General features: G+C 44.4%; 1 protein-coding gene across 1 annotated transcript; it reads right to left on the bottom strand.

The window, feature by feature from the left end:
- Positions 1-24,610: 24,610 nt before the first annotated feature.
- LOC142591422 (uncharacterized) lies at positions 24,611-42,823 on the bottom strand. The gene is made up of 4 exons (XM_075703750.1): positions 42,653-42,823; positions 42,163-42,339; positions 28,696-28,812; positions 24,611-25,028 (listed from the first exon to the last, which is right to left on the bottom strand). The coding sequence occupies exons 1-4, from the start codon at positions 42,821-42,823 to the stop codon at positions 24,834-24,836; spliced, it is 660 nt and encodes a 219-aa protein (XP_075559865.1). The 3' UTR covers positions 24,611-24,833.
- Positions 42,824-72,089: the final 29,266 nt, after the last annotated feature.

Genomic DNA, 72,089 nt, shown 5'->3' with positions numbered 1-72,089 from the left:
CGCTTTCAACGAACGGAGATTGCAGACTGTAATATCGGTCATTACTGCACCTGTACAATGTCGGACATAGCTTCGCTCATATGAATCGGACACGCGAACCTTGTCTCTGCTTTTTCTTTTAGTTCACTTCAGGTAAGACGTTGCAGGCATGCAAGCACATGATGCTGGGCGTTAGTGCGTGAATTGTGGCGGGTCTTTCGAACACTAGAGATCACAGGGCGTTGTCTGAGACGGGAGCTCGAAGTGTCTCTAACATCGTGGGCGGGAACCTTTAGGGTATAAATTGTTTATCTTTGGAACTGCTAGCCCGCCAGGGCAGTGTCACATTTATTTATCATAAGTCGCCCTCCTGTGGTCACTTGGCATCGGAAAAACTTCCAGTTGTATTGATCCCGATGGAACCGCGTCAACATACGTACAGCTTTCATGCTCAGTGTGCAAAAAAAGTGTGAGCACCCTTAGCAGCCGGTTGTGTAATATCGGTTGCCAGCTGAGCAGTATGAGAACATGTGGAAAACAACACCACGTGATGAAAGCGAACGCTGCCAAATATAGGCCCGGCGCTTTATCATGTCACAACGTAGTGTGTCGGAATGCCTTGCGCCTTGCAAGCGGACAGAAAAATCGCGGCAGGTAATGGAGGCTTCCACACCACCAACGTCATAACGTGGAATGTAAATACAACACCACGTGCGCCTCGTGAACGATGAACTTAGTCGCTATTGGAGGTCAAACGTGGCTAGGCGATATCTTAGCGGACAGCAGGAGGAAGAAACGGGGTTAAGTACTATCTGCAATGCTTATGGAGGATGACGGGCTGTTTATTAGTTACAGAATTTGTTCCGAATAAGAGAAGGAGAAAAGAGAGAGATGAACGTGGCCCCCGAGCTAAAAAGTTTTACCTTGCAAGCTCCTTTAGAATGCCACCTGGTGTTTTGATCCAGCAAAAAGTCGGCATTGCGTGCCCAGCAAAAACGGCGGAGAAGACGACGAAGTCAAATGTCCCGCGCCAGCTGGAGAACCGTCCCTTCTTGCCTGGCATTTTTCGTGTCTGGCTGCTGTTACTATTGCTTACTCTTACATTAGCGCGTGACAATATCATTATCATCAGCCTATTTTATGTTCATTGCCGGACGAAGGCCTCTCCTTGCGATATCGAGTTAACCCTTTCTGGCGCCAACCGATTCAAACTATAGTGCCCACGTATTTCCCGTTTTAATCGCCCCCACCTAGCTTTCTGCCGTCCTCGACTGTGTTTCCCTTCTCTTTGCACCCATTCTGTAACCATATTGGTCTACCGGTTATCTAACGTACGCATTACATGACCTGCCCAGCTCTATTTTTTCTCTCCATGTCGATTCGGCTATTGCCGTCTGCTCTCTGATCAAAACCGCTCTCTTTCATTCTACGGTAAAGGAGAGACCGTTTTTCACTTCTACCATTGCACCAAATTTGATGACGTTTCTTGTACTTAAATGAAAAGAAAGTTAGATTCATGTTGCTGTTGGAAGCGGATTCTTGAATTAAACCGCAAATTTCTTATAAATGTTCTCGGAAATTGCAAATCTTCAGAAAGTGAACGGTCACGTTTACAGCGCAGTAACTAAGCAGGAAAAGAATGATATCACAATTCTGTGAATCGCATGTGAAATCACATTTAAAGCGAAAACAATTGGTATAGTATACATCACCCTTCAATATTTTGAGAAGTAGCATGCTAAACCTTGTGCTAGTCTCGGTATAATTGTAAAAGGGACATTAAAGAGAAAAACATGATTTCTTAAGCATCAGTAAATTACCTTTCTACGACACCAAAAAGACCACTATTACCACGATAAGACGCTTAGTAAGCGAGAACAAGCGCAAGAACAAAAGATGGGTGGCGATGCCTCCTTTAAGTTACGCGCCTGGTCGCTGTGACGTCATGGATTCTTATGGCGTCTTCTAGGGCATACTTAGGTATATAGCAGTAAAGATTGACTACATTGGTATCTAAAGGAACCAAATAATAAACATGGTAAGTTTCGGGAGCTTTACTCAGCCAACGTGGCGCAAAAGCGAAAACACACTTTGTAATCCCTGACGTCACACTGACATAACGGCGTCGGGTGTCTGCGCGAAATTCAAATACTGATACTTCGACCTTCATTTTCTAATCTAATAATCAAACTATTATGTTGAAATGACTGCCTGCAGAGTTCTCAATCAATGCTTTATTGGTGTACACTCACCTATTATTTCGCTTTAGTGTCCCTTTAAGGAGAATAATTTCACTAGCAATTAGCGCTCATCTTGCAATTATGAAATAACCCTTAAATTGAAAGTGCTCGAAAGGTCACAAGGTGAAATTTTTTTTATTTTTCATTGCGATTGGTCGCGAAAGTATTCCATCTCGAAAGACTGAATGGCGCTAATTCCTTTGATGCCACTGTAAAAAAAATACTTTTTAAACTATACGCACACTGTAAATATCAGATATCGTGCACAAACCTACAAGCACGTCTCTTTCGGACTTTTCTAGATGCGCTAACACGCCGTATGTTTGGAATATAAATTAGAATGTATGGTAATAACTTGGATCCTGTAGTAATTGATATGTACAGTAGTAATTGATATGCCACATTGACACAGTAGTAATTGATATGCAGATGCGAACTCACGCGTCTCTTTCAAGAGATACCAAGTGAGAGCGATGGCGACCACGCCCACTGTTAGGACTGCGGCGATGCCGACCAAGATCGGGAAGGTTGACGTCTCCCTGTAAGGAATATTGAACGTGTGAAAAGCAATATGAGTATTTGTCAAAGTTAGACGAAAAACATACACGTGGATATGAACCAATTAACTCTACGGTAACAATGAAATTATGATTAAGCGTTTCCCTTCACCCATTTAAGCGTTATGAATACTTTTTGTGAGAACGTGATCTACATTTCGCTAATGGCGCTTATCTAAGCGTTCAAGTCACAGTGTCCGCTGTGAGGAGCGGCGGTGTCACGAGGCGCCGATAGGTGGCCGAAGGACAGAGAAAAACGTAATTCTGGATTTTACAGATTTACATTTAGTGAACATACAATGTTTTTAAATATGGTGTCCAAATACGATTTTACAATTCTACATAAAGATACACGATGCAGTACCGTACATGTATTTCTTTAGAATTCGCAAAATGTTTTTGTGAAATCACACCGTAGCGTTTACTGTTCGATCACACAAGGTGCATCAAGTGCTAGCCGCCAGACACATCTTCAACGCCTCTGTTTTCCATTCGTATTTAATAATTATTATCGTTATTCTTGCTGCGTACCAAAATGACCAGACAGTTCTGAGTTGGCGTGGTACTCACGAACCGTGGTAATTTTATAAAGCGAAACGTACAACAGTTACTGAAGAAAAAACATTTATCTGACAAGAGCATCGTAAACACCCTAATGAAGGCACACGAAACAGCTCAAAAATATTTAGCTTTTGCCTTATTGTGCTAAGCCTATGGAGAATAACAGTAATCAACGAACAGAAAAAAAAATATGTGGTGGAAACTTTTTCGGCAATAGCTTGAGTACACCTGGAAGGACACGGTTAGACCGCTTCACCACAAGCCATCAATCGCTTTATTTGGAATTTGCACAGACTACTCTCGTCCTATGTGAACTGTAGGGGAATATTTCATTTCGATTAGGCCGCGTCCGTAACGTCACTGCAGCCAGAGTTCTTGCATGGGTCATTGTCTTCTGAGCGTGCGCTCAAAAGAAAGCGATTCGCGTACCTGACCTCTTCCTCGTCCTGCACTCGTGCTCCAAAGAAAGAAATGCCGCCTGCTGCCTGCCCCCCAGTTCTGGCCGAAGGCGTTCAGCCATAAACTGCGTCCTGAATAGCAAAACTAAGGAATGCGCTTTTTTTCTCGTATGTTGCCTGTAGGCAACACTACTCTGAAAGATGATTTTGAACAAGTTGAATATCTTACGGTTTGAAAGGTACAATTGCACATTCGTATATCACATCGCATGATTATTCATTTCATCGGCCCAGTATTTTCAGTTTCTACCATGTTTTGATTGGTGACCTCACTGATGATTTCAGTGGTGTATTAACCGGTAAGGGCGGACCAACTTTAGTGCTTTAGTGCTGACGTAAATACGCCCTTATGGAAGAACGGAAATGCTCTGTTGCGTGATTAAGAGTGTGCATTTGTGATGGGATAATTGATTGCAGAATGTTTTGTCGGCAATCTAGTGTGCGTGCAGGTCACGTTGCGTGCTATCTGGGCGCGTCGTAAACGCTTGTCGCTCCTCAATACAGTCCTAGGTCGCTGTTTGATACGCTGTGTCGGACAGCAGTGCCTTCTAGGTCGGCCCACGAAAATGGCTTTCTACCGAGCAGGAAAACCAAGTCTCACTCGACAAGAATTCTTCGCGTAGTTGACCCTAATATTTATAATGAAAAATTGCAGTATTTAATTAGGCACTTATAAAATAATTTGCGAGGGAGACTTTAAATGAAGGAAAGTGTCTTGTAATATGGTTAAGCGCTCTCCTGTTCCCCGTTTTCGTGTTGATATATGTGGGCATTCCTATAGAAATTCCTGTTTGTTCCGAAAATATTAAATGCACCCATTTTTCGTTCCTCAGCCTTTTTTTTATACGCAACGAAAATTTGAGATTTTGTAAAATTTTCCAGTTTAGTACTGGGCTTGCTACGTGGGCGTTATGTACATAAGAAAGCTGCGGATTAAGTGTGGGTTTATATTTCCAATGTTGGCACGAGCCAAATTGGGCTTTCACTGCCAGTACGTAGCCATAATAACGCGTGAGCGTTAAGGGTCCCTTGTCGCAGAGAAACTGGCGTCGGTGTCGGCGGTGGCAGTGATGTCCCTATGAGAAAACTCATCCCGAACCCCGCATCCCGATCCACGCTGGCTCTATACGTGACGCATAGGAGTTACTGAACTAATTGAATTTCCCAAAGTCAAAGACGTCAGAAAATTCGAGAAGACGTACACAGAACTTCAAGACATGACAGCGTTGGATTGTAATTTTAAAATACTAGGAAACATAGTTGTGTTATGTGGAAACTCAAACACTGACCCCTATTCCACCTGCCGTTCGAGGTCTATCTTAGTAGGAGTGGCGCGCCCTACGCAGCTCTGCTTCGTGCACAGCGCTCGCCGGCAGCGTTTCCAGGAAATCAACACGGTTACATAAGCTGGAGTTGCCGGAAAGCGTGAGAAGCAGTCAGGGTTCTTTGAATGCTATCGTGTTTATTTGAGGGTTATTTGACGACGTGTTTGATTTATTCTATTTTCTTTTGTTTAGCATTTCAAAAAGATAAATTGCTTCATGCCGACCACAGTGCGAGATTGGTATGACGACGACGTTGTGATCGTGATGGCCTACCGATGACTGCATAATGACAGTCACATGATGAAGTTCCAACAATGGCAGCGGAAAGATCAAGATAACTTCACGCGAACAGTCCGACCACGAATGCACGACGACTAGTGTAAGACGACGACGCAATTGCAACGGTGGCAGGACACCAGCATGGGGACAATGCGACGACGACGACGATATGGCGATGACAGCATTACAACTGTATGACAACGATTGTATGGCGACGATAGCGTGAAGACGACGGCAATGTGAGGAGTCGAATGACGATGCTCGAATGACCGCATTGCAACGAGCGCGACGACATCCCGTCCACGACAACATACCTCTACTAGAGCAAGCTGGTAGAACATTTTGGCAACTTGTTTGGCGTTAGAGGCAAAGCAGACAGACAGACAGACAGACAGACAGACAGACAGACAGACAGACAGACAGACAGACAGACAGACAGACAGACAGACAGACAGACAGACAGACAGACAGACAGACAGACAGACAGACAGACAGACAGACAGACAGCTGTGTAAATGTGCAACAGAATTTTGTCTCACGTGGCTGGAACCAGCGCTGCCGGTGCCGCTGGTGCAGCGTCGGCGAGCGCTGCGGTAGAGTTCGCCTGGCCAGCAGGAGCGGCAGCGGAATCGTTTTCATCGCCACCCTGCGTCATAAGTTATTTGGTCAGGTTAAGTTAGGCATGGTGAACGAATCCTGCACCTGCGTCAATTTTATGCAGCATACCTCTCCGCAAGATATGCTACACAACAGGCTGCAGTGGATTGCTCATGGCTTTACTGCATCGCGTACGACGGCCACGGACGATGATGTGAGCAAGCGGTGGCTCGCAGCCTTTTATTTCACATAAAGGACGCCTGCATTCAATTGCGACTAAGTGGCCGCAACTAATCATCTCTGATTGTGTGTTACTGTGTGGAATAAGGTAAAGAGCAAAAGAAAGTGTCACTCAATACACCTAATACTCCTCAACTCCGATTTCAAAAGCGCTAAAACGCAATTTGCATCAAAATAGGCACACGTTAAGCGTCCATAGTCTATTGACCACTCTAAAGAAAAGAGTAATGTTTTCGCAGCTGGATAAGAAGTCATGCATTCGGATCTCCAGTCTGCATGCAAAGAAACACTGTTGCATAGCATTCTACGGCTTTACGGGATGCGGTCCCAAATTCCTGGACAATTCAATATTTCCTCGGCTGGCTGCAGCCTTCAACTTTTGGCTGCGTCCTTGCTGCCTGACCAAACCAACTTCGTTATGCTGCTACATCTATTCTGACATTTTAACATATCGATTCATAAAAGGATGAATCTTGATTTCAAAAATTTAGCAATCTCAATTCTGGCTAACAAAGTGGCTTGAAATAAGCTCATAGCCAGGCTTTAGAAATATGTTCCAACCAAATTATAGGGTTCTGCGCGCCAAAACCACTTTCTGATTATGAAGCACGCTGTACTAGGGAGCTGTGGATGACTACTCTGGGTTCTTTAACGGGTAACTAAATCTTTGTACACGGGTGTTTTTGCCCGCATCGAAATTCAGCCGCCATGAGTCGGGATTCGATTCCACGACCTCGCGCTTAGCAGCCCAACACCATAGCCACTAAGCAACCATGGTGGGTGAATATTTTCCACAATTTCTTCTTTGAGGAATGAACTCCACTCACTTTAATCAACATCACTGCCGGCCAAATGTTCCTTGCATTGTTTCAGTTATCTAGTTAAGCGATTACTTAAAGAATAGAGAAAATTTTTCGTCGTTAAACTTGTACTTACGGAGCCCTGTTCATCACCTGTTGAAGAGCCAAACATCACAACAAATATCAAGGCTTCTTTTCTCAACATTTGAAATTATAAAGGGAATATTAAAAAGGGTGTAGTAAAGCTAGCTGCGTACAATCAAAGCATTCTACTGGCGCAAGCATATGGGACAGAAACTTTGAGACTTACAAGGAAGCTCGAAAACAAGTTAAGGACCGCGCGAACAGCGATGGAACTAAGAATGTTCAAAATCACGAAATATCATTGACACATGGGGAATACATTCTACTATGGCTGAAGTACCATTTGCGTAATGAGGGAGCAACAGCTTCAATACGCTTCAGTGAAGCGGCCATTATTTTGACAGACACAGTTTAATGATTTTACCATCATTTGGGATCTTTACCCACTATTTCGTTTGCTGCTTTGTGTCTAACCTATTTCCCTCAGTGATCAAGTACTCTACATTCTTGAGCCACTAGGTATGAGCCGAATGCTGTCTTGACAAGCAGATGAGTACGTGCCCGAATAGCTAAATTGCTGTTGGCGGCTGTGTGGCTTAGTGGAAAACTTCGGTACCTGAGTACGTACTGTTGGGTATTCGTGCCTGAACAGACCAATTTGGCACAGCATACGTGATACTGGATTGTGACCATTCTTCTTCAATTACACAGTATATATGGTTGCGCCAATGCCACGCAAGCGATACGTAGCGTTAAATATGTTAATGCGGCACTGCCTCGTCGGCAATCGGCTACTCTCTCAGTGCAACGATATAGCAGCCAGTATACCAGGTATACTGGCTGGAGTTGCTACGTAAAGCGTTTCAACTAGGGAGTAGTGATGATAAGATATACTGTTTGGTGGTATCATTGAGTACTGTGTTTGGCAGCGATATTGCTGCTTCGTGTGTCTGCTGATGTGGCCACAAAGTTTCGCCATTCACGGATGAGATGTGTATATGATATGGTGATACAATAGTCATCATGATAACTAACAAAACATATGCACAAGATACATACGCATAATAAGAGATTGCTAATGGCACTCATGTCTCGAAAAATTTTGAAATGATGGATGCGGCAAACATTTCTTTTTATTATGACATTTACTGCGCTGTAAATTGTTGAGTAGCTCTGCCGTGACTCCAAAGCGCAAACTCTACATTTAGCCCTCCCTCAAAATGAATAAAGTAGGCAATGAGCCACACTGGTTCAGGCGACTTTTGAAAGAGCAGGCTGTGAATTATTTGACAGCACATCTCAAAGCAGGTGTGTGCAATTTGCGACTATGAGGCTGCACTGTCATCTAAGCGGCCGTTCTCATGAGCTTACGCGCCTAGAACAATGAGCTTCGCGAAAGCGGTCTTTCGTGGCGGAAAATAAATAACGTCAATAATTTTTACGGGGACCGTTTCAAGTCACCTAACTAAAGTACTTCTGAGGCACAAAAGCTCGCCATGTGAACAAGATGTTCTAGGTGTGTCATTTCTACAGAAGCATATGCCGAAGCGATGGTTCTCATATTAGGAATCGCAATTACGTTAAGAGAATATAATTTTCCTGTCGTCACAAATTTGGTTACGAAACGCCTGTCGCGCTTAAATTTGATTGAATAATCCATTGGTTGGTCTGTGGCTATGACGCAGTGTTGTTAATAATGAGGTCGCAGGTGCGATGCCTGGGCGTAGGTGCTACATTCCCACCGAGGCAGCATCTCTGGATATGGTGCACAGCGGACACGTTAAAGGAGCCCAGATGGTTGAAATTACTCCGCTTCTCTCCTCTACGATGCGACTGATAAGTTTCCATGGTAGAGTGTATAAGCGGGACTGAACGAGGACGTAGAAAGAAACAGATAAACAGAGAAGCGCTGTCTGTGTGTATCTTTCTTTCTACGTCCTCGTTCAGTCGCGCTTATACACTCTATCGTGAATTCTAACCAACTAGCCCGCCAACGTCTGAGAAGTTTCGCTTACATAAACTTCGCACTAGCGGTTCGAATCAGAGACCGAGGTGACTCAGCGTGACCCCGCCGCCTTTACAGGCAATTAGCAGAGCCCGTCAGACGAAATGACCCACCTATGGCAGAAGTCACGTCTACGTTCGCTTGGCTTGACCTGCTGGCGCTTAAGTCAAACCGACCACCGAATTTTGGGCCGAAATCAGACTCGGCTTCTCTCTATATCGGATTCACATAAAAGTAGCTAAAGCTCGTGCGCCGCTTTTGAAAGTTCAACGATGTCGATCAATCACCGCTAACCAAACATGCATCGGTCCCTTTGGACCTTCCGATGACCTTTTTTACGTTGTATTTAAAATCCGAGCGTTCAAAACAACAGGACGCGAAGTGATTTTTTTTCTTTTGCACTGCATAAATTCTGAGTAGAAAATAGACGTTATCAGTAACAGCAGACGCTACGCGCACATTTCCTGCATGAATGTTGCAGCAATTATAGTTATATAGTTTTCGTATTAGCGAAAACGTTGATAGGGAGGCCTAGGCAATGATAAAGTAGAAGGGAATGCCTACTCATGGTTTCGGGAGCACAGGTGGCGGATGAAAGGCGAGGACGTCCAGCGACTGGTCACGACGCTGAGGACAGGGTCAGTATGCCGTATAGGCACGCCGAGACCAGCAACGCCTTGTACCTTGGGGGAACGTCTGGGTTGAGAAGTCGCTTTGTCGGAGCGCAGCAGCAGAACGACCGCTCGCGGATAACGTCGTCTTCTTCTTCTGGCGATTATCAGCCAATGCCCACGTGATCACGCGATGAAGAAGAAATCCGTAGTATATATAGAAGTGTTTATGATAATGACGTTCATTAGGCTTACAAAAATTGCACGTAACCATAGTAAGGGATCAGTCAAAAATTGGGTGGTTTGAACGCAACATTGTTTATTGGAACAAAAAATACCTCCAGAAGTTATAAGTCTGGGAAGAAATTGTTATTTATTAGAGTACTCGAGAGTGGTAATTGTGTAATTGCATTGAAATATGTATAGTAAGGTTCGCGGAATAATTTGTAATCGAACTAATCAACAATTATAATAGCGCTTATAAGAAGAAAACTGCAATCAACGCGGCAACCATTTTGTAACTAATGTAATAACACACAGCGTCAAACACGTTCTTTTGGGTAAAATATACTGGGGAAGCTCCAATAGGGAGCATAACCAAAGCACTCGTTTGTGCTCCCTATTTACGAAGCAAATCTCCATGTAGCCTTTTTTGTACTATTAACTGGCGGCTGAATTAAAGATAATTAAAGCTAGATTTACCTTCCATGAAAAACAGAGTAGCCGAGAGATCATGAGACCGCACACGCGTAAATGTAGATTTAGTGGGACATACCACAGCATTTCCTTGTAATCAATACCTCTTACTTTCATGACGGGTACCTTTGACTTCTCCAGCGAAGCCCGAGATCTTGGAAGCTTCTGAAGAATGTTATTTGTCTTCCGATGAAGTTTCTATGTTGCAAATATTCGTTTGCTTCTCACCGTGATGTGAGCCGACACCCGAAAACTAGAAATTACAGGTCCATTCAGAGTGGTCTCCCTTAATAACCAATCAGCCATCTTATTTGAGTATAAGAAACAGTGAACCAGTGCTCTTAGTGACCTGATCCTGATGATATAGGTGCAAGTACTAAACTTTATAGTAATGCATTCATCCCTAGCACAAGCAAAGATTGGAACCACCTTCCCGCCACCGTTGCAGCCATCCTGGATACCGACACCTTCAAAACCAGCATTCATGAAACGCCACGTTGAATCTGTCTATGTCTATTGCACAAATGTTTTGTTATGTTCACCCCTCCTTTCTGTAATGCCTTCGGGCCCTGAAAGTATCTTAAATAAATAAATAAATAAATAAATAAATAAATAAATAAATAAATAAAATAAATAAATAAATAAATAAACGGAACAGTTTTATTGCCACTGCATTTTATGAGGCGACAAGCAAAGCACGAGCTCGAGATAATCTGTTATAGTAACAGCAGTGACTGCGTTTAAAGTGAGCTTGCACAGCACGTCACTCATGTGAAAAATCTCAGCTTCTAAACCTGGCCTGACATTTGTATGTCATAAATCATATAACCAACCAAGCGAAAGGGGCAAAAGACGTTCCCGAGCCTTCTTATAACACAGTGAAGGATCTGTAGCTTTTGTGTTACTAATTAGCAAGTGCGCAAGTTAATCCTGCAAGCGGCTTTTTAAATTTATCAACAAAATGTGAAATTTCGTTCAAAATTTTCGTTTGATAGTTTTAGCGAAGAGTATAAAATCTTCGAATTAGTCTGTAGAAAGTATAGTTATTGCTATCCGGCCACGGCTTTGCCCGTTTCTCTGTGATTTGCAGCACAGACTTCACGGCAGCTGGTTTTCTTGTCACAGCTATGTCGCCCTTTACGCAAGTTTTATGTGTAAGGAAGAGTTTTTATGTGTAAGTAAGGATGCGCCAGATATGTATACATAGAAAGAATGTTGTGTGGGATTCTTGTGTGAGTATCGTACCTCGGAATTTGAAGCCTTTGTACTGCTTTTGCTGCATTTTATACAAAAAGAAGCATTGAGAGCATCAACGATGAAGACGACATTTGACAAAAAAAATCCTGGTGAAACAATAATTAAAGCATGCTGTTGAGTGTAAACATCTGCATGGAAGATGGCAGGTGACCGCAGTGCAACATCATTGAAAGCTTTGAACGAAGAAAAGTTATTTCCCTGAACAAGGTGATTGAGCATGGGCGTGCAATCTCAGCTCTAGCTTCTTGTGCCATTGTATTAAACTTTGCACGCATTATAAAAATTACGGGGGCAGTTTTCAGGTAATATAACGCAGTAGGATGCCACCTGTTTAAACATATATTTTGTGACAGCAGTTCTGAATACGCTCCTTCGCTCAGAATTCCGAAACCGGTATGGCGATCTGTCTATTTAGTCACAGCACTACTACAGCACTTAGTGTGTCTGCAGGTTGTTGGGCGCACTATCTGCTAGAAATAAAAAGAAATCATGAGCCATTCTATTCTGTGAAGATGAATGACCTGCGAAGATGTTTAGCACGTGACACTGAGGTCACACTGAATTATGAACAAAGGTACGAACACATTTATTGCCCTGATCGCAGGTCACCATGAAGACAGGCACGCACACAGGTTATCGTATCACCTCCGTAGGCATAGAAATGCTGGAGAATGTCTACGCCTACGCAACGAGAAATTTGTCCATCGCGTAAAACAATGAATTGCTGATTCCCCCGTAAGCAAGGAAAATAATTCTACCTGACAGTCTAGTGGGCTTGAAAATAGCGCCTATTGATAACTAATCTGCTGAATGTGCCTATACAAGCGATGACCGGCATACGCTTTTGCATAGAATGAAGAGAATTTGCATCTAGTTAGGGAGCTGAGTTTTTGCAAACGCAGATTTCTCGACACACACGAAAAATGCACGCTAACGTAGCCATAAAGAGCTTCACTTTAAAAAGTCGCAGTTTCTGGCAGATGCAAAGAATTGATAGAGACATATAAGTACTAGACCAATACACCATTACATTACGTATAGTTGCTAGTTTTTTTGACGCCGTAAATGCTACAGTATGGCCAATGGAAACCGACCCTGATAACATTTAACACCCGAACTCTCTCGAGTCGAGCTAGCTCAGTAGGCCTCTTTGAGGAACTATCAGGCATTATTTGCGATATCATTGGCCTTAGTAAGGTTAGAATAGCTGCTGAGGCTTACACAGCTGACTACTTCCACGTCCTCTACTATAGAGTACTTCCAGATAAGAAGCAGTGCGGAGAAGGATCCCTAATCCATAAGGACGTAGCGGGCAATATTGACAATTCTCAAGCTTTAATAAGAGGCTAGCAGTAGTCGTAATAAAACTTATTAAGAGGTGTAGATTAAAGGTAGTACGAGCCTGGGCTCCAATCTGCAGTCATGATGATGATGAAGTAGATCAGTTTTATGAACATGTGGAATTAGCGATCAGAAAAGCGCAATTTGTGTATACTGTAGTTATGTGTGGCTGCAATGCAAAAGTGCGGAAAAGCTGGCTGGTGAACAAGCGATCGGCTAGTACGGCGTCAATTATAGAAACACTAGAGGAGAGATGTTGGCAGAATTCGCGGCAAGGAATAAGCTGCGAATAATGAACAACTACCAGCGACAAGTATCTTCTTCATCTTATTTCATTGCCAATTATTTATTATTCCTTTAATTTAATTACTAAGTACAAGGGATTACATTAGTAATTACAAGTACAAGTAATTACTAATTACAAGTACAAGTACATCTGCAGGCTTGGAGTGACGCCTGACAACGGCGAAAGGTGCCTAGAGCGAGTGGGGCTATACTTATATAAGTACAACAAAATTAGGAAGGCCCACTAGGCTTGAAAAAGGACACTGCCTCCGCAGAACAGGATTTGGCCTCCCTGGTGCAGTATTAGGCCACAACCTTCCTGATGATATCCACAATTAACCAATGGGCCTCAGTCCCCAGCAGCTGCGGAGCCCCTGACTAAGACGGTGGTCAGACATATAACACTGCAGAGGGCGCTAAGATTCTCAGGGTCCGGACAGGCCACCAATGAAAACTGACCCTTACAACGTTTAACACCAGAACCCTCTCGAGTGAGGCTACCTGAGCAGGACTTTTTGAGGAACCATCAGACATTGTTAGGAACATCGTCGGCCTTAATGAGATTAGAAGAACTGAGGAGGCTTATACATTGCTGAATAACGGACGTGTCGTCTGCTATAGAGCTCTCCTAGATATGAAGCAATACGGGCTAAGATTCCTAAATAATAAGGACATAGGGCTACACTGATGAAGTCTACAGCATTAATGAGAGGGTAGCTGTATTCAAAATCAAGCTTAATGGGAGGTATAGATTAAATGTTGTTCAAGCCTACGATCCAACATTCATTCAAGAAGATGATGATGATGTAGTGCAGGATGTAGAACTGATAGTATGGGTAAAATGCAGTGATGATAGGATAGTGAGGGCTAGGATTAACCTGAATTTGAAGAGAGAATGAATGAAATTCGTGAAGAAGATACAGGTCAACCTAGAGGTAGTAAGGGTCAAAGTAGACAAATTCAGGCTGTACTTGCAAACAAATATGCAGCCTTACAACTGAGAGATGAAGACATAGAGCTAATGAATGAAACGGTAACCAGGCTGGCTTCAGAGGCACCAATTTAAGTGGGAGGCATGGCACTAAGGCAACCAGTATGAAAACCAGTAAGAAAAGACAGACAAAGAATAAATGTGTCCAACTCAAGAGATAAGATAGAATTCGGGAGAACGGTCAAAACTGATCAACAAAACAAAAATAAGTGACATTCGAAACTATAACGTGAGAAAGGCTGAAGAAGCCGTGAAGAATCGACGCAGCCTGAAATCAGTAAGAAGGAAACTTGGCATAGGACAAACCAAGATGTATGCACTGAAAGATAAGCAGGATAATATCATCACCATCTCGTATGTATGATAAAACAGAGGCAGAATTCTATACTCACTTGCACAGTATCCAGAAAACTCAAGAGTACTCCATTCGGAACAATATTGAACAGGATCCAGAAGCTCCTATAACTAAAGATGAGGTCAGAAGGGCCTTGCAAGACATGAAACTGGGAAAAGCGACAGGAGAAGATGGAATTATAGTCAATTTAGTCAAAGATGGAAGAGACATAATGCTACAAAAACTGGGTGCTCTCTATACAAAGTGTCTATCGACTGGAAGCGTCCCAGCAAGCTGGAAGAATGGAAACATTAGAACTGAAAAATTATAGGCTCATTAGCTTACTCCCAGTATTATATAAAATATTTACCAAAATTATTTGCAATAGAATACGGCCAACACTGGACTTTTGTCAACCAAGGGAACCGGCTGGCTTCAGGAAGGAATACTCTACAATTGATCACATCAATGCGATTAATCGGATTATCGAGAAATTTTCAGAGTACAATAAGCCCCTCTCTATGGGTTTCAAAGATAACAAAAAAGCATTTGATTCCGTAGACATACCAGGAGTAATAGGGGCATTCCGTAATCAAGGAGCACAGACCGCTTAAGTAAATACCGTGGAAAATATCTACAGAGATTCTACAGCCACGTTAATTCTACACAAGAAAAGTAGGAAAATACCTATACAGAAACGGGCCAGGCAAGGAGACACAACCTCTCCAATGCTATTCACTGCGTGATTGGAAGAAGTATTCATGCTATTAAACCAGGAATGTTTAGGAGTAAGGAGGGACGGCGAATACCTCAGCAACCTTCGGTTTGCCGATTACATTATTTTATTCAGCAACACTGCAGACGAGTTACAACAAACGATTGAGGACCTTAACAGGGAGAGTGTAAGAGTGGAGTTGAAGATTAATATGCAGAAGACAAAGATAATAATGAACAACCTGTCAAGGGAACAAGAGTTCAAGATTGGAAGTCAGCCTCTAGAGTCTGTGAAGGAGTACGTTTATCTAGGTCAACTAATCACATGGAAGCCTGACCATGAGAAGGAAATTCAAAGAATAAAAATTGGTTGGATCGCGTATGGCAGACATTGTGTGTTCCTGACTGGAAGCTTACCGTTATCATTGAAAGGGAGGGTACACAATCAGTGCATTTTACCGGTGCTGACATATGGGGTAGAGACTTGGAGACTGACAAAGAAGCTTGAGAACAAGTTAAGGACCGCACAGAGCGCGATCGAACTATTAGAGAGACGCAGTTGCGCAAGATGTTTATTGACGACGACTGGCGGGTACATCACCCAAAAACCCAAGACACGCCTCCTGCTTAGGTATGCTATTTATGTTGTACTGGTGGCGCTGGAGTGCCGACAAGCGTAGCCCCAGCTGGTTACAAGATACAACACCTTTCTTTCCTTCAGTTGGTTACTGGTACCCGTACCTTTCGGGCACTCGCTGGATCCTAGTGGATCGCCGCTGCAGCACTGATCCGACTGACTGCTGTGGGGTAATTTGTTCGGTTGCTTGGCCCTCTGCTAATGGCGCCGCTGCTAAGTGAACGCGACAGCTTCTAATGCCCCCTCCCTCTGTAAAATTTCGGGGAGTACCTCGCTTTCGGTATCTGCCGTCTCCTACAGCGTTACTTTGGACCAGGGAGCCGTTGGCAGTTCCACTTTACATCTTAAGTGATCGGCGTGGCGATACCTAAGAATCACACCTACGCGTGCCAGGAACTTCACTTTTGACACCTTCTTTACAATTTTCCCTGGCTACCTATTCGACCTTTTGTTGTGAACAGTGCGGACATATACTTCTTCCCCTTGCGTAAAGTCACGGCTGTTACCCCTTCTTGCATCTGCTGTGAGCTTATTTTTTTCCCTTCTGTTTTTCCACACCTTTATCCTGCACAGTTTCAACAGGGACAGTCTGGTTCTGACTTTCGTCCGAGCAGCCACTCGCAGGGCGCTGATACTCTGAACGAATGCGGCGGCCTCCTGTGTGAAAGATATTCTATCTTCTATTTGATTGCTCCACATAAGTGCTTAGCCTGGCGGAGCAAAATTTACTTTCCTTTCTTAGTGTCTTATGCCTCTACAGGTGAGCCAGGAACTGCCCGTCAAAGGAAAATTATATGGTTCACGGACATAGGTTTGCACCTTGGTGAACGCCATGTTGGAGTTGCCAACGCCATGCTACCAAGCCGGTGATGCCCTATCATTCCTTGCACTTTGAACTGTTAAAGCCTGTGATTGTAATTATTTGTTCTCCAGACGTTACACGCAAATGTTGGCCCAATTTGATCGAAAATGATATAAGCGAACTGGGCGTCCGCTTGTCTGGGTCCGGTACCCAAACAATGCGTTAGTTTCCGTAGCGGGTGGCATTTTAAAATTGCCGCATCTCGACGTGATTTGCTAGTGCAGCAGTGTAGAAATTATAAAAAGATACGAATTGCCGCAGAATCCATCTACGATGATTATGCACGGTAATACGGTAGAATTGAGTCAATATACCGACACAAATATTGCCACCTGCAAAACGAGGCACGTCGGAGGCGTGCCTCCGACGCTTTCAAGCTCTTTCAAGCTTTCCTATGAACACTGGGCGCCATCTAGCGCTGCCACAGCGAAACCTGCGCGTGGCCTCCGAAATGCACGGCGCCTGAGAAACGCGTCACGTAGCGCCGGGGACTCCTCTATGCACTTCTCTGTGGACACGCTGCGCCATCTAGTGGCACTGCCGCGAAGTTCCGGCGTGGCTTCTGAGACTAGAAGCATAGTGTGCCAGCCCCTGCGAACGCTGAGAATTGTTCTCGCTTGACGCACACTTAACAGCACATTAAGTAATGGAGGTTGCCGAGAGGTTCATTGATGAGCGGCACATATCTAGTGCATATATGGCGCAGCTCAGTAAAGCAAAAATTTGTTTAAGACTGCTCTACTTTGGCTATGAGAACGAAGTTCATGTGCCTACCAGAATGGCAGAGTATGCTGAAACTCTTCTCGACTTGTGTTTCACCAACTGGAAAAATGATACGTGTGCTGGCATTCTTGTACCTGGAGCCAGTGACCATTTACCAATTTTCGCATTCATCAGATCACAAACAAGTCAACGAAAAATATTTGCTTCAACTTATTACAGAAAGATTACCACCGACAAAATCAAGCCTTCTTAAGAATGAGTGGATGATGCTCACTAGAGCAAAATTAACGAAATCACTGACGCTGTACTTGCGTAGTAAATATTTCTAGTGAAAGCTAGATTTCATAACATTGATTCCAACCTGTATTGAAAAACACGGACAAAATAAGCGAGAAAGCCATGGATCACTTTTACCCTCACTTTTAAAAAAGAATGAAAGAGAAGATAAGCTACTGAACACCTTTATCCAAACAATACCCATGGCGTATTCCTTCAATTTGAGCAGATGAGGAATAAGTTAGCATCTAACATAAAGCGCGGACGCGTAAACTACTACTAAAATAAGTTTACAAGCATTATGAATGATCAGAAAGCAGTTCGGAGTACTCTGAACGATCTTTTGGCAAGAGCGAACACAAAAACCATTTTTGAACTTTTAGCGGAGGGCGAATTTCGCTCCAGGCACATTGCTTCCTGATATGTTCCGCGACTGTATTTCAAGGTCGCAGGCATTTTCTGAAATCAGTGCCGATAATCGCTATAAATTTTACATCAAAAATCGTATTAAGAAATGAATTTCTGTGGCTCCCGCAAATGAATCGGAGACGAATTTAGTCATGATGTGCCCACAGAATAGTTGTGCTGCCTGTGATGATGGTATAAAAGCAGGCCATTATAAGGAGTTTCACAGTATTTTCGCTTACCAATTTCACATACATGCGACTTGATTTTGCCCTGGAATATTTCTCGGTAAGCTCAAGATAGAGTTTCAGTGATCTACAAAGATGGTGACTAAAAGGACATGAGGACAGGACCTATATGCGAATGTCTGTGTTGCCCATATATTCAAAAATTATACACCTTGCCCTGCAAAAACTAATTTCTAACTGCTTCCAATAAAAGCTGCCAAACGCAGCTTTCATTGGGCGCTCCTCTGTCTATAATATAGATGAAATACAATTGATTGGTTGACTGAGGGATTGATGGTACTCTGAAACATCTTGTAACAAAGCATCAATTTGGTTTGCAGAAAAATAAATGTACCGAGAACAGCGCGCTAATAATAAAGCCAAATTAATTGGTAACCTTATGGCTGCTCCCCTGCCCACTTGTTTTCTTCGATGGTGTGCGGGACTGCATTCATATGAGTCTGCAGTTGTTATAATGTGGCGATGTCGAGGAAGCCCCACGACCTCCAAAACCTCATAAATCAAACCAAGATGTTGTTTCTTTTAATAGTGTTAATGAACTTCAGTACGAAGAAATTTGTTCTGTCCTACAAATGCTAAAAGACAAAAAATAACAGGTGAGCTTGCCAAAGGCAAGGCTGAGTTAAAAAAGGACATGAAGGACGTGAAAACAAGCCAACAAGCTATTGAAAGTAAGCTAACTGACATTTACTGCCACCTCGATTCAACCGAAAAAAAAAATCTGAAACGCTTGACAATGTCAAAGTGCAACAGTGAGCAGAAAGCTTGGAAAAACAGCAGGTCGCCCTTGTAGCGCGTCTAGGTTATCTGCAGGACGGGACAAGGCGTAACAATCTAACTTTTTATGGCGTTCCTGACTCCCGTGAATCATGGCTGCAGACCGAAAAGAAAACAATCGCTGCCTTGTCGTGTGCGATGGAACGTGATCTGCCATTGAACTCGGTTGAACGCGCGCATTGTGTTGGAGCCTTTTCAGACGAGAAGTGCCGCCCCGTGATAATGAAATTAACGAACGTTAAGGTCAAGCAAACCATACTTACCTAGTGCAGCAAGCTGAAAGCTAACAGCGTTTCTGTGTCTGAGGACTTCTCGCCCACTACAAGGCACGCAAAGAAAAAGCTTATCGAATTTGGTAAGCGCCAGCCCAATTTTCCCTCGTTTCAGATAAGATTTAATAAGCTGATTATTGGTAGGCGATCCTTCCTGTACGACCCAATGAATGACAGCGTCAAGCAAGCACTCCCTGATGGCGCAGCCACAGCTGTCAGTTCAGGCAGTCCCTTTGCTACGTAGGAACACGCGAGGGGTAGTGGCGTTGCTCCATCAGCGCATGTCCCAGTGCTTCTTGCTAAAGTAAGAAGTGTAATAAACTAGCGCGAAGCACTTATCTCTCTCGTCAACAACTGCCGTGCCGGTATTATCGCTCTAACTGAAACGAGGTTGCATCCTCAGGTGTACGACTGTGAAATTTTTGACATATCCCGCTTCCATTTATTCCGTTGTGATCGCATGACTGGCCATGGCGGAGGCGCACTGCTTGCCATTTCGAAATCGTTGCCTTGTCACTACGTTACCTTTCACAAGAAACTAGAAATAGTTTGCGCCTGCGTTGACTTAGGCTATCGAAAATTTATTTTCGCTGTTTGTTAGCGCACTCCCTCTAACCCGTCTTCTTTCACTGCCGAACTTCATGACGCACTAAACACTTTCTTGTGCTGCATCAAAAGCAACTGTTATATTAATGGGGGACTTTACTCGCCGAACATAATTTTGAATGCTGACCTACCTGTTTGTTATCCATATTCTTCAAAGGGTAATGAATTTCTTGATCGTTGTTCTTTATTTTCTTTAACTCAACTATTATCTGAACCAACAAGAATTTCAGAGGACACTGCCAATATCTTGATATTATGCTCGCATCCTAAACTTATTACTGATGTTTCATGTATACCTGGTGTAACCGACCATCTAGTTCTTTCATTTAACGTTACGTCTCCTCTGTCAAAGCCAGCTGCGAGAAAAAAATTAATATATGATTACGACAAGGCAAAATTTAATGAAATAATCTTGGAACTATCTAACTTCCTTGATCTCTCTTTAAGTAACTTCGATGATCGCACGGTAGACAATAACTGGGTCATATTCAGAAACAAAGTACATGAACGAACTGATAAGTTTATTCCGTCGCGTATAATATCATGGAATTCTAAGGCGCCTTGGTTTAATTCCCACCTAAAGAGGCTTTGGGATCGGAAAAAGCGCTTGTACCGCATCGAAAAAAAAAAGTCATTTGGCATTAAGTGGGACGTTTACAAGGACGCCAACAAAGCTTACATATAAGCTAAAAAACTCGCGAAAAGCATATTTCAAGAACCCACTTTTCCTACAATACTTACAGGATACCCGACAAAGTTCTGGTGCATCATAAACCCTTCCAAAGGTGATACAATAACCTTAGCAGAATCTAGTGGACCAAAAATACCCGACGCTGAATGTCCCCGAATACTGAACTCCGTATTCTGCAGTAATTTCGTTCTATGTCCTGATCCTGCGTTTCCCACCCTAGATAGCTGCAATTACACGGCTATGTATTTTATTATGATTGAGACACTTGGGGCAGAAAATGTAAATAGAAATCTAAAGGTGTCGTCAAGCCCTGGCCCAGACCGTGTTACCGCAAAGTATTTGAAAGACACTTCTATTTACTCATATTTAATATTTTAAAAAATATTCCAGCAGTCTTTGGACACCCATCAGCTCCCTGCAGACTTTAAAATTGGGAAGGTGGTTCCACTTCACAAGTCCGGCAACAAGTGCTCACCTCATCACTACCACCCAATTTCCCTCACTAGCATTCCTTGTAAAGTACTCGAACATATCTTGTTCTCTCATTTATTTAGGCACTTAGACAATAACTCAATCTTCACACGCGCACAGCATGTTTCCCTTGGACGTTTATCCTTTGAAACACGACTGCTTTCGTTCACTCACGATCTTCATCTTCTTCTTGATAGAGTTTCATGCACACACTGTGTTTTCTTCGACTTTGCAAAGGCTTTCGTTTACTAAACTAAAACTTGACACTAATCTGTTTGCATGGCTAGAGCACTTTCTTCTTAATGATACCAGTTCATTGTTTTTAATAACCACTTCTCTACATTTAGACCTGTTGTATCTGGCGTTCAAGGATCAGTGTTAGGCCCTCTCCTTTTTCATATCTATATTAACGATTTACACAATGAAATTTCTTCAAACATTTATCTTTGTGCTGACGATTGCGTTATTCGTCGTGAAATTTCTGACACCGCTGATACTAACATTCTGCAAAATTACATTAACGCAATCTTTAACTGGTGCGACTTGTGGTTAAAGTAAACCCACCTAAGTGCAAAACCATACGTGTAACTCTCCGTGAACTTCCTCTTCCAAACTATTACCTTAATAATACTGCCATGGAAGCAGTTACATCTTACAAATACCTAGGTTTCCATTTAATCTGTACTCTTTCCTGGCCTTTACACATCGACAGCGTTATCAATAAAAGTAATCGCATGTTAGGTCATATCCGTCGAAACTTCGCTTCCGCTCTGTCATTATTCAAGCTAATTTTGTAGAAGACGCTACTTAGAATTAAAGTGGAAGATGCTTGATCAATTTGGGACCCACATGCTGAGACACTAACCCAGTCTCTCGAACGTGTTCACAATAATGCCACGCGTTTCATCTTAAGCAATTATAACCGTACGGCAAGCGTAACTTCTATGAAAAACATCCCGCAACTTCCACCGCTTTCTGCTCGTCGCCAATGCTCTCGCCTAGCTCTGTTTCATAAAATTTACTTCCACAATTCATATCTGTGCGATAACCTTATTTCATCGTCAACCTACATATCTCCACGCATTGATCATAGTCACAAAGTTGGAGTTTTGCAGTGTCGTACGAAAGCATGTCATGAGTCTCTTCTTCCTATGACATGTCAAGAATGTAGCCACCTTCCCGGCACGTAGATTGCTATTGAAGACCACAGACAATTTCGGACGGCCATAATCGACACTATTGCTTCGGGCTTCACTTGTTTATGGCTACGTCACTTGCTGCCTTCTTTGATCTCTTTGTTTTGTAACCTTTTTTTTTACACCACTCCCCTCTGTAATACCTTGTAGTCTTCAGGCTACAATAAATGAAATGAAATGAAACTTTGTGCTGAAACTTGACACATCTGAATTTTTTCTCGATGTTCAGACAGCCTTTGATGCTATCAAGCGCGAAATTCTCTTGGAAATGGTAAACGAATGCGGATTAAGATGTCCTTGCCTAAAGTTAGTGAGTAGTAATGTCACATATTGAGTTGAGTGCTCTAGCATGCCTCACGCAATATCTTAAACGGGTAAAGTACGGTGTCCCACAGGAGTGTATAAATGGCCCGTTCTTTTGCTGTTGCACATAAATGCTACCGTATGTATACCACTAACACCAAGCATCATTACATATGCTGAAGGCGCCACCTTGTTTTTTGGTGGCAATAATTCAAGTAATCTAGAAAAGCAAGATAATAAATTGTTTAACCATATTTCAGTATGAGTAAAAATAAATTTGAGCGCAACACTAAAAAGACAAGATACGTTGTTTTGGACGAAGTGAAAACGTACAGTCCGTGAAATTCAAATTATATTTCGAGGTGCTTTCATTGAACGCGCTGTATGTCAAAGTTGTGCGGCCTAAATTTCCATGAAACCCTAAACTGGCCATTCCACGTCAACAAACTTCTTACAAATATGTCACGGTCGGTAAGTACAATGAATAAAACTCGGAGTTTATTGCCACTTTATGTAGCAAATCAGCTCTGTTATGTGTTTGTGTGTTCACGAATCTATTAGTTTGTTATTTGGGGCACAGCCGCTGAAATAAGATATTCACACATTCCAAAAAATAATCGTAGGCATAAATCAAGGCGTTCCACACCGAACGCATTCCACCCAACTCTTTCACAAGCACAACAATGTAACGTTTGAAAATATGTTTACAATAAAATGGGGACACATATTTACGACCAGATTACCTAAAGAAAGGATGCATTCCGTGCAGCTTACTTTCGGAAATAGCACACCTATAGCTTCAGATACACTGCCTGTAGACTGAGAGAATCCGGTCAAATCACGGCAGGCAAAAATTTTCGCACCTCGTTCCTAAGCTAATGAATACAGATCATGTTATTACCAGCACGATAGAAGAATGGCGCTCAGTAGCGCGTTTTGGTAGGTGAACCACGCTTATCTACTTGTGCTTCAGAAGTGAAGTTTGGTTATTGTGTGAAGGTGAAGGTGAAGTTTGGTTATTTGGGGTTTTGTCTTTCCCGACGGATGTGTATTCCATAGGAGCGATGCGCGAAGGCATGCTCAAGTGCTGCATTGTTATACATTTATTTAACTTTATAGTATGCTTTCTGATTTGTTGTACATTTGAAATGTTTGTGACCTTGTTACTCGGGTTAAGCGTTGGCAACTTTATTTTGGCAAACTCTTTGTAAAATGCTGTCTAACTGCGTGCTTCTTTATTATTGTTTTTTCTTTTTTATTATTAAGTGTAAAAGTACGTGCTTCTTTTATTACCGTTTTGTAGAAAATGTGGTAGCCTATGGCGATAATAAAATTTGAATCATATTGGAATAAACACAATTCTACAATAATTTAACAGTACACCTTGCTAAGCAAAGTGCCCATTGAAACATGGCTCGTAATGCTTGTTCCTTTTTTTAATGCTTCCTGCATTGCGCTTACTCTTATGTCTTTTGGGTTTTCTCTTACTTACAATTCTAAGAGGTTAGTAGTGTCTTTTTCACGAATTTCATGGCAATATGTTTCAGCGTATTCTCGTATTTCTTCTTTTCTTATTGAACAACGGAAATTCAATTCGTTTCGCATTTCCAAAAAGAAAAATACACGAGGCAGTGATCGCAACGAAATGACCGACGTATTCTATCACACAACGGAGTTTTTACGCAAGGACTCTCTTATGAAACTAAGGTAACATTATGAAAGGAACGTATTGTAAGAAAAAACATACAGCATACCTACATGTGGTTGAAATAATATAGGGTAGCCACATTATAAACGGAACTGGTATATACACACACAAACAAAAGTGCAGTCCTATTGCAAAAAAAAAAATACGTACAGTATACCTGGCTGAAATAATATAGGGTAGTCACATTATAAATGGAAGAGGTATATACACACAAAAAAGTGCAGTCTTGAGCACTAATCGTATTCGACAATCAGGCATCAGGTCGTTTCCCTACGCCACGCACCACAGCCACTGGAAACACTTCCTAGGTTACACTTTCGCAGTCCTTCTTGTTGGTGTACTTCTCCATGAAACCGTTCAGCTTGCGGAGCAGATTCAGCCTCTTGTACTGACCCGTGTATTTGACCTTATCGCACGCGGTCTTGGACTGGTCGGCGTCAATGTCGTACACGGCGAAGCTGAACTTTAAATTTTTTACTCTTTCCTTGTAGGCACACATCTGCGATAGGATGCAGAGTGCACAGACCTTGAAGCACATCACAGAGAAAGCGGAATCACTTTCGCGTTAGGCAAGCATACTGGGCCTTTATGAAAGAAGTAATGGTTTTTCTGCCTAAGCAGCCATGTTGTTGATAGCAGATCGCGTAATGTGTCCCCCTCTTATTTCCATTTAGCGATTTAGAAGCGAGCTCGCGCGAATACCTCTTTACGGCAGGCGTGTTTGCCTGATGCGCATGCGCGTATCATTGCTCTGATAATCAATGATAATCAATGTGTTTTGTCGTTCACGCTGTTTTCTAAATCCGTCTACCTAAATTCTCTGACGGAATGGCTACGTTCTCGCGCTCATGCAGCAAGCGCTGTTATTAAGAATTGAATAATTTTAGCGCATCTGGTATTCCGGCAAGCGATGGCGTATTGCCGGTTGAGCCGGAGCGCAAACGTGAGCGGCCAGACTTGTCGCGCCAGCTGGTTGTGCAAAGTTCAACCACACAAACAGAGAGGTAATTACTATATTCTGCTTAGCTGCTGGTGTAAATTTTCGAGAGGGGCGTAATCGTGCTCACAATTACGCCACTGCCGAAAATTTGCACCAGCCGAGAAGTAGGCTATAGTGGGTTGCTGCAATTTTAGCTCTGTGTTTGTCTAGTTGAACTAGACAGGCGGCACCAGGCGGCTCCACCGCTCCGGCCGCTAATATGCTCCCTGCGGGAGCATATACAGGAACACTACGGCCGCTCACGTTTGCGCCCTCTCATATCAGGCAATCCACCCAAACCGCCCCCGTTTGCCGGAATGGCGGACACGCTAAATGTCTATAATTGGTGGTCTTATCCAAGTTCAATATGAAACGTTTGTTGGAAAGAAAATCTATATTTTTTTATTCTTCAAACAAGTGTTTTCTTAGCATTAAGAGATTCAACTGCGATATCTGCAGTAAACATTTCTGTTGCTGTTTTTTTTTTTACCGCGCTCACGGGAAAGCGTTTTTGGTCGCAATGATATTCGTGTCAAGATGTCAGATTTGGTGTATTTGATATTTTTGTCCCAATATATTGAAGAAATTATCTCACAGACTGCGGTTTCAGTTGCATGTCGGTACAAGAAATTTTCCCATAATTACATGGTACAATAATGGCTTCCCAGCTTGATTGACAAAAAACTGAGGGAAGAATCTATCGTAGATGGTTGTCGAAGTCGGCTACAGCATTGTTCGCGTGAGCCATCCGTCTCTTTCCGCTCTATTCCGGTCATTCACGGCAAACCTTATACTTCGAATTTGATTAGGCAAGGTACGCATAAATAATCGAATTCCGGGGTTCTGCGTCACAAAACAGCGATTTCGTCATCAAGAATGTCATTGCTGGGGATTAGGAAATGGTTTTGTGCAGCTTGAGTTCTTTAAACAAGAGGAGGAGGTCTTAATGAAGAGAAAGGAGGAGAGGCCAGGTAGGGCAGCCTACTTCTAGCTGGCTACTCCTCACCGGGGTGAGGGGAAGTGGGAGTGACCGATAAGGCAGAGAGGTAGACAGCAGGTGACTACGTTGAAATGGAATGAGCTACAATATACACTTTGTCCAATACGCGGATGCGCGCTATTTAGACGCACTACATGCATGAGTAATCGTGTCCCCGTAAAAACATTCCCGCGCAAGCACCTTTGGCACGCTATTCACATCATGACTTAAACACGATCGTCTAAGCCTCTCTGGCATAGAAAGTTAATGGGTGATATTATGGAGCGTTGGACATGGGTTCTTCAAGGCGCACCGAACACATGGCGCACGACAGCTTTTGCATTTCGCCTCCACAGTAACGCTGTGGCCGCGTCCGAGAATGCAGCTCGCGACCTCGTCGTAGGCAACGCAACGCCATAGCCAGTAAGACAGCATGGCGGGTGCTTACATAAGCCTCTCTCGAAATACATGCACAATCGGCGACTACATTCAAGAAATTTCAAATCAGTAGGCGTGCCTTTCACCGAGATATGGAACTCAATAACAGCGTTAACACGGCGAAATCAGACATCCCTCTACCAAGTGCGTGACATCCGTTTACTCACAAAGTGTACTTGGCGATGGACATTCTTTCTCGGATTTGTCCGGGGGCCGCGCGCATGCGTGAGTTGATAGAGATATATCTAGGGAATATCGCTTTTTCGAGTCTGCCTTTTCCCTAGTCACTACACTGTCACGGAGGAGGACGCGCGTTGCTCCGTATGTCTCTAGCTGGCCTGCACTACGCGGCCGCAGATAAATACTCCTGAATAAAATGCTTTTTTTGGGGGCTTCGTGTCGTAGCGGTGACAGCACAGCGCGCCTGCTAACCCGTGGTCCCAATCGCATGCTAGGCACTTTTCTTTCGTTCCCGTTTTTTTTTTTAAATCTGCAATATTATATTGCTTTCCCGTTTGACATCGCCAGTAGCTGTTTTCAATGTATACTTTCCCACCAGACTTGACAAGGTGATTTCCTGCCAAGGGTAGCAAAGCACGGGAAGGGGTACGTGTGGAGGCGAGGTTAGGTAAATACAGCTTTAGCGGCCGCCAACCAATAATGACACATTTTTGCTGCGATTTTCGGTCATTTAAATTGCGCTTGTTCGATTCTTGTTCATGACTGGATGGCGCCTGCCCAAGACGTGTCAATGCGGCTCGACAACTTGGCAATGCAAGTCAGGGCGCCTAACACGCACTGTGAAGCGGCAGACTTGACGCCACGTATGCCACAATGGCGCGGGCCAACCACTGACGACCATAAACGGCCGCTTGATCGCCATTGCAGACACTGTATCTATCGTTGTGATCCAGTTTGGAAGTGTAAGGGGCAGACGAAAGCAATGTGCACTGTTCTGCCTAGTACATAAGCTAGCACACATTAGAAGCATGAGTCCCCTACGAAAAGTCCCCGGATTTTTCACTCGCAGGCCGCGATGAGAACGACGCTTGGCCTTATACGAAAAAGAAGTTCTCGTTGCCGATCAGGCAAAATACTGACGCGTTTTGCTGGCGTTAAGATGAGCGCGGTATACGATGTGCAACGTTATACACTCGGCTTTGGCAAGGATAGAAAAAAAATAAAACAAAAGAAAATCTTTAAGCTCATTCTATCTGTTGGCGTATATACCCACACAACACGCCACCTAACACTCGCCAACCTAAATTCACGGACGATTACCGTACTCCCTAATGCGAAATTTGAGCGCAGCTCTATACGTGTTTTCATTCCGCAACATAATGGCTGGCGCGAACAATCCGTCTCGTGCACCACGTTGCAAACGGAGCGAAGTGTGCGCGACTGCTTCGCTAATCTGGAGATCACGTGAGCTAACGCGTGGGTGACGCATGGGCGCTATTCACAGCAGTCGCCGCCGAACGACTTCCTAACCGACGAGCGCTACTCTGGCGCCATCTCGTAGCCACCGTCGTCTAACTATGCTTTTATTCTGACACTTTCGCCATACGCTCCTCCGCTCTCCGCCTCATCGTTCCACTATATCCTCATCACCACTTCTCTCCTCGCATCTTTCATCGCCCGCAGCGTTCCTCGTTCGCTCGTTCATCATTCGCTGCGTTCGTGCGATCGCTTACGCCGACGCTTGCCGCAGGAACGGGCGCCCAAGAGCTGCTGCTCCTGAAAGAAAGACTCTTATGAAGTTTGACTCACCTTAGCCCTCAGTGCCTCTTCCGTGTCAAACGTAAAGACCCGAGTACTGTCGTTGAAAAACGCCGACTTATAGTTTTTGTTATAAAAGTATTTGCCTTGAATCATAGAATCGCAGACCTTTGGTGCAGGGAAGAAAAGACGCGAAATGCAAGCATGAGAATTAAGGTGACGAAGTTCTTTGGTGGACGAACGAAATATGTTCAGTCTCGCCTAGAGGCGATCGTTTACTCGGTTCAGAACAACTGTAGGAGGATAACATGCATTTATGTGCTAATGAGTTACTCAGTGAGGTAAGGAGAGCGTGTTTACTTAGAATAAAGAACGTATGGCGACGAAGACAGGCGCGCAGCTGACAATTTCTTGTTAAACTCACACTATGTTTACACAAATTTTATTATTGGACGCAACACAGGAAAAAAATAAACAGGAATTAAATGCCCGAGTACCAAGAATGAGCACACGAAACACACACAAGCACAATATCGACCAAGGTAACGAAAATCCAAACGAGAAGCTGCGCCTGCATTTTAAAGGGTGCACTTCGTTCTTGCCTAAAACCTGGGCGTAGCTGGCTAATACTCCAAGGACCGCATCTAGTACACATGCAGGAATATCCTATAGTTTAGATGCCTCAACAGTCGTCGCCTTGACTCAATTGGTACATCAAAGGCTTAACAACGAAGATAGGGGTTCGGCTAACACAGGGGGAAGAGATCGCATGTGATTTACACGGCTGCATTGGCTTCGTTGCATGGCTTCAGGTGGCTGTCTGTCAAAAAATTTAACACCTTGGTTTTATTTGTTCTCGTTCAATATTAACATATACTGACTAATGCTTTAGCGAAAAACAATACAACGAAAAAAGAAATACAAAGAAAATAACGCTGCTATATTTGTATTCGTCTGTGTGTCGCTGAAGATAACTCGCAGAGCTCAAACGAACTGCAGTACGTAATACATTTTGCATGCATACAACAGAAGTAAACTTTAACTTCGAGTGGAAAAAAGAATATAACAGAGTGACGCAGTTCACATTCGTAAAGTTTTTAATCATCCTTGATATGAGGCTTAACTTCCTGTAGGATATATTAACGTTGCTTTAAACATGTTCTTCGAAGATTAGCCAGGAGTCAACCAATATTCCTAAGTCGCGCATACAACTCGCTATTTCGAAAGGAATGTTGTCAAGGGAGTATTTGTATAGTAAAGGACAGATATTACAATTAAAGAAGATAACAACCGTCTTAGTTGGATCAATGCGCAAATAGTTGGACGCACACCACTGAACAACAGAACTAACATCTTCCTGTAATAAATCCCGCTCTTATTCTATTTCACGGTAAAGTTTAATACCGCCAGCATTTAAAAGGGGACGCGAATAATCCAAAATTCTTGAAGGTTAATAACAAAGGTATCGAAAAAAAATGTGCCTATTATCAGCCCTCGCGGAACACCGGAAGTGTGTTCATAAGGTAAATAGCACTTAGCAACAACGTGAACAATATTTAACCGAGTTCACAGGCAGTCTTTAATAATCGTGCATAGGCTAGTGCTAAGGAGTTTATGGATGAGATCGCGAGAAACAATGTCAAATGCTTTTGACAAGTCGAAGTATGCGGTGTCTAACTGTCTTCGGTTACAAATAGCGGGTCCTGCATCATCACGAAAAGAAACAAGGTTTGTTTCCACAGACTTAGCATGAACCAAGCCATGTTGGCATACACTAATCTTACGCTTAAAGAAAAATGTCAGATGAGTAAACATAGCTATTTCAAACACTTTTGCAAACGGAGACTAGAATGACACGGGGCGATAATTTTTGATGCCGCTCATGCTGCTACTTTGATGAACTGGCATACCTATTGTATTCCTCCAACAAGAAGGAAAGTCTCTTGTATGCAAAGCAAGATTAAAGATGTGCGTTATTAAAGATGTCGACGTTAGGAGCCCAGCAAATTTCATGTATTTGAAGAATAATCAGGCTCCTTCGGACAGAAAGACCGAACGCTCGAAAAAAGATGGTGCTCCTCATTAAAAAAAACAACTTTTTCCACCAAGTGAGGCATCGTCTCTCAATAATCATCATCACTGTCGCACACACTTCATCTATGTAACACGCTGTGTTTGCTACTCTCCAGTTAAGAACATTATGCCTGCTGGCACGCGAATGCCATTGAATGCCCTATGAGAGTCGTCATTGGCCAGATCGTGCTAGCACAGCTACAGTGTTTAACCATACGCCGAGAGGCTGCGTTTTATAAATTCAGCACGCTCTTCTGAGGCTTATTCGCACCAATGAGTCAGTTAATAAATTTAAACTGGGTATATATTATTACGTGAAGCTGAAGCCGAATACTATTTACAATTTATTTACAGGTAAGCTCACGGAGATCAAAATGGCGACGCTATATCAAGCCGGCACACACGTCGTCTTCGTCCTCCTCAGCGCAGCCACACTGTGGTGGCTGTTCCGTAGCATCACCGCCGGCTGTAGAAGCACCGTCCTGGTGCTTAATCTATACCTCGGCGGTGAAAGGTGTGTGGTATGGTTTTAGTGTTGCCACGTGAACGATGTCACTTGAAGCTGATGATGACGCTGAGAGTTCGGCGGGGATGATTTCATACGTGACATCGGTCACTTGCCGTACCACACGGTAGGGGCCAGTGTAGCTCGACAGCAGCTTTTCGGAAAGGCCCACACGGCGAACGGATGACCAGAGAAGCACCAGAGAACCCGGAGAAAAGTACACGTCACGATGGTGCCAATCATAGAGGCATCTCTGATGCTCCTGTGAGGCCTCGAGACGGGAGCGGGTGAGCTGGCGCGCGTGGTCGGCGTGTGCGATCGCGTCGCGGGCGTATTCAGTGGCGGAACGTGTAGCTGAGGGCAGCAAAGTGTCCAAGGGCAACACGGGTTATCGGCCATATAGCAGATCGAATGGTGAATAGCCGGCGGTGTCGTGACGCGATGAATTATACGCGAACGTCACATATGGTAAGTGAAGATCCCAGTCGTGGTGATCGGTCGCTACGTACTTGGAAAGCATGTCGGTGATGGTCCGGTTGAAGCGCTCCGTGGGACCGTTGGTCTGAGGGTGGTAGGACGTGCTGAACTTGTGCTTTATCGAGCAGGAGCGGAAGATGTCCTCGACGACTGCCTACAGAAAGCTGCGGCCACGGTCAGTGAGTAATTGGCGCGGAGCACCGTGCACTAAAATGATGTCATAGAGCAGAAAGTCAGCAACGTCAGTAGCGCGACTTGCTGGGAGGGCTCTGGTGATTGCGTACCGCGTAGCATAATCGGTAGCGACGGCGACCCATTTATTTCCGTAGCCCGAGAGAGGAAATGGTCCAAGAAGGTCTAGACCAACACGGAAAAAGGGTTCGGGTGGGATGTCGATCGGCTGGAGACATCCAGTTGGAGGTGTGGAGGGCTTCTTCCGGCACTGACAGGGCTCACAAGCCGCAACGTAACGCCGCACGGAGCGGGCGAGACCCGGCCAAAAGAATCGACGGTGTACACGGTCGTATGTGCGCGAGACGCCCAAGTGTCCAGCCAAGGGAGTATCGTGAAGTTGCTGGAGGACAGTCGAACGCAGGTGCGATGGAATGACGAGCAGAAGGTCAAGGCCGTGTGGATCGAGATTGTGGCGGTATAATGTCCCTTCCTTGAGGAGAAACATCCAGAGAGAGGCGTCGCCAGGAGTTGACTCCAGACGGTCGATGAGGGCGCGTAATGAAGGATCACGCCGTTGCTCGTTGGCGATTTGAAGCAAAAAGGATCACGCCGTTGCTCGTTGGCGATTTGAAGCAAACTGGGACACATAGAAAACGCAAGCGACGGCGTCCGCATCAGCCGGTTTGTCGACAGGGTAGCGGGACAAACAATCGGCATCCTGGTGCAAGCGTCCCGTCTTATATACCACGGAGAAGGCATATTCTTGCAGGCTTGACGCCCAGCGAGCGAGTCGTCCCGTGGGGTCCTTGTGCGAGGATAGCCAGCGGAGAGCGTGGTGATCAGTAATGGCACAGAAGGGGCGTCCGTACAAGTATGGACGAAATTTCGCAACAGCCCACACAAGAGCGAGGCACTCGCGCTCTGTGATTGAATAATTGCGTTCGGCGGGTGATAGAAGTCGGCTGGCTTAGGCTATTACGCGATCATGTCCACGCTGGCGCTGTGCTAACGCTGCTCGTATGCCGTGACCACTGGCATCAGTTCGAACTTCCGTTGAGGCAGACGGGTCAAAGTGGGCCAAAATCGGAGGCGTGGTAAGGAGAGTAGTCAGCTGCGAGAAAGATGCGGCATGGTCAGGACCCCAAGAAAAAGGGGCGTTTTTCTTCAAGAGGCCGGTAAGGGGACGTGCGATGGTCGCAAAATGCTTCACAAAGCGTCGGAAATAAGAGCACAGCCCTACGAAACTACGAACGTCCTTGGTAGACTTCGGAACAGGAAAATTCGTAACGGCGTGAATTTTGTCCGGATCGGGTCGCACGCCTCTGACGTCTTCGAGGTGTCCAAGGACGGCGATTTGGCGGCGAGCGAAATGACATTTTGACGAGTTCAACTGGAGACCTGCGCGGCGGAACACGTCAAGAATCAATGAAAGACGGTCTAGATGCGTGCCGAATGTGGGCGAATAAACTATGACGTCGTCCAGCTAGCACAAACAGGTGGACCACTTGAACCCCTGAAGCAAAGAGTCCATCATTTGTTCAAAGGTGGCGGGCGCGTTACAGAGACCGAAAGGCATGACCTTGAACTGATAAAGGCCGTCAGGGGTAACAAATGCAGTCTTCTCTCGGTTCATGTGATCGACGGATATCTGCCACTAGCCGGACCGTAAGTCGATAGAAGAAAAATAGGTGGCACCGTACAGGCAGTCTAGAGCGTCATCAATACCTGGTAAAGGGTACACGTTCTTTTTTGTGATTTTGTTCAGGTGGCGATAATCTACACAAAAGCGCCATGTTCCATCCTTCTTTTTGACAAGTACGACGGGAGATGCCCAGGGACTACAGGAAGGCTCGATAAGGTCCTTTGCAAGCGTCTTTGTGACTTCCTGTTAGATAACAGCTCGTTCCGACGCAGAAACACGGTATGGACGTCAGTGAATATGGTTCTCATCGCCACTATTTAGGCGATGGGTCACGATGGAAGTTTGACCTACGGGTCTATTGTCAAAGTAAAAAATGTCGCGATAGCCTTCAAGAACGCGGCAAAGAGCTTCAGCTTGAGCAGGTGTAAGGCCAGAGGAGACCATCTTCTTTATGTCGACGTCAGTACCGTGCGATGACGTCACGGTATGGGCTGAGCTGTAACGATCTTCCACTGTGAATGGCTCGACGTCATCATCCTGCAAAGCGCGAATTATAGCCAAGGATTTCCCCTGAGGTTGAACTTGCGCGGTTAGCGCGAAATTGAGAAGTGGAAGGCAGGTGCGGTTGCCTGTAAGTTTCAGCACAGTGTGCGGCACGGTAACACCATGTGTAAGCATAACGGCCGGAATTGGTGCGGCCACGTAATTGCCGTCAGGTAAAGCTGAAGAGGACAAGTCGACGTGTGTCACATAGTGAGGTGGTAGGCGAATAAAATCTATGCAGCTCAGATGGCTTGGAGGCGGTTCCACAGGGTCGGCAAGAAGAGGCAAGTCAAGGCGAAGTGAGCCGGCCGAACAGTCAATGAGTGCAGAAAGATGGGCAAGAAAATCCAGACCGAGAATGAGTTCGTGAGGGCAATGCTCGATGATGGTGAAGAGAACGACGGTGTGTCTCTCAGCAATGGTGAGTCGGGCAGAACACATGTCAACAATAGCGACAGTCCCTCCGTCGGCGACTTGTACAACTCGGTTCGGGGCAGGCGTCAGAACTTTCTTGAGCCGACGGCGAAGAGCAGCACTCATAATGGATACATGCGCCCCGGTGTCGATCAACGCGCACACAGGAACATTGTCGACGAGAACGTCCAAAAGATTCTTGTTTGTGGGTAAGGTGAAGCGAGGATTTCGTGCCAATGTCCTCAATGCAGCTTCACCTCTAGAAGCTGCACTCTCTAGTTTTCCGGTCGGGGGTGCGGCGAGTAGGTCGGAGAAAGAGCACGGCGTGACGGGGGCGAGCGAGATTGGCGGCGGGAGGGAGAAGGCGAGCGGGAGTAGCGGGGTCGTTTCAAAGGTGTCGCAGGATCAGATGATGAAGCGGGCATAGAAGGGGCGAAGGAAAAGGACGCGCTAGAGGGGCGAGGGGGGCAATCAGCATAATAGCGCGTCGGAGAAGACCAGCGGATGTGGCAGTGGCGAGCGAATTGTCCAATGCGTCGGCAGTTAAAGCAGATCGTGTGCTCGGCTTCGATAGAGTGCTCTTTACGGTCGTATTGACTTCTTAGCCAAATTCTTACTCTTCTGCGCTTCTCTTTGATAATATTTCCTGCTCATCCGAATGGGTAGATTCTGATGTCCTCTTCACGTACGACCTGCAGTTGCAATTCACGTAAAACATTTTTAGTGATGAAGCTTCGTTGGCCACCACCGTCAAAGAGGAGACGAGTCAGCGATCTTCTTCGTCCCTCTGCCCATACTTGAGTCGTTTGGAGCAGCACAGTTGGTACTTTTTCTGATTTCTTTCCTGTCCAACAGTGCAACTCTGCGGATTTGTTCTCGGGTGTCGTCCATGTCTGGTCACACATCTGAGTCAGATGTCTTCTACCACATTCCTTGCATTTTATTCTTTTGTTGCGGCATTCCCGTGACATGTGCCCTTTTACACAGCATCGGAAGCACCGGCCAGCTGCAATGAGGCTTTTCTCCTTTTCATCCAATGAGGTCTTCACCTGACAATAGTCAGTCTCACGATCTCTTGAAGCAAAGAATGCACACGGATCGGACTGCTTCGAAGCACCCGCAGAAAAAAAGAGAAGCTACTCACCCCTTTTGAGGTTTTCTCTTTTCCTTGTCTCGATGTTTTGATTCTCTGCCGGCGAGATTACCAGGTTACAGGGCTTTTCCCGGCTGTTTGCAAACTTTTCTTGAAACAGAAGTAAACTCTTGATGCTGATCCCGTCATCTTTGCTTGCAGCGGAAAGTCCTTTATGGTATCAGACAAAAAGATGGGTTGGCAGCATTCACAGAAGTGCGGAGGAGAGCAGGGCACCGTAACTGTTCGTTTTGGCTTCGAGCGCCGTCCGACCAGCGATGTTGCGTTGCAGGTGGTCATAGGGTCGACGTTGGCCGATGTCCTCTTTTTTGTTCTGTATCGATGGCAAGTCTAGTAATTGAGTCAAATGAACTTGAATCAGCACATCTCGTCGACCGAAGCCCTCTTTAATAAGTTCGATGACAGTGATGTAATTTGCCGCAGTCACTTGCATGCCGGCAATGGCCGCAGCGGCTTTCCTGAAAGCACCGATTGCAAGAACAGAAACTCCTCGGCGTTGGAGAGGCCGCCGTTTCCGTGCACCGCTTGCTCGAACTTCTCCCAGAAGGACTGCACTCCGTGGCGGCGCCGCTAAATTGTTGTAACTCGAGCTTCGGCAGTTCCACTTTGAGCTTTGCCCCCGCCGGAGGGCCGTCGATGTATGCCCGCGTCGACGCCATTTCTGCTTCCTGGCGGAGTTTTGCCATGTGTGCGACGATACGGTCGTTGTATTCTATGGTCCGTACATAATTTTGCCCTGCGTCTTTGTCTTGCACTAAAGGCTGTATGGCTGCGTCCACCTCGTTTAGCTTTATTTGGAGGTCGTTAAGACTCGCAGATAATACATTAAGAGCTCCTCCGTCTGCATGACTCTCCAAGAAGAAGTCCGCTTCATAAATCAGTTTAGTCACTTGAGGTCTCAATGCACATTTTTCAGCTTGAGCCGTTCCATCGTCACATCAATGTTTACAGTTCGCTTACCGTGATGGAGCTTGAGTAGTGGTGCCGGTTTCAGTTGGGTGTGGTGCCCCTAGGCCTTGTTGTTCAGGGCGCGCCTCGTGGACCATTTTCGGCTCCAGGATCGTTGCTGGTTTTCCCCCAGCTGATTGTGCTGTCGACGTCTGTTGACCTCGTTGCCTCAGTGGTAGTTCGATCGTTTCTCCCGGGTTTCGGCACCAAATATTGAGGAAATTATGGCAGGTCAAAAAAGAACCGACATCTTCGTTTGAGGTGAACAAAACAACTAAATTTTATGTCGATAGTTATGCCCGTTGCCGAGCGAGATCGGAGGAGCACGGAATTGCCCGTTGACGAAAAGAATGAGGCTAAAGTTGGCAGTTTCGTCAGTGGCAGCCTCGTTGCAAATTCCCAAATATAAGTCGTAAGTGTGTACAGTCTGTTACTACTCGCAGTTTAGCTCGAAGGATGAAGCAATGACCGCAATAACAATCACACGAATGCACGTCCTGCTGGGCGTCATAAACAGCACACTGGGAACTACTGTTCGTCACAGTAATATACGACGCGAAGGCGAGGGCGTCTCTGGTGAAACTGCGTCCTTAGAAATCTGGCGGCGTATGGCCCTCGCATCCATAGACAAGTTCAACGCTGAATTAGCCGAATTAACACGGATCACCCTCGCAAAAAATTCCTGAGCCATTCCACTCTGTGCAGGTGACCGACATCGAGGATATTGACCAAGGATATTGAGCAAAGGCACGAATGTATTTATCGTCCTAATCTGTGGCCATCGTGGCGATATCGGTACGCGCCCACATTCGCGCGCCATCTCCATTAATAAACATCCCCTTGAACAATGACTCATATTTCCGTAAACGCGGCCTTCCCATTACGACGACAAAAGTGAAATTCGACGCTGGAATGACAAGCGCCAACGAAGCCAGCTGTGGAAGACGACCACGAGTAACGCGAGAGAAGTGGCACTAGCGCGTTTGCGTGGTTGCCGTCGATCATTTTTGAATTGACCTTTTGTAAAAAAGTTCTACAAAACACATTTTTTTCAAACGTCTTTTCTTGCAATTGTGCCTGAGACCTTTTTCAGTCCCACGTGTAACAAGGGTACTTCAAGGGCGTGTTATAGGTTCCCAAACCCACAGGGGTATGTGTCAATGTTCGAGGACCCCTTTTGGACGATCACTAGGATCGGCCTGCATGATGATTTATTTTTGTCAACATCTCCGATACACTTTTTCCAGATACTAAGTATCGAGAGCTTCGCTGCAGAAGTGCCAGAGATGCCCTTCCTCGTAGACCCAACTAAACCATACTGTAAGTGACTTCCAAGCGCCACGATGTTTACTACGTTCATAGCTGTCCGAGCTGTGGGCCATCTTTCATACAATATTGCTCCGTAATAAAACAAATGAGACCTAAATATCCTCATTGTGGCTAATGTATGTCAAGAGCACAATTCATTCCACAATTCAATCCTTTGTAACGTGTCCACGCATATTTTCCTAAGCATTGAGTAGACACAAAAACGGCGAAGTTCCACTGTACTATACTTCGAAGCACTGACATTTTTACTACCCCTTTAGGGGTCGAGGCAAGCGGACAGGTTCGTCACGTAAGTACAATGTCGTAAAACAACTGGCGCTTAAATATGTTCATTGCAACATATAAACATCTTAAAGAGAACAATATCTTTATTAACGCACCGTTGTTACCTTTCTAAGCCTACTTTCCTAACCATTGGGCAGGCTCAAAATGGCAAATTATCTCCATCCGTGAGGATGGAGAAGCTATCATCGTCCCACACATCCGTGAGGATATGTGTGATGATGAAAGCTTCTCCTGTGATGTCGCATGGTCACACTAGCCCCATTTACATTATTGCGATAGTGTCCGCTCGCACTTCTAAGCGCATTTGAAGAAGGCGATGCGACGCATGTAGTGCACTAACTCTCGTGAGAACATAGCACCACATCGTGCCGCATGAGGGAAGTACAGCCCGCGTCTGGTTCGGGCGTTGCTGTCTCGCAACTGCACCAGCGTGGCAGTCCCGCAGCTAATTTCTTTCCATAATTTATAATGCGACGATCCTCGTTTACATGCTACGCGTTAGTCGACTCACGCCCGTAATTCTACCCTCGCCAGGCGCATTAATGCGATGCGCCTTCCCAAGGCATTACCGCTGTTTATTCGAATGCCGTGCAATGCGACACAGTCGCATTCATGTAAACGGGGCTACTTATGGTATCCATAGCTTTACAGAAGTCATACCGTAGGTATAAGTGAGCTCTTGTTTATAGCACCTAAATTTCAAATGTTAAACTATTCGGCTAGACAGTAGCCGCAACATCCCTTGCAAAGCACTGCATTGAGTGAAGTAGAAGATGAAGAAAATGTGGCAGAAACCATAGAACTGTCAAGTTAAAGCCCCCTCCCCCCCCCCCCCAGCAGCACCATATGCGGGCCGCAAAAATGAAATGGTTACGCTGAGAAATATTTCCCAACTGTGCTCCTGACTTCAGCAGCGCTGTTTGATATTTGCTGCATTTTATAGTCTACTGAATTGATAGCCGGCATGACAGCATGACGAGGTCCATGTTGTGTCCGCGATGGAACAATGACGATGGAGGCGATCACGGCACGACGACGCCTGCAGTATGATGGAGAGGGTGTGACGACAGAATCACGACAGCCTGGTCACAACGGCACGACGATGGCAGTTTCACGGCAACGAAACCAAAGCGTGACATAGATGGCAAGACAACAGTTGCGCACGTGCTCTGACTTGTTTGCTCGTTTACTCCACGAACGTCAGATACTTCCCCGAGTATTCGATTTCAAATTACGCACGCCCTACGCACAGTAGGACTAAGTGTACGCGATGATGTGGCGAGCGAAGACGACGAAACAGAGCCTTTCTACAAGACGCACGCAGCGGAGTTTGGCAACGAACGTGGCCGGAACCATCAGACCGGCCGGCGGAGAAACACGACAAAGCGCCGACACTGAGCGCAGTACCTAAACATTAAGACGACAAAAATCACCGCCCTTTCAGCACGTGAAGATGGTCGAACAAGGAAGTTGTGTTAAGTTACACGCAGTGTTACACCATGCAAGTCAAACTTCGAATGCAGTCTATATTGCGGTATGGAATGTGGGGAAGCACTAATTCAAATCTCCATATATTGGGCGCAAGGCCCACCACTGGATATGTGGGCGCTGCAATCGTTTTGACGATTGGTTAGATTGGTTTGACGACTGACGTGGCTACCGGCACTACTTGCTGGCGCAAGAAGTGCCGGCAGCTACGCGCTCCAAGTACGGCGTTTCATTCGCTGGGCACGGTTCGTAGGCCGCAAATTGCCAGCGCAACATTTGTTTCTTTCGCGGCAGGGTGTAATCAATCGTCGATAAATTTGATGCCGATCTGGATTGATCACCGAAAATACACCGTGTGATTCGCATACAAGATAGCATTCTTACAGGCGGAAAGGACTCACTGCAACCGCTTTACCTCTGGTGAGCTCTTCTTTTCTTCTCCCGCAAGGTAAGGTGGCCCCTTTATAGCTAAGTCTGACAGCGACAGCACAGGGTCCGGATAAACAGTTTCGCTGTAGAAGCTCTCGCACGAAACGTGTAGCCTAAATAGCCAGTGGATGTTGGCAGGAGTATGCGCGCCACAGAGGTCACCAATATCTTGAGCAAGGAAAACGGGAAGATAGTAACAAAAAAGTATTACTTTAATGAATATTGGAGGAGCTTTAAGGTGAATATTTGATGCAGTGATGGTATATAGGTGGCGTTGGTCGTTTCATTCCTTACCTCTGCATACAACTGAGCCGGCCACATGCTCATCTGTAATACACTACAGATACATATGCGCATTTTAAGCGGCTTTGTTATATCAGCGCTGCCCTACGAACTAGCTATCCGCCAAGACAGCGGCGAAAGCTAGCAGAAACCAGGACCAGCCACGTCGAGCGAATTCCGGAATAGTGCGCTACGAAAACTTCGCGCCTTGGCTTGGGGAATTGTTTGAAAATCGCATGTTGACTACACAAACGTGATGCTCTACTTCACGCCGCCGCTGCCATGGCACGCGAATGTTAGGTCGGCTATGCATTGACGAGTAGGCTGAAGTGTACTTACTCCCCACTGATTTCAGAGATCTTAGACAGGTTATTAGTGAGTAACGATGAGTGCGAATGGACCTGGGCATGAATGTGAGGCCTGCTTGCACTTCTTGAAATAGTGTCGACGAGTATGAGTGGGCGTGAATGATTACAAAAGGCAGTGAGTGGAGGCGAGTGTTAGCGTCAGTGAAGTCAAGTGATTGTGAGCGTAGATGGAGGTTAGTGTGAGTCAGGTCCGGGGACTGAGTGGAGGCCAGTGTTAGCGCGAGTGAGTGTAGGTGACCAAGTGGAGGCAAGTGCTAGCGTGAGTGAGTGCAGGTGACGACGAGTACAGGCGAGTTTTAGCATGTGAGTGAGTGTAGGTGACTGAGTGGATATGAGTGTAAGGGTGAGTGACTACCGTTGACTGTTAGTGCAGGCGAGTGTGAGTGCAGGTGACTGAGTGGAGGCGAGTGTTAGCATGAGTGTGTGCACGTCACCGAGTGAAGGCGAGTATTAGCGTGAGTTAGTTCAGGTGACTGCAGAAGCAGGCGAATGCTAGCGTGAGTGAGTTCTGATGACTATGAGTGGAGGCGAATGTTAGCGTGAGTGATTGCAGGTGACTGAGTGGAAGGGAGTGTTAGTTTGAGTGATTGCAAGTGACTGTGAATGGAGCCAAGTGAAAGCGCCAGCGAGTGCAGGTGATTGAGAGTGGAGGCTAAGTTAGCGTGAGTCAGTGCAGGTGACTGTGAGTGGAAGCCAGAGTTAGCAATTCAGGTGACTGAATCGAGGTGAATTTTAGCGTGAGTGCAGGTGACTGCGTCAGGACGCGAATGTTAGCGTGAGTGAATGCAGGTGGCTGTGAGTCGTAGCGAATGTTAGCGTGAGTGAATGCGGGTGACTATGAGTGGTGGCGTGTGTTAGTGTGACTGCGTGCAGGTGACTGTGAGTAGAGGCCAGTGTTAGCGCGTGTGGGTGCCGGTAAATCTGAATGGAAGCGAGTATGAGCATGAGAAGGAACGTGAGTCAATACCAAGAAGTGTAAGCACGCTTGAGCATGAGTGAGCACATGGCCTACTATCTATGAGCAAGCATTCGCTTATCGTAGCTACCCACACATAGATGACGCAAGATAGGCGTTGATTATTCTTTTGAACAAGAAAAAACACAGGCGGTATTACAGCACAGTGCGAAAGTAGAATGAAGAGGATTGAAGGGTCCGATAATATTCATTGCCATTTGTTGGGCGTGTTGGTAAACTGAAAGCGTATTTAGCGCCAGAACAAGGACCGAAGGGAGACGACAACACAATGCGCATTCTGTTGTCGTCTTCCTTCCGTCCTTGTTTGCTGGCGCTAAATATGGTTCCGATAATATTCAGTACGTAAGTACTATACCAACGCAAGATACGCGGAAGCAAAAAAACAGCTTCAGAATGGGGAAAGTATCATTTGAGGGAAAGGGCGAGACTTACAGAGTTCGGTGGTGCGTCCCTGGTTTCGTTGAGTTTCGTGCAATTCTTGAAAATCTCCCTGTTTTCGTCTATGGGCGCTCTTGACATAAACCAGCGCCCTTTTAACGTCACCGACACCGATACTGGGACCTTCTGGGATGCATTCAGAAGTTCTTGCAGGAACTTCGACGAGTCCTCCTTTACGGTCATGGAAAGAGAGACACGAAGAGTATTCATTCCGCATGTGCGCAGATGTGATTACATTTCTAGTGAATTTACCGGGAGCTTTGTCCGTACGTGTCCTGATCTCGGATTTTTGTGCTTAATTTCTGCATTTTTATTACATATATGTATTCCTTCGTGTAGCCAGAAACGACGCCCCGCCGTCCGGTGCTGTGTTCAGCAAATGCATGGATGGTTGGACCACTATGATCTAGCCGTTGCTATTGACACGGGTAACTAATTCGCAAAGTATAGAAAACAACAAATAAATTGGAGATTTCGTACTTACCAAAGTGTCGTAGTAGGTCTGGTTGTAGTGGCTGCTGTAATTATGTATAGTGGGTGGCACAATATAACAGTTCGTCAAATCAAAGTTTGCTTTATCATCGTATGGTGGCAAGGCGTAGTTTGCGAACGATGTGTGGCTGATGATAATAAAATTAGTCAAAGACGGGGGCATTCTGTAACATATCAGTGAGAATTCTGGATTTTAGTAGACCGAACGGCTTTAAACAACACTCACAATAAGTGACTAGGCCATGTGATAAGTTAGGTGAAGGTATAGTGCGAATAGCGTAACTGACCTCACTAACGAAAAATAACTGGGACTCCTTGCCTTTAGCATAGCCAAGCATGAAGCTTAACGCGTTACTTGAATTTTTTTACTGTTACTATTACTAACTCCATGCTACTCTGGCTAGTACAATTTGTTACATTTTTGCAAGCTCTCCTATGTTGTGCGTTTAGCCTTGAGGATGAAATGAATAAAATAATAAATGTAATGAGAACACTTCAAGATATTACGTTCACATATTCGTAGGTAGAGCAGAATATGTACGATCACAAGAATTAAACAGCAGTTCACTGCTGAGCTTGTTCGGGTTACTGAAATATTGTTTGCAGGACCCTTAACACGGCATATGCTACCTGTTATTTCTCTGCGTCATATGAAGGCTGAAATTGTCGGAACTATGCAAAAGAGTGTGGCAGGCGTCTGAGACATAAAATTATTTGCTATAATACCTCTTTCGGCAAAACATTTTGGTTTCAGTATCTAGGAGGTGTCTGGGCCAACAAGCTATGACGACGTGGTTTTCTTTTCGCCGTTCGTGCTTTTGCTGCGCCTGCAGCGTGGCAGCGCAGTGAGATGAAACAGGCGCATTACGCTCGTATAAATTTATATTTTTTCTTGTATTAGCAGCAACACCGTACGTAGGCTTATACTTACAAATTTGGCAAACTTTACTCTCTTTCATGGGCAACCAATATGTCGAACATCTGGGTCCTGAACGTCTAGGCCGAATTTAGCTTCAGATTAGAAATCTGCCAAGAGACCTCCAACCTTCACAACTGCTAAGTGTCTTATTCTAAATTATAAGCGCTTGACGGTACAAAGTAGGGATTATACATACAAGGTTGTCTTAAGGGTGCCTGCCGTTAACAGTCCTAAAGACAAGCGGGCTTATGCAAAGGGGTTCCATGATAAACGACATGGTAAACTTTTCATTGTAAAGTTATATAACCATAAATAAAACTGTCCAGTCACAGCCCTGTGACTGAAAAAGCGCAGTTAGAGAGGTCACTGAAGTAAATTAGAAAGAGTGAGAGCCCTAATATCGAACCTGGTGGTACACCAGACGTCGCTAAATGCATGGAAGAGTCATATACCTCGTATTCATTGGTCGATGCATACCTCGTTGAACAACGCAAAATTTAAATTTTAGATTTATTTTGCCAACGTTTGAGATAGTTATTTAAGAAGGTGAACACACAAACACACAAAGGTATACGAGTATCAAATGTTCGACGCTGTAACTCAGCATAGAAAGCGATATCGTGGTTCTGTAAGCTTCATGTAATAAAATGTCTAAAGCGTATTTTATTGATGCATTAGACACAGCTCTTAAGTGTACCTGTAATTTTTGAACGACGCTTTTGCTATGTTCTGGTAAAGACTTTACGTTTTAAACGTAACCTGTAGATAGATGTACCAGATTTGTCCGCTCTAGGCGCTCTAGAAATACAATTGACAGAACTGTAGTATACCTTTTGTGGACATCTCTGAATACATTGTGCTCAGACTTTTTGAATTCTGATGTACATTTTCCCGAAAATCCTGTAAAAATACCTTACCCTGAATAACATTCTCCTTCTAGACTTGATAGAATGTAATTTTCTCTACAAACTAAACAAATCTGATAATAACCAACAAAATTTACCATAATTACGCATCTACAGAGGAATTTTTTACCCAGGCAGACATCTGTAAAAAAATTGCTTAACGAATTAAATTATTCACAATATATTCAAACGATACTGAACATGTTTATAATGCAAACAATAAGGAAATCGTTAACAAAGTAAATTTGAAGTTTCTTGAAATTGTAGAAGAGCTACGTAAACCGAAATACCTCGTATCAATTTATTCGCTCAATTTACCTCGAAACGCATGCGGCCCGAGGAAGCACGGCTCTCTGCCTAACATATTATTGATTTGTAGCGCGAAATGACACGCACACACGGACTAGAAGAAGGCAGGACGAACGCTAAGAAGAATATGTTGACGTATACCAACTCGCCACACTTTCTATCCTTTTGCATATTCTCGCTGCCTAAACCGTGCGTGACACAACAGCATAGCATAAAATGAAGCTAGAGTTTTATTAACCTCTTTCCACGAGCTGGTTCTGATTGGTGGCTGTGCGCAACTTTTTAGAGGAAGCACAGACACTTCAGCGATAGCAGTGAGACAGACGGCTTTATTGCGCAATGTAGCGAAGCTTTTTATAGACCCAACGCGTCAAAGTTGATTTTGACCGCTAACCTCGCTTTGTGCCGATACGTGCTTAATTATGCAAACTGAATGAAGAATTTGAAGCCAGCTACATTGGCCTACATGAGCATTTTAAGATGTAGAAATGCGAAACTAGACTTTTATGACAATTATTTTCAAGCTTCCGTAGGGAACATGTGCAGTGACGTTTATAATTAAAATTTAAAGGTAGTGTGCAACCGTTAATTGTTTTTAGTTTGCTTATGACGCTAGCCTCAGTAGATAATTCACATTTGTGATGTAAATTGAGCAAATATTGGGGTTTTTATTGTAAAAAGTAATGGGCGTAAAGAAATGCACCCTGTATTCTACTCGGGAAAACAGAGTTGCACCCGAGCTTAAGCTTCTTCTTAACATGTGACTTAGTAAAAATGAGCGCCTGATGCCTCCTGTTCTCACCTGTTGTAGCCTTCAAGCACTTTCTTAACCATACTTGGTATGTCCGTACTTGTGACACCCAGCACCAACCCGAAATCGTCTTGCACTCCCTTAAGGCTCTCCAATTGCCTTCTTAAGGACTATGAAAATAGAAAAGAAACAAGAACGAACAAAGTAAATCGAAGTAGTAAAAGCAAGCTTACGCTTCACATACCAGGCGCCTTTCAAAAGCAATGAAAGCTGGACGAGTCAGTAGGAATTCATGGTCGCGATGAAAATACAGCTGATATGAACGCAACGGTTGAAGGTGCGCTTCGCATAATTCGGCTGCCAGTAGTTTCGTTACGAAAGTAATTCTTGCCGCCAAAAGCACCGCAGAGGTCATTCTTAACCTCGCCTCACCTTATAACACAATATTTACACAAGAATCATTAGAGAATCACAGTAGTTTCCATGGACAAACACTGTCGCTGGAAGCTACCGCTGGATGCCATGACGGTCTCCCTTCCCTCTGCGAGGAGGAAAGTGGTGTGATGGCAACAGTGCACTGCGTTCGAGGCTATGTTCCTCATAGCCTCATATGGTGCAACTTCTGTGAATTATATGGTGCATTTCAAATGTGGGATGAACATGTCAGTTCACATGAGTAATATTGTATGCAAAATATATGCCAATAATGAGCTTCTGATGCGTTCCATATGAACACCGCTCTATTGGTTAGTAAATATCCAATTTTACTGCAGGCACAGGTATGCAAGCATTTAAAACTGCTTCTTATCCCCGTATTTCTACTTGAAGACATGTCGGGTGCACTGAAGGACTGATTGCGTAATTTTCACATGTGTTTATAAGCAAGAAGTTAACTGTATAATAAACGGGAGCGATCGTAGCTGATAATTTTTAAAGCAATATTTGCAATCTGTTGTAAAAGAGCCTTTCAACTGCCGTTTTCTGATATCGGGGGCAATCTTTTGATGACACGTGCGTTTTTCATGACCGGCTTACTTAAAAACTGAATTGTGTGGAGCTTGACGTTATTGGGAATTCACTTGTCATGCTACAGCTTAAAGAGCAAATTATCGGCCACGAAACGAAGGACACGAAAGCCATCGTTGGCTTAGACGTGGCCAAAGCATTTGACAACGTAGACCACAAGGCAGTCTTAGAAAAAATTGAGTAGCCTAAACGTAGGGAGACGTACCTACGAGTATATAAAGGACTTTCGGACTGACAGAACAGTAACGGTTAGTCTAGGGGGTAACGAAGAGAAAGGGATAGAGCTCAGCGTTAAGGGGACGCCGCAGGGCTCTGTGCTCTCATCCACTCTCCTTAACATAGTAATGATGAGACTCCCGCACAAACTTAAGGACCTACAGTGCCTAGAACGTACGATCTATGCGGACGACATCACCCTATGGATAAATAGAGGCAGTGACGCCCACATAGAAGAAACGCTGCAAAATGCCATCAATATAATTGAAGAGCACTTAGAAAAAGCCGGACTTAAATGTTCAGCTACGAAGTCGGAGGCTCTCTTCATCAGTCCACAGAAAAATTGGAGGACGCTTAAGCTTCGCCTTCAAGAGTGGAACGCGACAGCGTTCCCGTCGACCCGCCAAGGGGTGTAAGACAATGGGCTACGGCGCAGCGACTACGCGCCCCGCATCGGACGCCGTGAGCGTCGAGCAACGCAGCGTTCGGCGCGGCAACGAAATGTGCGCCTGAGCAAGCGACGCACGCCTGAGCCTTACAAACAACTCGTTTCTAAGGCAACACCGCGTTCACTAGAGGCGCTTTTGTACCGCTTTGAAGCATCGAACTCGTGGCTCAGTCAGTCCACTTCCGGCCACCGCAGTGAACGGACGCGGAATGTCTTGCTCCCCAGGAGCGGTTACAGCGGCCCTTGGCCGCGGTTCCCGGTCAACGGAAAAGCCTTCTCCGGACTACCAGATGGTTCTACCCCAACTTCCTTCAGGTGCTAGTGTTTTGAACACTATTTTTATCCACGGCGAAGTTAAAGCACGGCCTTACCGTGTTGAGCACTTCAGAGACGCGCTTTCAAGACTGATGCTGCTGCCGGAAGTGGTGGCCCTCGGGGCTTATCAGATGAATCATGTGTGGGCCGTAACTTTTTCGAACGAGGCGGCAAAAAAGAAGATACTTGACGCTGAAGCATTTCTTGTTAAAGAACATCGATGCGTGGTCATTGACCCGTGCAATCAGGGTGTCAGGCTCAAGCTCTTCTGGCTGCTGCACGGTGTTCCCGATGAAGACGTCCGAACAGCGTTGGCACCGTTCGGGAGAGTGACCGAAGTGACGAGGGAGAAGTGGAAAGTACAAGGCTGCAACGACAAAGGAACCACGACACGGTCTGTGGTCCTTAAACTCAAGCCCGGAATGACAGCGGACGACCTACCACATCAGCTTCGGGTCGCGGAAGACCTGGCTCTCGTCATTGTCCCGGGCAGAGCACCCCTCTGCCTCCGGTGCCGTGGCACCGGACACATTAGACGAGAATGCCGGGTTCCACGCTGTGGGCTGTGTCGTCGCTTCGGCCACGACGAGACCCAGTGCGTGAGAACGTACGCCAACGTTGCTGGTCCAGGCAGGAGCGAAGACACATCGGAGCACCTTATGGATCAAGAGGATGCCGAGGAGGCCGCTAAGGAAGCAGCTGAAGGGGAGGATGCTCAGTCTACATCTCTGGAAATGAAGACCGAAAAGGTGAACTCGGAGGGGACTGATAAGGGCAACGTGCCCGATTCTGCGCCTCCACCTGCCAAGGTTCAAGTCAAGGAAAGTGGTGTTGAGGTGACGAGTGCGTCTTCAACTATCCAAGCAACCCCAACCACCGCGGTTGACGAGACAGTCAGCATCTCCGAGAGCATGGACATGACTTCCAACGCTAAGGGTGCCGGAAAGCGGTTGCGCGACGATGTTGAGGACCGCAGCCGAGACACCGACGGCGCGGGTACCGAAAGACCGGCACAGAAAACCCAGACAGGCCGAAGGTCGACGTTGAAGGTCAAACTCAACGTGCCGCCAGACAGACGGCTGCTACACGGGCCACCTCCGCCTTAGCGGAGGTAGTGTCCCGGAAAGAACATCCAAAACCCGATCTTCGATCGGGAATGGGCCTGCGACTACGTGGGTTGGCAGTCGTCGGCTCGAAAGGGAGGGCCATGTTCAACGAGCATCACTGCATACCAGAGTCCGTATGTTTCCTAAGAAAAATTGTGTAGGGGCGTACCCTAAATCTAACTAAAACAATGGCAGACGCTATTAACCTCACCAGTCCGCTTCGTTTGGCGACATTAAACGTCAGAGGGTTGTCGCAGAGGCGAAGACAGTGTCAGATAAGTCGCATGTTACTAGAAAAAGACATTGATTTGATGGCTGTCCAAGAAACAAAAATTGAATCTGAAGAAAAAACGGCTCGATTGGTTGAAATTTTCAGAAATAAGTACAATGTATGCGTTTGCCACGCGAGTGGTACTTCTGGGGGCTGCCTTTTGTTTATTAGAAATAGCATTGGGATAATAGAGCAACAAGTTACTTCATGTGAAGGGGGGCGTTTGCTTATTTGTGATTTTTCTTTTTCTGGAGTGCTGTGGCGGGCGGTTTGTGTATACGCCCCTAATAATGCTCGAGAACGTGAACAATTTTTCGTTTATCTGAGGTCTTTCTTGCAATGTGAAAGACACGTTCTAATGTTTGGCGACTTCAATTGTGTATGCCGGCCGATAGATCGATCGAAAAAGCAACTTAGCCAAGATAAAAGTGCCACACTTCTGCATGAAATTTTGTGTGATGTTGATCTAGAGGATGTTGGGAGTGTTCTTGGTTCTTACAGTCATGTGCAGTATACGCATTTTCAAGGAGACAGCCACTCAAGGTTAGACCGCATCTATGTTCCTGTTCACTTAGTTCCGCTACTTTCTGAATATGGTGTAGAATGTATCAGTTTCACTGATCATTGTTTGGTAACGGTTACGATAGGTATGAAAAAGAAGGAACACAAATTTAATTGGCACCTATGGAAACTTAACGACAACCTTATGCAAGATGAAGTATTTCTTAAAAGAATAAAAGAGAAATTAGACGATGTTCTCCTTGGGGATGTAAAAAATGTTGTAGAAGCTTGGGAGATGTTCAAAACCGAAGCGAAAACAATTGCTTTAGAGAGAGCATGCGTGTTGCGGCAGAAACAAAAGCAAGAAGAAAAGCAACTACAATGCACGTTAGCATACCTGTTGAACATGGAAAGCGGCGGGGCTGGTATATTTGCACATGATATTAAAGAACTTAAAGTGAAACTTGAAGTGATTGATGAAGAGAGATATCGTGGCGCGGTTTTAAGAGCACGCGCTGAACGTGTATGGCTGGGTGAAACGCCCACCAAGCGAGTTTTAAGTGAAGAGAAGAGGTACGCTATGACCAAGGAAGTAAAAGAAATCGTTTATCAAGGGCAGCTTACAAATGACGGGGAAATGATAGAACGTGCTTTCGTTGACTACTATAGCACGCTGCTAAGCAAGAGGACAAGCGAGATCTCTGCGTTTAAGAGTGAATATTTACCTCTTATGCCGAAAATTGATGGTGAACTTAAGGATGCCCTTGAGAGGCCGATTTCTGTAGCAGAAATTGAAAAGGCTATAGATGACCTTAGTGTAAGGAAATCGCCTGGACCGGACGGACTTGGGGCAGCAATATATAAAATTTTCAAAGTTGAAATGGCTGAGGCTCTGCACCGCGTCATAACCAAGTGTTACGAACAAAAATGGACGCCTCCTTCTTTCCGACAGACACACGTAGTACTGATACCTAAATCAACAGACCACATTAAACTTCAATCCGTAGAGGCCTACCGGCCAATAAGCTTAGCAAATATTGATTATAAAGTATTTATGAAGGTGCTCGCCCATCGCCTTCAAAGTGTAGTGAAATCCCTAGTAGGTACACATCAGACATGCGGTATAAAAGGCAGGACTATATTCACAAATATACATATAGCGCGAAGCATACTTGAATGTTGCGATACGATGGGAGATCATGTAGCTATGCTACAACTAGATTTGGCCAAAGCTTTTGACAGGGTGTCCCACGAAATCCTGTTTATGCTTCTTGATTATGTTAATGTCGGATCAGTCATTTTGGACGGGGTAAAAATGATGTATGATGGTTGTACCACAAACTTAATTATTAACAACAAACTGAGCAGGCGGATTGCAGTAATGTCTAGCATAAAGCAAGGCTGCCCGACCTCGGCCTTGCTCTTTGCACTTTATTTAGAACCTTTCTGTTTAAAGTTACTACATAGCCATAATATTCGCGGGTACACATTCCTTGGTAGAGAAATAAAAGTTTTAGCTTATGCCGACGACATAGCAGTGTTCTGTCGCGATAAACAGAGCATTGCAGAAGCTGTGAGAGAAGCCCAAGCTTTTTGCAATGCTTCCGGTAGTGCCATAAGTTGGTCAAAATGTTTAGGGCTTTGGCACGGGAATTGGTCAGATGCACCGGAAGTCTTTTGCAAAATGCAGTGGAGTGTATTACCCGGGACTTATCTTGGGGTTCCGCTCAGTGCCTACCGTGAGCCAATCGAATACTGGACGAGTGAGAGAGACGGAATGAAAGAGCAAACTAACAAATGGGGAGGCCACAACTTTTCGATGTTTGCTAGGGCCAAAGTATGTAATATCTTTTTAGTAGCTAAAGTGTTCTACGTCCTGCAGGTGCTATGCATGAGCCGATCTTCAATTCAAAAAATACACAGAGTGTTTGCAGAGTTTATTTGGGGTTCGGTGTGGGAACGCACGAGCAGAAGTAATTTGTTTCACACATTGCGCAATGGGGGACTTGGTTTAACGCATTTGTTTTTCAAGCAACTTGTATCGAGATTTGTTTTCTTCCGCGACCAAAGCGATGTGTTTCTGCGGACGGTAGTCCAAGTGAGATTGCGCGATGCTTTGCCCGATTTTGTTGTATCGTCGCACGCAATCAAACCGATGGCACTAAAGGGCTATCTGCGTGAAGTTTCCATGGCGATACGTCTTCTAAACGCTCGTTTTTCGAAAGACTACTTGTTTGCAGTCTCACGAAAACAATTGTATAAGGATCTTGTTGAAGTGTTTGTACCTACACCAGTGTATCGTTCTATGTATTACTTAGGGCCTGAACGAGATGTTTTCAAGCGAGTCAATAATATGCCTGTACGAGCTAACACAAAATCATTCTTTTTCAAACTGCATACCGGCACACTGCCTGTTAAGCCATGGCTAAGAAGCAAGGGCTTGTTTGTCCCATGGTCAGACAACTGTCTTATATGTAACAAGGAAGAAACTGTCGAACATATTTTTCTTGACTGCCACGATGCCCGCTTTCTTTGGGACATCCTGCAAAGAACATTAAAAAAGGAGCTTCCTATAACTGCGTTCGGAATAAGGTTTTTGCCATGTGCTGAACCTGACGGTGTGCCGGTGGACATGTTGATGCTATTGTGTATGCAAAGTGTGTGGCGAACTCTTATGGCTGTACGCAATGCTGATGTTGATGCAAGGTCAGCAATGTATTATTTTACTGAGAACGTTAATTATACAAGCGAAGTGTTGAAACTGCTGAGTGATCCGCCAAATTGGCTTTCAGTGTTGGACAGTTTGGCTTCGATGAAGCCATTTTAACATGACACGTCAGTCTTAGTAATGACTAGACGTTTTAACATTCGGTTTTATTTGACAATATTTGTATGTACTTGCCAAGCCGGTAATAAAGAAAAAAAAAAAAAAAAAAAAAAACTCGTGGCTCAGTGGTAACGTCTCCGTCTCACACTCCGGAGACCCTGGTTCGATTCCCACCCAGCCCATCTTTGAAGTTGCTTTTTATTTATGAAGTGCCTGCCGTGATTTATCGCTCACGGCCAACGCCGCGGACGCCGACACCAACACCGACGCCGACGACACCGGCTTTTCTGCGACACGAGCTCCTTAACGCTATCGCGTTAAAAAGCGAAAGAAAATACCTATCCACGGGATAAAACTCGCAGTTAACGGAGACGCGATACCAAACGTAAAAGGTATACGTGTGCTAGGCATGCACATTCAGGACAATGAAAGAAATACGGAAACGATTAGAGAGCTTGAAATGAGCGTAAGCAAACATGTCGACTCCTCAGAAGAATCGCCAACAAGAAGGCCGGCATGAAGGAGGCTAACCTATTAAGGATAGTCCTTCGCGATCATTAAGATCACATACGCAACACAGTATCTTAAACTAACAAGCGCCCAGAAAAACAAAATTGAAATCCTCATTAGGAAAGGAGTTAAAACAGCCCTAAACTTGCCACCATGCACATCTACGCAGAGGATACCAAACATGAGCATTTCAAACACCCTAGAAGAGTTGATCGAAGCCACACTAGTCTCCCAGCAACAGAGACTAATGAGAAGCAGAGGTGGTCTGAGAATTCTGGAGAAACTAGGATACAAAACTAACAACAAAGTAAGAAACACGGGAGCCATTCTGTCGCGAATCAGAGACAGGATACGCATACCACCACTCCCGAAAAATATACATCCGAGTCACCACCACGACACAAGGAAAGACAGGATTAAAGCATTACGAAAATCACTAGATAAAAACAAAGGGTGTTCTACACGGATGCAGCAGAATGTGAAAGCAGACCAGGTTTTGTCTCAGTGATGACCCAGGCTAACGGTGAGAACTCAAAGAGCTGCAGTACCCCGCAAAACAGAGTAGAGGTTGCAGAGGAGGTGGCCATAGCCCTAGCTCTGACTCAAAAAGGGGTTAAAATCATAGTGTCAGATTCCAAAACAGCTATAAGGAATTATACCGCAGGGAGAATCTCCAAAGAGGCGCTCGACATATTGGAGAAAGGACCAATTCCAGAAGAATCAGTAAACCTTATATGGACTCCTGCCCACGAAGGCTTGCCGGGCAACGAGAAAGCGCACGCATTGGCCCGAGAGCTTATTTACCGGTACACCAATGCAGCCTCTACAGCCAGGGAGCCCCTACAAAAAGAAGAAGGCATAAACATTTACAGCGAAATTCTCGATTATTATAGAATGGGAAGGAAAACACTGCCAGTGGCGCATAATAAACTAAGTAAGCAAGAAGAGATAACATGGAGGCAACTCCAAGCGGGGGTCATCTGCAACCCCTACATCCTGAAGATGGCACGATAGCATTGAGAACATGAATTGCAAACACTGCGGGGCAAAAGCGGACGTGATCCTCATAATATGGACATGTCCTAGATACAATAAACCAGATAGGAATAGACAATCCTGGGAGACTTTGATGACCAGCTCGAAGGAAGATGATCAAAGAGAAGTCATCCGCATGGCCCTGGACACCGCTGAACTCCAAGGAGCATCAGCCAGCTGAGAAGGGAGGAGCAAGCCGCAGAGAAAGGAAGACTCTTGACTCCTCGGCGCTCTTTTTTTGCGGGTGCAAATAAACGTTATTTCTCTCTCTCTCTCTTAGGTGGTATTGCACTCATGTGTTACCCGAATATTTAATTCATACTTTTAACCAGCCTGTAGCGAAGTCTCTGCTGATGGACTTAAAGGTAGAGTAGGCCTGCAATATATTTATGGCTGCCAGTTATTTGTTAATAACTACAGGCCTGTGTTGATTACTAGTTCTTGCTGCAAATTACAAGAATACGCTGTTGCCTATTAAATAATTTTGTGTTATAGAACGGCATCGCCATGTCACCAACAATGTTTTCATGAAGGCCTTGTCAACAATTTCGCAGCCCGTTACTAATGTGAAGGATTTATCGCGTGATTCGATGTGTCGGAACACATTGATGTTCTTTTTTGGGACTTTTATGCGGCGTTTGATGAAGTCCCTCATAGAAACTACTGCACAAGCTACCACGTACATGTTAACGCAGGTTCATCATTGGATGCATGAGTGTCTATCACACTAACAGAAAACAAAGTTATTGCCATGAAGAACAGTGTGTCAAATGTGGTTTTTGTCAGTGTTGGTGTTCAAAGGAAAGTGTGCTGGGTCAGTTATTATTTATTTATTTATTTATTTATTCAAATGCCCTAAAGGCCCAGCAGGCATTACATAGGGGGGGGGGGGTAAGAACAGCAAGTACAAAGCAACGCAGTACTATGATGTGTACAGAAGTCGCTGACCATTAAAGGCATGTTGAAGAGAAAAACAACATATAAAGACACATAGCAACAATCATCAACAAACATTCAATTGTTACTGAGAGTAGCGTTATATGTACACACATATGTATAAAGTGGGTAGAGGGGAAGGATGAAGGTTACAGCTCAAGTTGACGTTTCAGGCTGGCTACAAACGCTTCGTAATCAATGACAGAGGCAATGGTGCCAGGCAGAAGATTCCATTGACGGATGGCTAGGACGAGCGGCGAATGAAAGAAGAGGTTAGTACCAGCAAAGATGGGTTCGACCTTGAGTTGATGGTCAATGCGTGGGAATTTGCGATGCCCAGGCGTGAGACCGGAAATAGCAAAGGAAGAGCGGCTGTGATATAATTTGAGGGAAAAGGACACTATGGAAAGCGTTCTAGGCCTTTCAAGAAGAGGTAACGTGAGAGCTTTCTTTATTTCAGTCACAATTGCCGTACGCGAGTAGTTCTTCGATATGAATCGAGCGGCTTTATTTTGAAGAGACTCCAATTTTGTTATTAAGTATGCGTGGTATGGGTTCCAAATCAAAGAGGCGTAATCCAACTGCGAGCGCACTAATGTGGTGTATGCCAAATACTTTGTGTCTGCATTAGCTAAACGCAGGTTGCGTCTGAGAAATCCGAGTGTTTTAGAAGCCTTGTTAATGGCCATATCTATGTGAATGTTCCATGAAGGGTCGGATGCTAAATGGATCCCTAAATATTTTATGACAGGTACCGGTTCTACGGTCATGCCGTTTAGTATGTAATGGCAAGGTTCGGGGTCAGTTTTTGTGGTAAATGTCACGACTTTTGTTTTCGAGGTATTAATTTCCATTTGCAATTGCGTGCACCAATTGTTAATCTTGTCTAAGTCCGATTGTAACTGAAGTGAATCAGAAGCTTCAATTATTTTCCTGTATATCACGTAATCATCTGCAAACAATCTGACCGTAGAACTCAGGTTATTGCTTATGCCATTATTATAAACTAAGACTAAGATAGGTCCGAGTACATACCTTTGTGGTACTCCAGATTTAACGTGGGAGAGGGTTGATGAATGACCATTAACAGACACTGATTGGTAGCGATTGGCCAAAAAATTGTTAATCTAGAAAATAACCTTGGAATTAATGTTCAGATTGTCAAGTTTTTTTATTAGACGTTTGTGTGGAACTTTGTCGAACGCTTTGGCGAAATCTACAAATACGGCGTCTATTTTAGAGTGAGCATGAACAGCGCGATGACGGTCAGTAATTAATTCGAACAGTTGTGTTTCGCAAGATCGACCGTGGAAGAAGCCGTGCTGATTCGCAAAAAAGAAGTTATGCTTCGCCAGATAGCTCATGATGGCCGATGAGATTATGTGTTCTAGTATTTTGCAGCTGATGTTGGTTAGCGAAATAGGTCTGTAATTTGACGGGTTAGAGGCATCACCAGATTTTAAGACGGGTATGACACGCGCAATTTTCCAGTCGTTTGCGACACAGCCCGTATCTATAGATAGCTGAAAAATTGTGGCTAAGACTGGGCATATTACAGGCTTTGCAATTTTTAGCGATTTAGGACATATTCCATCGGGGCGGGTGCACGAAGGTCACTACGCTCGCTGCTGCTGCCACGATTCCTAACGCCAGCGTTTTGACAGTGAGTATCCGTGGTGATCGACTATGAAGTGTTCATGTGTGCGTGTGCGCTCTGACACCATGCCAGGTAATTTAGACATTAAGCGAATGTTTACACCGGGACGTTCTACTCCGGCGGCTTCGGAGCCCTGCCTTGAATATGATCTGCGATGCGGACAGTGTAGGCGTCTAGGTGAACCAAGGGCCGATAGCGTCGTGTGTGCTATACCACCCATTGGCTTGTGCATCACCCCGCTTTCACAAATTACTACGTCACTTTAAATATTTTATGCCAAATTATCTGTAGCAAAATATTTATATGGAAACATTGAGTTATACAGATACACCAAGACGAGTGAAATAAATTGACAGTCGCTTGAGCGTACGCGAAAAGGATGAAAGCGAAAGCCTGCGTACTCACGAAACATTCAATTTACATTCTTATTCGAATGTGTTGTTACTTCTTATTACTTGCTTTCTCCCAACAAAGGTCGTGGGTTCGAGAGCCTTACTTAGATGCATGATGATTAACTGCGCCTTTACTTCCCCTTATCAACAAAGGTCGTGGGTTGGAGTCCCACATGCACCCGAGGGCTCGACTCCCACCGAAGGCCGTGGCTTGCATTGCCTGAATTAGCTTTGACTCTTTTTGACATGGTGTGGGGCATGTGAGCCAGCTGTTGAAGGCGACGACGAACGCGCGAGCACGACTCTGCTACCACGTGACTTTTGTACCTTTCGTTCCATCGACGCGTATTCGCCGAAGGAATTTGAAGGTCAATTGAACGATGAGACATATAAGGATTTCGCCTTAATAAATACCATCACTGATTACCACCCATGTTTCCACGAACTGATGCCTGTAAGTACAGTTTTTTTTTATCCTTAAGACTGCGACACAGTGAAATTCCTCTCCGTGGAAGGTGTCCGGTTCCTACGACATTGCAGAAGCGCTTGAAGATCACGTCCTCGTTGATAAGCGTTACAGTGAGTTGTACTGTTTTCTATTGTTAGTGATTTTTTGTGTGCTCTTCTTGGCATTGCAGAAGAACTTTCGACCTATTTTTTATGTTTTATTGTGAATTGTTCTGTTTTCATGTTGTGATTCATGTAGCGCTTAATTTTTCTGGACCTTGCTGGAAAACATTCGAATTGTTTGCGACGTTTTATAGTGTATTGTACTCTTTTTAAAATGTTCACGTACATATCGTTTTTTTTGTCCCTCTTTCTTAACCTTAAATATTGGTTCACACTATGTATAAACAAGAAGTAATTAAATAAATCGAGCAGTCTCTACTCGAAACAATGGGCATATTAAGCCCCCTCCCCCGCCCCTCCGAAGTCAAGTTTTTCTCTGCTATAGCCCTTTTTAATATTTCCTCAGCCATTACTGCAACCGCCGATACAGGCAATAAATAATCTGAGGAGCGCGTGCGTTGCTGTTACATTTGAGTTGCAATTATTAGAGTTTGCTACACTCTGAATTTTCAACAATTCTGCAGCAATGACTATGCCAGAGTATCTGGCTACATGAATTATTACAGGGGGTTTACTAGTTTACTGTAGCTCGCATTCAATCCCTTTCCAGGAAATTTTTACCATTTGCTGCATTTTGCATGTTGAATACTGCTGCAATTATTGTACCAGGGTATCTGGCTACATGAGTTACCATAGATGGTTTACTAGAGCTGGCATTCATTTCCCTTGCAGGCAATTATTTAAAAAATTATATTATTGGGTTTTACGTGCCAAAACAACTTTCTGATTATGAGGCACGCCGTAGTGGAGGACTCCGGAAATTTCGACAACCTGGGGTTCTTTAATGTGCACCTAAATCTAAGTACACGGGTGTTTTCGCCCCGATCGATATGCGGCCGCCGTGGCCGGGATTCAATCCCGCGACCTCGTGCTCAGCAGCCCAACACCATAGCCACTGAGCAACCACGGCGGGTGGCAATTATTACCGTTTACTACATTCTGCATTTTCAATACTTATACTGCAATTATTATACTAGGGGATCTGGCTAGATGAGTTTCTATAGATGTCTGCATTGCAGATAGACAGGAGTTACCAGCCACGTTGGATGACCGCCTATGGAGTTAAGTTGAAAGCTCAAGGTGGCGGTTTCGGCCATGGTCGCGGCTGCCTTATTCCGTTAAGGGCGGTGGGCGAAAACGCTCGTGTACCATCCAATTTGTGAATTTAAAAGCAGCTCAGGTGGCGAAACTTGTTCCAGTGTTTCCCACTACGGCGCGCCTTGTAGTCACATCGCAATTCTCCCTCGTAAGACTGCAGAATGTTATATTTAAAAACAGTCAATAAATTATTTACCCTGAACTTCTTAATTGAAATGCATGTAAAATGCAGAAATGCTCTTTCAAAAAGAATTAGAAAGTCAGTGAACCGAGTTGAGTTGAATTTGTTGAAATGAGGAGAGAATGCTCAGTTCTACTTTGTCTAGCAGTTTCTTTTTGTTCAAAGGCAAGGAACATCTTATGAAAATTCCTGAGATTGGCTAGTTTAAAAAAAGAAGACATACTGGAGGACAAAACTTACAAATACGCAATTCTACACCAAAGTTGGAGGTCGCAGTTCGGTAAAGTACATGTGATAGATAATGTAAAGCGCACAAATTGTGTTTTGACAGTCAACGTGAAAAGTATATTTTAGAGTGGAATGTAACACATCCATTTTTTTCTCCTTAGATGTTTTAATAGGCGTTGTTTACGCTATTGTTATACTGTTTCATGTTTCAGAATCCAAAAGTTACATTCAAGCTTGTTTACTTTTGAATTTCACAACGAAAAAAAGAAGCTTGCATAAATAAAATTACTTCCCAACTGGTTTGATCTTTCATTCTTTAAACTTTGATCGGAACAAACTTTCTCAAACGCGGTGCAGTGTTTTTCGACGAAAACAATTTATCCCTCGGGAGGAATTTAGATAAAAGATCCGCTGGTAAAGTTTCCACTCAAGTGGGAGGATTAAAAAGAAGGAAAACTAACGACACTCACCAGCAATGGGTTCCATAGTCCTGATGCCTGATCCGGGTCGCTAAATGCGCGGATGTTGTTTTGAAGAGATGCATAGTGGGAACATTTGTAAGCGCTCCACAGATCCTCAGTGATTTGTTTCCTTTTAACGCCAGTGCTGAATATCAATAAGCTGTTACTGGCACTAAATGAAAAGTGACAAAATTCAGATCAATAAAAGTAGCGCGATACGTCAAAACTTCCAAACAAATCTGAAAGAGCGATTATTTATCCAAAGTTTTTTCATATAATACATGAAATCAATAAATTTTAACCTGTGGTAAATAGCACACTTCTGATCATTCCACTAGATTGACGTAATAGATTTGAGGACACGAGCAAGGTGGAGAGAAGTAATTAATAAGTAGAAAATGAAATTTCCACCTAATCGTAAATATGCTGCTAAGAAAACCCATACAGGTTGCTCAAAAGAAAAGCCTCGAATTTGAAGACCAATTCGTCCTAGTCGGGCACCCGAGTCTGGGACCACCACTTTTCCGGGGTAGCCGCTCTGCCATCTGAAGTGACCAGGCGGCAAGCAGATGGCCGGGTGAAGTCGAACTTATCAATTCGAAGCAAGGGTAAGCGCTTGGCGTAATAGTTTTGCGGGTACCCGCAAGGTGTAAAGAAGTAATCAACAAAGGGAAAGCGAGTAGTAATTGCTATGATTGGGTAGATGTTTCATTTTCTATTTATTAACTTCCACTAGATTGCTGGAAGAAGCGGGTATTGCTTGCAAAATAAATAGAAATACATAGTTTGTGAGATAACGCTCCTTCGCTCCTCACTGCCTCGCCATCTTGCACCCGCGTCATGCGCTGTAGTCCGATCAGACAAATCCAACGACCTCCATCTTGAGAGATGACCGTCAAGGAGGCCCTCTACATTGCGATCCTACTTGCTGAAGCAACGTTCCGAGGCCATCATGCTACTCATGGCTATCGCGTCGAACGTTGCTGTCGAAGCAGTACTGCAGCATTTGCTCGATAGTGTTTGACTGCCGGTTGCTTTCTTTTTACGGAAGATCCCACCACCTGAGAGCCTTTACTGCGTCTTGCATCACGATCTGTTGGCGGCTTAATTGCGGAAAGCATTTGCGCCTCTTTCTCGAGGGGCAGTAATTTCCTACCCTTGCCGACAGGACGCTCACGTACGCTTCTACGACGACGACGTCTGCCCACACTTCCCGTAAGACGCACCAACTCGCCTGCACTTGAGAATTCCCAACTGAAATCCGACGACACATCAGTGGGATCGATAAACTCATTGTGACATCCTGTCGTAGGTAAATGTCAGCGTGACTGTCGACGGGCGTCCACCTGGGGATTTGGCAGCCACGGCTACGCAACCATGAGCGAACTACCGACACATTGACTCCAGCACAACTTAATGGAATTCAATGACGAATATGTTCCCAGCTGCGCAAGTACCTTGGTTTGCGACACCTCTACCGATTGCATCCACCCTATCCCGCCTATCTCTCAGCATCATTTATTCGGCTCCTCTTTGACGCTTTACACTCCTTGCGCCATGGTGTCTGGGCGACTGAGCGACTCGCAATATGTGATGCCTATGACCGCACACGACTACTGACGTCTGTCGCTGCACACGTTGTTGACTTGCTGGACAGTGCCAGCAAGTCAAGGTCCAAAGACACACAAGGACTGTCATCGGTACATTCAGGCCTTCTGATTGCCACTTCAGCGAACGTACACCTTCGACCTGTTGACCCATTGCCTCCTTCCAAGAACGACTGGTTCTTGAACTGGTCATAGTTCTTTGTTCTTGAACCAGTAACGCTCGGATTCATTATCCGTTCACTCATTGTCCTGAAGTTCTACCACTCAATGACACCATGTCTGAATCAATCGCCGACGGACGTGGTACGATGTCACGCAATTGCTTCCGAGTCCCCACGAATATTAGCACCGATTGCGGTGGATCCTAAGTTCCTCTCCGCGCTCATCCACACTTTGACCATAGAATAACATGGTAAACGACAGGAGTGGGCACTGGAGTTGTTTCGCGACCCAGATATGGAGATTCGCAGAGTCCGCTAGGTAGCAGAGCACATCAAGTTGCCGCGGCTGCGGCCATTGCTGGCAGCGGGACAGGCCACACGACCCACCAAGGCCGAAGCCCCGTCAGACCACGTAGGCGAGCTCGAGGCGTCGTTATTCTCTCAAATGCTCCCGAGAATCGTTTTTGGATTCTTCTGCCAGCGTCTGACACTACTGCTTCGTCGCGGTTTCATAGTAAAGCCACAGGAAGTTCCTTTGCATGTTAATGACTTATTATCTTCGCATTTCTTTATGTCCCTGTTAGCGGCACGGACGAGTGAAAGACTTTACGGTCTTAAAGCCATAAACAGTTGCTGCTCAGTAGCAACGTTGAATTTAGTTTTGCATTCTGTTTTTGTCATTGGCAGCAATGAGGGGTGATGCCAGCGAAAACAGCGACGTGGCAGCGTTCCAGCTGCGAGGAACGTTTGAAACAATTACGAAGTTAGAAAAAAGAGTAAAATGGTGCGTTTAGAAATGCGGCCTACGAACACATGTCATTCGGTGCAGATTGCTTTATGTTGATTAATTCAGGAAGGTTGCGCACAGTGGCTTGGTGCGGCATTTTTGCACAAGAAATGCGACTATAACAAAAACTGTACATGTGGAATATTTGCAGTATCGCAATAATGTGCGCTCTCTCAACCTCTGTAACAGGCTGGATGCGCTCGAGCGTTGTTGGATGTTTTGCATTGGGCTGAAGATACGTGTTTTCATGTTTGGATTGTGTATGGAGTCCTTACCATAGAAAGTTGTTTTCTTAGCATTTATAAAAGTGCCTTCTCGCCATCTGATAAAAAAGTTTGTATTACACGAAAGAATGTAGCATTTTTATGAATAAGCTTTGACGACTCCAGTATTGCTTACACGAAGAAACGTAGCATCCATATTCTGTAGCTCTGAAGCCTCCAGTTTCTCCACTATTCCTTCCTCAAAACACACCCTGCAGTCGAAGGACATTTTGACACGATGATGTGGGGCTAACGCACCGCGGGAGGCGCGCGCATAGGTCGGCGCCATGAAAGACGATGAAGCGCGTGAGCTGCACGTTCGTCTTCTGGCCCGCCAACAAAGAGAAGCGTCTATTTTTTAAGACTCCGTCTTCAATCTACGTTACATTTTTCTGATGGAGGTGCTGGGTACATGCTACCACTCCCAGATCGAACACCGCCTGCGAGCCCAGTACGAAGTCCGGTCGAGCTCACTCCAGTTCGCGTACGGATAAGCCGTCGACTTCAAGGACTTGCCGCCTGTGCTCGAGCCTCTGCCCAATCAAGTCAGAAGGATCAATACGTCGGTTCTATCTTCTTCCTCGACCGCGCCGACCGAGGTCGTCCTCAACCAGCCGCGAATCCCCACGTCTTTCCACGGGGACACCTTCGAGGATGTAGAGCACTGGCTCGATCACTTTGTGCGTGTCGCGCAATTCAACGGCTGGACTCCAGAGCGATGAAAATACGCAACATACACAAATGTCGTTTATCAAAGGTGCGTTATTGTACGAACGTTCTTGTGCTACACAATGCGATCACACCACCACTGCCGGCGCCCTATGAACGACCCTTATGATGGACCCTTAGGGTCCTATGATGACACCAGTTTCAAGAAATCAATTCCCGAAATTTGCGGAGAAATGAATTGGAGTTCCAGTTAATTTGTTAACAAAACGTCGTTTCATGCGCTGCCGCACACAGGTAACTGGAACACCAATGCATTTCTCTGCACAGTTTAGGAATTTGTCTCGAAACTGGTGTCGTCCTGAGAACTCGTTCCAAGTGGATCCACCTTGCGAAGTGCACTGCTAGATTTTGTAAATTGCAATATGGGTTATAAGATAATTAGCTAAAAACTTCATTAGTGAATTGTTAATTAGTAGATTTTGCATTTCAATTTTTTGTGCAAGTAGTGTCCACCGCTTCGAGTAGACCGGCCCATAAATTAGAATTGGGCTATCTGCCACAGGCAACCTTTTAAAACTTTTGAGATTGTTCTATGAAACACCCAGTATAAGAGGTTTTCATTATACACGATCAAAAATCGAAGCAGTTTTTGACAATCTCTAGCCATTCGACTATTGAACACCAGGCAGTCAGGATGACCATGAGACATTCTTTTTTTTCATTAGTTTTAAATAAAGCGGAGTGGAGAGCACTTCTTTGTAAGTGGGTGGCGTTCTACAGATTTATTGCGAGTATTCTTAGTGAAGGAAAGCTTTAGCAATAATCTGCAGGTTACAGTAGGTGGGATCTTTAAAACTGGGCTCGGTCGTTGTGTCTCGGGCGCAGAAGAAGCAAGTCAGAGGTGTGCGAAAACTTACTGAGAGTCGAAAGCCAGGCCCAGCCTTGTTCTCTTGTTGCTGGTTCTTGTCGCATTAGCAAGTGCGAGAAAGTCTTTCAGCACTCCTGTGAGGGTCCATTGTGCACCCGTGTTGCAGGGCGACTTTCTGCACACAGAGTCTAGGTATATCTGGTCACAAAGGCCGTCACTAGGGAGCACTGAGAGAAGTGAGAATTTGTCAATGTTGTACGTGCAGATCATCGGCGCCACTCGTACGACTGGTGCAACTGCACGAAATAAAAAAAAAGCAAATAAACTGTAGGCGTATACAAAGAGAGCGCGATTTGAAAAGTGTCCATTAAAGACCCGCAGGCAGGCTGACAACGAGAACAAAAACAAGACGAGACTAGAGCGCAAGTGGACAATCGTTTGAAATATTGAAAGGCGTGATCGCTGTTATTGTTTCTGAATGCGTGACAAGCATCATGCACGCGACCCACATATATTTCTTTTAAAATGTTAAATTGCATGTTGCTTCCAAATAAAAATTTAAGTTAGAGTGGCGCTTCAATGGTTGTCTTTGTGTTGTCAGTTTGTGCGCTGCTCACCTAATTAAAAAAATATATAACCAGCGCGATACCGCATTATATATTTCTTAACAGATATTGCGGTATTGTAAAAGAGATTGTCGCGTGGTAAATATAAAAAACCAAAACACAATAAATGCACCAATGCACATCGGTGTCGCTTCATAAAAATTGGAGTTGGTACAATAAAAAGCACCTCTTTCACTCACCAGCAATATTATTATTATTATTATTATTATTATTATTATTATTATTATTATTATTATTATTATTATTATTATTATTATTATTATTATTATTACATTAAGATTCATGTGACAATAACAGATGAAAGAAAGTCGGATGCATTTGTGGCATCTTTCAACTGGGCAAGTTTCATTGCGGACGATCCAGCAGAGGTATTTTACTCAAAGATGTGCCGTAAACTTGACGAGCTCAAAAAGTTTGTACGCGAGAAATTATGCTTAAAAAAGGCGGAATCATGATTGACTTAGCCCTGAAATTTTACGGGCAATCGCAAACAGAGACTAGCTTTGGAGATGTTCCAAGCATGCTCCTAAAAACACAGACCTTCGCTCAGAGAACAGAGCCGCCAGAAACAAAGTTGTGGCACTTATTCGGTCAGTTCTATGGCTGTACTTTCAGCAGCAGTTTAAACGAGCGTTTAAATATCCTGCAAAGATGTGGTCACTGATTAACCATCTTCATGGACAAGACAGGAATGTGCACAGTTTTGATGTTTTAGTAGGAAAGCCCGTTTCAAAACCTGATAGTTTGAATAAGCCTTTCACGCTCGCGGCTAAAATGGCAGCAGATCGACAAAGCGTAAAATGCACTTTAAAAGGATCTTTGTCAGCTTCCGCATATCTTCCAAATTTATCAAAGGAAGACCTTGCCAGATTAGTGTTTAGTTTCAAGCGGAGTAAGGTCGCTGGAATAGATGGCATATCGGCGGCATTGTTGCAAAGTAATTTTGAAGCTTTTTCGGACATTATGCTCGTTTGCTTAACGAATTCTTAGAACATGCCGTCTTGCCAGAAAACTTGAAGTCCGCTGTTGTAATACGAATGTTCAAGGGAGGTCAGAAGAACGCATTTGGGAACTATCGACCGATCTCTGTTTTACCAGTTCGTTCCCAAATACTAGAGAAATTTCTATTTGAATGCATGATGTCCTTCTTAAACAAACTTGCTGTCTTTTCAAACCGTCGATACGGCTTTATTCCAGGAAGAGCCAAGAAATTTGCAAACCAGTTGTACGCAGCAGTTGAGGAAACCTCGTTTAGCTGCGCTTTCTTTTTAGACGTTAAGAAAGCTTTTGATACGGTCAACCATAATATTCCTTTAGAAAAACAATACTTACTAGGCTTTCGAGGTCCCTTTTTTGCGATTCTCAAGAATTTTTTGAGCGGTCGTTCTCAAATTGTTAGTTTAAACAACCAATCAGAGTATAGTATCAAGCTGCCTGTGAAGGCTGGTGTACCACAGGGATCCATTCTATCTCCACTACTCTTTAATATATTTACAAATGACTTGAGCATAATAACTTCTAAGTGTTTAATACTTCCGTACGCGCACGACACTGTTTTGCTCACAAGAAATATAAACTACGAGACAGCAGTTAGTGTGTTGAAGCAAAACGTAAATCGTGTAATGAAATGGTTCGCTGAGAACGGGATTTGAGGGAACACACAGAAAACCAAAATATAATGTTTTAAATGTGCGTTAAAGACAGCTCTTATAGACACACAAGTATTTTTACAGGATCATGATTCTTTCTCTTGTCGTTGCGAACCTGTTGATTATGGAAATACATACAAATACCTTGGGGTAATTTTCGATAGCAGTTTATCATGGCATGACCACTTGGCTTACGTTTGTGCCAGGCTACGGAAAGTTTCATGGCTACTCTTTCATATCAAATATTTGGCTCCACTGTACGCGAAGAAAAGTATAATTTATGCACTTGCGTATAGTGTTCTTAGATATGGAATCACATCATGTGCGTCATGTCCTTCCCGTTGGCACTGCCGAATAGATAGCATCTTAAAAAAACATGCTAACGAGCATTGCATAAATTTTCATATCCCATCCGGGGCGGACATTTTCCGGTTATTACGTCTTCCATTATTCTATTCTCTTTACGTACAAACAGTTCTTCAGCGCCACTTTTGGAATTCAGTCTCTTTAATTAGATATGATGCTAACCGCAAATTGCGATAGACAATTCGATATTATGTACTGCGGAGCGTTTCAAAGCATAGAAAGGCAAGACGGTGTGCTTATGTGCCTGACACTTTTAATGGCTTACCAAAAGAACTTTTTGCTGTAACGTCTATGCGGAACCTAAAAAGGCGTTTCAGAACATTGTGTTGATTGTTGCATCCTTTTACGGTTGTGCTGAGAAGTATGAGATCATATAATTTGAGTTTTGTTTCCTTGGAGTTAACACTAATGTCCTTGGTACTGGTTTGGTGATTGCTTTGTTTTTTTTTCTATTTTTTTCGGCTAATCCTATTTTTCCTTTCAATCAATGTTCTGTTTGTTGTTGCCATTTTCGTACCTCTGCCCTAAACTGCCGGGCCCAGTCCTTCAAGCCTCCGGTTGACTTTGACGGGCCTGAGCCTCTCTGTATCTTCTACAATGTGGCAATAATAATAATAATAATAATAATAATAATAATAATAATAATAATAATAATAATAATAATAATTATTATTATTATTATTATTATTATTATTATTATTATTATTATTATTATTATTATTATTATTATTATTATTATTATTATTGTTCAACTGGTGTGGTTCGTAAATGTGTTTTAGATAACATGCCGCATTCAATGACAATAAACGAAAGTAGTTATCGTATGCGCATCGCCGTTCGCTGTCGAACACTTAATTACCTGTTTCAATCCACGTATATAAAGTTAATTGGCGATTTATATATCAGATGAAAAAATAAGACTACCCCCTTTCTCATTATATTTATATATGCGTGTGTGCGTGTGTGTGCGTGTGTGTGTGTGTGTGTGTGTGTGTGTGTGTGTGTGTGTGTGTGTGTGTGAGTGTGTGTGTGTGTGTGTGTGTGTGTGTGTGTGTGTGTGTGTGTGTGTGTGTGTGTGTGTGTGTGTGTGTGTGTGTGTGTGTGTGTGAGAGTGTGTGTGTGTGTGTGTGTGTGTGTGTGTGTGTGTGTGTGTGTGTGTGTGTGTGTGTGCGCGCGCGTGAATACATTATTTTTTTATCCGTTGTTTATGTCGGATGAAGTCAGACCAACGTAAAACTGAAATAATCATTCATTTCAGTCGCAACGTCGAAAGAACTATTTTTTTTTCTGCACAATATCTGCAGGTGTTTGACTTTAAGGCCAAGTGCGCTTCGTTACGTGTTAGAGCTGATCCAGAAACGACCCGTCCAATTTCTTTTTCTCACAAGGTACGTACATGCCGCGTGACAATTATTTCCGTCGTTTAAGTAACTCCCGCGAAATGCGTGATGAAACCACATGACCACGCTCATAAGCTATCGTATTGCAGAAATACCCATGGGCGCGGATTGGAGGTGAAATGAGTCACCGCGGGTTTAAAAGGCATCGGCGTCATGCGTCCCACTGCGTCACACTGCGTCACACTGCAAGCGGACAGGAAGCACCGTCGTCCCTGATAAGTTGTAGGCTGCCGCGCGAGTGGTTCTTACGCTCGAAGCCTGGCCGAGAGGGCTGCACATGATGCTGGGCATAGCGCACGATCGCCGTCACTTGGTTAATTTCATATTTCGCGGGCTTTCTCTAAACGCCGAAATATGACCAGGCAGCATCTACCTTGCCACAAAAAGGGAATCTTGTCTTTTCTGAACCTCCTCCATACGAAGTGAAACGCACTTGACACTAAAGTGAATATTGAGAACATGAATAATTGTTCCTGATTAAGAAAGTAATGATGCAGAATCTAAAAAAAAAAAGAAATCAGGAGCGGCTTGTGACGGCAAACCATATGTCGTTGGTTCTACCCTGCTGCGGTCAACCACTCATTTTACATCGATCATTCAAGTTACGTGAAACAGCGCGTATACCCCGAGAAGAAGGTTAACATAGGGGCCCCATTTTCGCGAATCAAAATCACATAAAAACATCAAACGATGACTCAAAGGAAACGTCAGGGTGAATTACATGTTCTGTTTTCATACCAAATACAGGAATAACAAATAAACGGCAATGAAGGTCCCTCTACTTATTATTTCTAATTTACAATGAAAATGCCATTGACGCTGTGGTTTTGGTTGGTGTCATTGTGTGTTGTGCTATTTGATTATATATATATATATATATATATATATATATATATATATATATATATATATATATATATAAAGAATGAACGAGAAGACGGGGGGGTTAACCAAGGGGCCCGGTTTATATTAATCATAGCATGAGAAGCCAACAAACAAGGACACCAAGGACAAAACAGGGGACATAATGCAAAGCGAAGACGTGGAATCATTCCCCATCTGCGGCAAGCTCTTTTTTCGTCCAATTTCACTGCCATTTATCACTTCGTTTGATGTAATAAGTAAGTAGAAGTAAGTTCCCCTAGGTTGTCCTAGGTGTCTTTGTTGGCATCTCATCATTATATATATATAACCTCTAGCCACCATTTTTATGTATTGTGCACACCTACACGTTTTAAGGAATCTTCAGCTTACCTGTCGTCGTCAAGCTGGGGGTGGTCGGCAACGCGGTGAGCAACGCGGCCGGCAACGGGGTCGGCTTCTTAATAGTCGCCAGTGGTTTCGGCGGCTCCTTTTCGGCTGCTATCGGCGTGCGAGAAAGAAAGCTTTCTGAGACACAAAGTGCAGCAAAAGAAATGCGCCAAGCACAAGAATTCCTTTAGCCGGCCTATTTTTATATGTACTGTTTGCCTAAGAAAGGTGGAGTAACACGCATCACCCATAATGCAGAGCTCTCGTACAAACATATCTTATAACAATGGAATTCGGAGTATGGAAGCCTACAGCCCACTATAAAGACCGGGAGTGGCAACTGGCGTGGATTTTTGGCACGGTTTTAGAACACCGTACTACGCGAATATCTTACCACAGCAGCTGTCATTTAAAGATGTCCGGAAAAAATAAGTTCGACAAAGGTCAGCCCTCAACCTGAAATCAGCTGTACAAACGTCTCTTTCCGAAAACCCGTTCCAAATGGCATCCGATGTTACAGGCATAATAGGCCATGGAAACATTTATAGTTTCAAGGCGATTTCGATCAGTTAAAAAAAGGATTTACAAAGAAACTACAGAGTTGATTAGAGTATTCCAGGTGTTTAAAGCAGTTATAACTTCGCTTTCAGATCGCCGTTACTGCGAAGCGCGAAAAGCCTAAAATGTGTTTCGTAATTGCTATGGCAATGTCACAGTAATAAAATAAGCGAAAAATTATTCATAATCGAGCGCCGATGAACCAGCACATTGGCTTGTCCAATAGTCGGGCGCTTTCAACGAACGGAGATTGGAAACAGTAAAATCGGTCATTACTGCACCTGTACAATGTCGGACATAGCTTCGCTCATATGAATCGGACACGCGAACCTTGTCTTTGCTTTTTCTTTTAGTTCACTTCAGGTAAGACATTGCAGGCATTCAAGTACATGATGCTGAGCGTTAGTGCGTGAATTGTGATGGGTCTTTCGAAAACTAGACCTCACAGGGCGTTCTCTGAAACGGGAGCTCGAAGTGTCTCTAACATCGTGGGCGGGAAAATTTAGGGTATAAATTGTTTAGCTTTGGAACTGCTAGCCCGCCAGGGCAGTGTCACATTAAGTTATCATAACTCGCCCTCCTGTGGTCACTTGGCATGGGAAATACTTCCAGTTGTATTGATCCCGACGGAACAGCGTCAACAAACGTACGGCTTTCATGCTCAGTGTGCAAAGAAAGTGTGAGCACCCTTAGTAGCCGGTTGTGCAATATCGGTTGCCACCTGTGCAGTAGGAAAAAATGTGGAAAACAACACCACGTGATGAAAGCGAACACTGCCAAATTGGGCCGGGATTCGATCCCGCGACCTCGTGCTCAGCAGCCCAACACCATAGCCACTTAGCAACCTGGTGTTTTGATCCAGCAAAGAGTTGGCATTGCGTGCCCAGCAAAAACGGCGGAGAAGACGACGAAGTCAAAGGTCCCGCGCCAGCTGGAGAACCGTCCCTTCTTGCCTGGCATTTTTCGTGTCTGGCTGCTGGTACTATTGATTACTCTTACCTTAGCGCGTGACAATATCATCATCATCAGCCTATTTTATGTTCATTGCCGGTCGAAGGCCTCTCCCTGTGATATCGAGTTAACCCTGTCCTGCGCCAACCGAATGAAACTATAGCGCCCATGCATTTCCCGTTTTCATCGCCCCACCTAGCTTTCTGCCGTCCTCGACTGTGCTTCCCTTCTCTTTGCACCCATTCTGTAACCATATTGGTCTACCGGTTATCTAACGTACGCATTACTTGACCTGCCCAGCTCTATTTTTTCTCTCCATGTCAATTCGGCTATTGCCGTCTGCTCTCTGATCAAAACCGCTCTCTTTCATTCTACGGTAAAGGAGAGATCGTTTTTCTCGGCTACCATTGCACGAAATTTGATTGAGGTTTCTTGTACTTAAATGAAAAAGAAAGCTAGATTTATGTTGCTGTTGGAAGCGGATTCTTGAATTAAACCGCAAACTTGTGATAAATGTTTTGGAAATAGCAAATTTTCAGAAAGCGAACGGTCACCTTTAAAGCACTGTAACTCAGCAACAAAAGAAAAACGATACCACTATTCTGTGAATAGCATATGAAATAAGATTTAAAGTGAAAACAATTGGTAGAGTATAGATCGCCCTTCAATATTTTGACAAGTAGCACGCTGAATTTTGTGCTAGTCTCGGTATAATTGTTAAAGGGACACTGAAGAGAAAAAACATGATTCTTTCTGCATCAGTAAATTACCTTTCTACGACACCGAAAAGATCACTATTACCACGATATGATGCTTGTAGAGCAAGTAAAAGCGCGAGAACAAAAGACGGGTGGCGTTGCCTCCTTTAAGTTCCCCGCCTGGTCGCTGTGACGTCAATGGATTTTTATGGCATCTTCTAGGGCATACTTGAGTATATAACAGTATAACAGTAAAGATTGACTACATTGTGTTCTAAAGGAACCAACTATTAAACTTGGTAAGTTTCGGGAGCCTTTCCTCAGCCAACGCGGCGCAAAAGCGAAAACACACTTTGTAATCCCTGACGTCACACTGACCTAACTGCGTCGGCGTTTTGGCGCGAAATTCAGATACTGATGCTACGACCTTCATTTTCTCATCTAATAATCCAACTATTATTTTGAAATAACCGCCTCAGAGTTCTCAAACAATGCTTTATTGGTCTAAAGTGGCTTATTATTTCGCTTTAGTGTCCCTTTAAGCAGAACAATTTCAATAGCAATTGGCGCTGATTTTACAATCCTGAAATTGCCTTTAAATTGAAAATGCTCGAAAGGTGACAAGGAGAATTTTTTCAGTTTTCATTGCGATTTGTCGCGAAAGTAATTCACCTCAAAAGACTTAATTGGGCTAATTCCCTCGATGCGATTGCATAAAAAATTCCTTTTTAAAATGCACACAGCCTGTAAATATCTGATATCCTGCACCAAGCTGCAAGCACGTCGCTTTAAGATTTTTCTAGATGCGTTAAAACGCGGTATGTTTGGAATGTAAATTAGAATGTATGGTAAT

Source organism: Dermacentor variabilis, chromosome 8 (genome assembly GCF_050947875.1).
Source record: "Dermacentor variabilis isolate Ectoservices chromosome 8, ASM5094787v1, whole genome shotgun sequence".
NCBI lineage: Eukaryota > Metazoa > Arthropoda > Arachnida > Ixodida > Ixodidae > Dermacentor > Dermacentor variabilis.
The sequence above is the reverse complement of the archived record's forward strand: the minus strand, read 5'-3'. Positions and strand labels throughout refer to the sequence as shown.

Bases quoted from the DNA above. Each gene is read 5' to 3' on its own strand.
- LOC142591422 (XM_075703750.1), bottom strand. From the start codon at position 42,823: ATGCCCCCGTCTTTGACTAATTTTATTATCATCAGCCACACATCGTTC. The intron at 42,340-42,652 runs GTAAGTACGAAA...ATGACCGTAAAG, and splicing joins AGACCTACTACGACACTTTG to GAGGACTCGTCGAAGTTCCT. The intron at 28,813-42,162 runs GTAAGTCTCGCC...CCTGCACCAAAG, and splicing joins GGGACGCACCACCGAACTCT to GTCTGCGATTCTATGATTCA.